Below are 72089 nucleotides of genomic sequence, written 5' to 3' on the forward strand. Positions count from 1 at the left end.
CTGCCTCCAGTCCACAGCACCTCTCCTGACAGTCTACTTCCTCACCAGGTGGAGGTGGAGGGCCTCTTTTCTAAACCAATTTAAATCTGAAAGTTCTAGGTGAAGAATTCCAGACGAAGAGGAAGAAACACAAGTGCATCACAATTCGGTTGCAGTGGGTATGTTTTTCCTATAGAATTCAATGTGCCTTTTAAGTCTTGTAATTTTTTTTTTTTACTTTGCCATATATTAAAAGCTTTATAGCTGTAGCTTGATTTTAAATAGGTGATGTTCCAAATATAATTGAGATCTTTGTAATGGTTATTTATAGATCTTAATTTGGATATTCAGGGCAGTGTGGCGCACGTTCATTTTCTGAAAGCTGATAACTGCTCCAAACACTATTCCAAGAATTATCTGCTTGTGTGACCCTGTGTGGTGGATGTAGTGTTTTCTGAGTTCATCAGCAGAATTATGCTCTTCCTCCAGGACTGCAGCATCTGTGCGGGCATTTTGAAATGAATGCAATAGAAGGATTGAATAATCTGTTGCAGAATACGATGGAGGATGGCATCATGATAAATTAAAGACATGATTATTAAAAATACTATTTATTTTTCTAATACCATTTATAAAAGAAATGCATATTCATTATAGTTTGGGAAATATAGGAGAAATGTCAGACCACTCCTGGAACATCACCACTGGGTCTGTGTCAAGCTTTCTAGGGATACACACACACACACACACACACACACACACACACACACATTCAAATAAACATACAGAAATTAGTTTATGGTCCTTATTGTTCATAACTTTTTAACTCATATTCATAATATGAATATTTGTCCATGTCATTAGCTATTCTATTAAAACATACATTTTAATGGATGACAATTGTTCCTTGCTCTATTTCATCATATTTGTGTTTATGATTTAGGCTGTTACACCTCTAAGTTGTTTCTCTTCTTTATAAATAATCCTGTCAATAACACCTTTAATAAATAATTGTTTATATCTCTGATTATTTCCTCACAATAAATTCATATAAGTAGAATTAGGAAAACAAACGATATCGATTTTTAAGGATTTTGATGCATATCGGAGTATTTCCTATTAAAAAGAATGCAGCAGTTCACATTCCCACCAACAGCATGTAAATATTCATTCTTATATCTTCATTAATACTAAATCTTATCGTCATTCAGTATTCTTATATCTTCATTAATACTGAATCTTATCATCAAGTAATTGTTTATATGATGGGCTAGGATGGCACTGGTGTTGAAAGTCCCTTTCTTTGATTTGCACATAAGTTGAACTCTAATATTTTCATTGTCCATGTACACTTTATTTTTTGTTCATCAGCTTTTCACATTTTGCCGATTTTCCTACTGGCATATGCATCTCCTTCTCCCATGAAAGAGCATTTTATGTCTGTATTAGGAATCATGACCCGCTGTCTGGAAGGTGTTTCCATTTCCTTCTAGTTTATACCTTTCAGATCTTGCTTTTGGCAGCTTTTGCTGCATAAACATTTAAAATTTTTATGTGACCAAGCCCATCAATCTTTTGCTTTATGTTCTCTTTATTTCTATGCCTGGAAATGCTTTCCCTACTTGGAGACAGCTTTTGATCTGGAACAACACATAAAACGTTGTTTCACAACTCTTGCTATTTTTAGTGGTTCCCTCTGGAAGGGAATTTGTGGGAAGTGAGCAAGGTGAGAGCAGAGAGGAGCAAGGGCACAGTGGGGAGCTGGGGAGTGGATGCTGATGAGATGTTCACTTCTGATTATGCTCCCGAGGCTTTTCCCCTTTCTATTAACTGCAAGCAGTGAAGATTGATGAGAGGAAGGAAGAAGGAATCAGCGTGCTCTGAACCATTGTCCTTTGGGAGGGCTGGGAGGATCCTGGCATCTGTCACAACTCTTGGCAAGCCTCTTGGGTGCCATCCCTCCCAGGGGCCTGCTGGCCCCTTTGCTTGCTTGCTTCTCATCTGGCTAGGAATGGGGGTTGGGGAACCTGGGAAAAGAGAAGGTGCATGGAGCACAGAGTAGCATCTTGAGCTGTGTGGTTAGTGAGAGGGAAGCCATTCTTCCGAATCTGCCACCTATCTCCACCTGCCCATCTGTCTCTCTTTCCTGAGTGGGGAATCAAAGCACAGGCTCAGATGTTTAATTCACAATAAAGGATACAGCACTAATGTGAGCTTTCACGTGATTAAGGGACAGCTGCTCAAGAATGAAATTGAAGGGATCAACCAGAAGGAGCTGAGGCCTGGCTGTTCTAGAATTTGAGCCCTGAGGCAGCCACGACTTGTGCCTCCCCATAAGGCTGGTCTTATAGCCTGGATGAATGCCAGGTAACACCATCAAGACCAATAAGCCTTGATCTTGGCTGCTGTGATCTTTGTATTATGGGAGTTATTCTTGAGATTATACACATAGTCAGTGGAGAAAATAAGAACTGGAGAACAGAGCAATGTTAAAGAGTAAATATGTCACCTTTAATTTCCCATACATGCTGGAATTTCTGGCAAATTATTTAGCTGAATTCTGCTCTACCTGTGAGAGCAAGTGAGAGCCTTGGATGTTGGAAGGAGACTGTCTCCTTGTTTCTGTTGCTTTGCATAAGGATAAAATACAAGCTTAAGACCGGCTAGGTTCCAGGAAAGGGACAGGGAAGAAGGTAGGGTGAATGCTACTGTCGATACCTCTCAGAATGTGATATTAAACATAAGAATGTTCTCCACGTACTTGTATCAGTTCACTTACCTGGCTCAGCAGAAGATAGATATTTACTGAAATTGGAGTGTATGTTTGGGGATGGTCTGATTCAAAATACAGACTCCTGGAAAGATAAATTGACTTGGGGGTTTCTGCAGAGGCATATCCAAGAAAAAACAGTCAACCTTCAGAGGTTCTTCTGGTGGTGAAACTGCTTCCAGTCGCTGGGCTCTTGTGTGAGTAGATGTAGCCATCATAGGGTGTGTGGCAATGGGAATTCATCACTATATTTCATAACTAGAGGCCCGGTGCATGAAATTCTTGCATGGGGACGGGGGTCCCTCAGCCCAGCCTGCACCCTCTCCAATCTGGGATCACTCCACAATCCAGGACTGCTCGCTCCCAACTGCTCGCCTGACCCTGCCTGATTGCCCCTAACCACTCCCCTGCCAGCCTGATCAATGCCTAACTGCTCCCTGACCAGCCTGATTGCCCCTAACTGCCCTCCCCTGCTGGCCTGGTCACCCCTAACTGCCCTACCCTGCCAGTCTGGTTGCTCCTAACTGTCCTTTCCTGCAGGCCTGCCCCCCACAACTGCCCTCCCCTGCAGGCCTGGCCACCCCCAATTGCCCTCCCCTGCTGGCCCGGTTACCCCTAACTGCCCTCCCTGCTGGCCTGATTACCCACAACTGCCCTCCCCTGCAGTACTCATCTCCCTCAACTTCCGTCCCCTGCTGGCCCGGTCACCCCTAACTGCCCTCCCCTGTAGGCCCAGTCACCCCTAACTGCCCTCCCCTGCTGGCCTGGTCACCCCTAACTGCCCTCCCCTTCAGGCCTGGTTGCCCCCAACTTCCCTCCCCTGCTGGCCTGGTCACCCCTAATTGCCCTCCCTGCTGGCCTGATCACCCAGAACTGCCCTCCCCTGCAGACCTGGTCTCCTTCAACTTCCCTCCTTGCCAGCCCAGTCACCCCTAACTGCCCTTCCTGCAGTCCTGGTCCTCCCCAACTGCCCTCCCCTGCTGGCCTGGTCCCCCACAACTGCCCTCCCCTGCAAGCCTGGGTCTCCCCCAACTGTCCTCCCCTGCAGGCCTGGTCCCCCCCAACTTCTCTCCCCTGCAGGCCTGGCTCCCCCAACAGCTCTCCCCTGCAGGCCTGGTCCCCCCCCAACTGCCCTCCCCTGCAGGCCTGGTCCCCCTCAACTGCCCTCCCCTGCAGGCCTGGGTCACTCCCAACTGTCCTCCACTGCAGGCCTGTTCCCCCCCAACTGCCCTCCATTGCATGCCTGGTCCCCCCACCCAACTGCCCTACCCTGCAGGCCTGGTCCCCCCCGACAGCCCTCCTCTGCTGGCCTGGTCACCCCTAACTGCCCACAACTGCCCTCCCCTGCAGGCCATCTTGTGGTGGCCATCTTGTGTCCACATGGGGGCAGCCATCTTTGACCACATGGGGGCAGCCATCTTGTGTCTTGGAGTGATGGTCAATTTGCATATTACTCTTTTATTAGATAGGATAGTTCTCTTGATTTCTGATTCAAGTCCCTACTCTAGTCAAGCCCAACACCTTGGGTGAGGATAAAGACTGAGGCAGTAAGCCAAGAAGCAGATTAATGCAGGGCACCAGAGGTTAGGCACATGCCTGTTGCTTTCCAGGGGTGATAACTGAAGAGTAGAAAGATGAGACATGCAACTACATAATTTATTACAGATATTGATTTGACCCGAGGAAGTGGGAGAAACAGTAGGTCAGCAGAACCCAGAAGCTCTTGAAGAACACAGACTCCCGAGCTCCTTCATACATAATTTATCTTCTTCCCTTTGATGTCTTCATTCTTTTCCATGGTTCAAAACCTTCATTGTCCTCCCTGACCTATCTCCATGTTGCGCTGACCAGACAGTGAGAACTTTGTTTCTAATTACTGTTTATTTAACTCACAAGTAAATTCCTTATTATATTATTATTATCACAAGGGAGTAAGAGCCTTGTTATCAAGGAAACATAGAATGGAGTAAACACACTCTAAACTAGCCCTAGATCTTACTTAGTGCTCCACTGTTCACCTTACTTGTTCTTGTAATCCTAAGAATGCCAACTACTTTCCCATTCCGCTTGTTTTCTCTCCTTGTTTTGTCTCTCTGTCTTCATAGAAACCTGGCTCACCTGCACAGTTCCCCTTGAAACTGCTCATTTAACGCTTCAATGCTTTCTACTCTCCATCAGAGAATAGTAGACCCTTTTTCTCAGACTTTGCTTCATAATGAGATCATCCCTAAGGGGCGAGACCCACGCTTCAGTGTTTTTGCAGCTCTCCATGTGATTTATATAGACAGCCTATTTATTTATTAGCCATTTATTAGTGGACCAGAGCCTTACTGCTCAAAGTGTGCACCTCAGATCAGCAGGATGGGCATCACTGGAGCTTGTTAGGGCTGCAGAACCTCAGGTGCTATTCCCATTCTACTGAGTCCAAATCTTTAGTTAAACTAGATCGTCGGGTGATTCATAGGCACATTGATGTCTGAGAAGAGGAGAGACTCTCCCATCAATATGTCACAATCAACAGTGTCTCCCTGTCCATCCTTCAGCCAACGATCAACAGGAACACACCTGAGTCAAACAAGGTTAGTTTTTCAGCTTGTTACCACGTGAGAAAGTGCATATCAGAGGAACCATAGGGCATGAAGGGAAGAGGGAGCCAGGAGAGGCTATTACAGGAGCTGGATTTGAGCCCCATAATTTAACAGTGGCGGGCTGGAGCCCATTTTAATCCTCCCCATACCTAGATAAAAATGACCAAGATCCAATCACCAAATTGCTTCCCCCTAGCCTTCCTGGTGAAGTAGTCTCTGCTTTCTTGCACTCCTCTTAAAGGAAAAAGCATTTCGGCATATGCTGTAAGCTGGGCAGGGAGAAGAGCATTGGTGGTTATTAGCAGTTCAGTATTGTTACAGCATGTAGATGACAGACAACCATATCACACTGTGGACTTGCATTAAGCTGCGTAAGATGGTGCTAAAAGGGCTTTTTGTAGCAATAACTGGACATATTAAACACTGCTTCTGACCACTCTTGTGCTGACTGTGAATGTCGGGGCTCCACACAGCCCTTGCCAACCTGAGCCAACACTGCTGAACAGGTTAGCAGCCTCCATGTCTTCTCCAACTTCAAGGAGAGCAGAAGGCTGGTGGCCACAGGGCAAGAAGAGGGGGAGAGAAATGATGAGGTGCTAATCAGGTGTATGAAATTTCAGTGATGCAAGGTGAACAACTTCTAGAAACCTGCTGTACAATATTGTGCCTAAAGTTAAAAATGTAGCAGTATACACTGAAAAATCGAAGAGGGTAGATCTCATGTTAACTGTTTTTAACACAATAAAATTACAATAAAATAATTAAAGAGATTTGGAAAGAAGAGGAGGGGTCTTTAGGAAGAGAATGTTTTGGAAGGTGTCTGGGAGCATTTGAGTCTGAGGAGTTAGCCTTTTTCTCTCTTCATTAAGGGAGAAGCCACTGGACATTTCCTTCCTAAAACTGTGGTGTTTCTGGATGTAGAGCCAGAGGTCTAATTTCACCTGGAGTTGTTCAGTGGAAGTACCTGCAGACAAGCTCCAATGGCATCAGAGAAATACTGTGGAAGAAAGTAAAGTGTCAGAGCTGCTTAGTCGAGGGACCACAGCCACCTCCAGAGCCCTGCCTCCTTCCAACTATCTTCTGGTACTAGATTGACAAGACAGGAAATCCTAGGTTTCCCATGGAGACAGATTACTTAGGGCAGGTCTGGACCTTCAGGCAGGTCTGAATCTCCAAAACGCAAAAGGAATCCATACAAAGACTTTGTGGTGACCCCCTGCTAGAGGTGAGGAGATGGACACACCATCTCATTCATTTAGACTGTCAATCAGAAGGTTTCATAAGCAGTCCTAGCTGTGGATTTGGGCTAAGTTGCCACCATGAAATATTACACCAGCCAAGAGAGCCGACCCTGACACCCTGGATCTCAGCAGCTGACGTCATCCGAGCACTGGACATGCTCCTGACACGCCAGGTTCCTCTCCCACAGAGGCTGGCCCCCCTCCCCTCTTCACCCTTACCAAAATAAATTAGACAGAACTCAGGAGGAGTGGGAGGAGGGAGGAGCATTCAGAGTGATGGCTGCTCTCCTATCAGGTATAGGCAATCCCATGGCAGTGTCTATGGCTGACTACTCTAGTATCACTGAGATTCAACGTGAGCTTGTTATCACACGTAGTCCACTATGTTTGTACAGAATTGCTTAGACTGCTTTCAGGCTAACTAACCATCTAATAATCAAGCACATATATGTTTTTATATAGCTCTAAAGCTATCATTGCTTTTTTGGTTGTTTTTTTTTTGTGGTTTTTGTTTGTTTGTTTTGTTTTTGTAAAAAATCTTGCTGAAATCAAGACCCAGTGTCCCAAGAGAGAGCAATATGGCTGACATATTATTAACCCAACTGGCTCATAGGCACTACCCCTTGCTTTGCTAAGTGCTTATCAGGGGCTTATACAGTGATGATTATTGAGTTTTGCTATAATACTCAGGGCACTTCACAATTATCTCATTTTATTCTCTGTTAGACCTCTAGGTGGGGACAGAGTCTCAGACAGTCTTGGTAGACTGTCGCCAGGCTTGGAGGCTCAGAACCAGGATTTGGGCTATAGAACGAGGTGGAGGTGTGACCTGAGGGAAAGGTTTCTAATTGAGGCCTTAATTCCATCATATTTCATTTCCTAGGACTCAGGAGAACCTTTCTCTGTGCTCCTGCCTCCCCTGTGGTTTTTTCACTACCTTTTTGGTGTTTTCTTCACTAAGACAATTGTGATGATATAAACTTGGTTTCATTTTCAAAAGTCTCTCATGATCCTTCAGCTGTGCTTCCTTTTAGAGTCTTTGCAATGGGCCAATTCACTCTACTTCAGTTTTTAAAATCTATTTTCCCTGAAGTCTATGTAACATCTGATGATTCTCAGTATTCCTTTTCCTCATATTTCTTTTCCTTTCTTCTTTAAATTAAAATTCTATTGTTTCAATTCTAACAGAGGGATTGGTATGGATTGTTGTTATGTGGTATTAATCAGCTCCAACTCCTTGAGACCTTGTGAATGAGTGATGTGCCCAATGCCCTGTCCTCACTTGCCCAGCTCGACTCCTGTAGACCTGCCTATGGTTTCTTTCAGTGATTTGTAACATTGCTCAAATCACAAGGTCAAATATATAGAGAGAATTTTAACCTTATTAATATATATTGTTAGTTGTTATGGCTTCTGAGAGTGGATTCTCCACTCTAAAAGATATCCTTGTGAAGCTGAAAGTTTTATGAGGGCTATTAGAATGTGGTTTGAGAGTCTGGACTCTGGGTCCTAGTGGCATGATTTCAATGACTATCCACATTTCTTCCATATTTGTTAATTGTGCATGGGTATATCTACAGCAGCATCTAAACATTAAATTGTAAGCACTTGTTGAACATCATTGGATTAGTTGCTTTCGGAATAGCTTAAGAATAGACTAAAACTTACCCTGTCTTCCTTATTTTGTTGATTTATGCTGGTTGTCAGAGCTGCCCTGAAGTTTTCAATGAGATTGATTGATCTGCCTCCAAGAGTTGTGTTAGTGTGATCCCATCAATTACACCCTCCATGGCGTTCCCCGGTGCTTCGTGATTGGCTAAATATGCCCTGTGGATGCTTCTTTCCTAAATGCACATATTCCCCTAGGAAGGCCAGGCTCACAGTGAATAATTCTAAAGGCCTTGGGCTACTGAGACACTTGTCATTCTTTGTAATATAATGCATTTTTATATCTTTCCTCTTTAATTCTCCCAGGAGCACTGGAATGGTTTTTCCTGAATGTTTTTGGTAAATATTGAGAGATCAAGCTTTTATTCCAAGTCCTGCTTTTTAAGAGGAATAACTAGAGTAAGACCTGGAAGCCTGAATCGCAACATCTAATTTAATATTTTCAGGGAAAGTGCTAACTCTTCATTTAAATTGGAGTCACAAATCCATATTTCTTCACTCCCTTTTCTCCTAAGTTTGACAAGAATGGCTCTCTCTGAACTCCGCCAGCAGCAAGCCAAAGCTCCTAAAGGAAATTATAGCAAGCACAGGAGGGGTAGTGTGACAGTTATCAGCTCACAATATGACAAGAACATCCATCATGTCTGCTTTTAGGCCCAGGGTCTAGGGAGAGGAAAAAACAATAAAGCAAATACAAGTGCAGAGGGCTTGATTGACATATCAGTAAGCTTAGTGGTTGTTAACCTCTGACTGGGATTCTGTCTTCTTTGCACTTCTCACACTTGAAGTTGCCATCAGGTTCCTACCTAGACCCAAGGAAGGTGCAAAGCTCTGCTCCAGCAATAGCTCTTTGGTTTTCTTTTACTATTATCATTTTTAAATTTTTATGACTTTTCTTTTAATTAAGAATGTCAAATTCAGTTTGCCATGATATTTAATCCATCAAATCATTATTCAAGGATGCTGTAATTGTTATTTTCCATTTTAATCTTTAAAAATGTTTAACTTGTGGTTAAAAAAAACCCACAACATGAAATTCACCATTTTACTTTTTTAAAGTGTAAAGTTCAGTAGTATCCTATATAATAAAAGCCTAATATGCTAAGTGTCCGGTCATCCAGTAGGCTATTTAACCAATCAAAGTGTAATATGCTAATGATATGCTAAGGCTGTTTAACTGCACACTATGATGTGCACTGACTACCAGGGGGCATATGCTCTGACTGTTAGGTTAGCTTGCTGCTGGAGTCTGGCCAATTGGGACTGAGCGAGATAGGCTGGACACACCCTGAAGCTCTCCCATGGTCCCTCCTCAGCTGGCCAACATCCCGCATCCCTCCCTGGCCCCAATTGTGCACCGGTGGGGTCCCTCAGCCTGGCCTGAACCCTCTTGCAATCCAGGACCCCTTGGGGAATGTTGGAGAGCCAGTTTCGGCCTGATCCCACAGAACAGGCCGAGGGACCCCACTGGCGTATGAATTCGTGCACCAGGTCTCTAGTCAAGTATATTCACATTGCTGTGCAATGGATCTCTAGAACTTTTCATCTTGTAAAACTGAACCTCTATAACCATTGAACAACAACTCCCCATTTTCCCCTCTTTCCAGCCTCTGGCAACCATCACTCTTCTTTTCATTTCTATGAGTTTCATGGGTTTATACAGAATTTTTCTTTTTGTGACTGACTTATTTCACTTAACACAATGTCCTCATCATTCACCCATGTGGTAGCATGTGATAGAATTTCTTTTTAAGGCTAAGTCATATTTCATTATAAATATATCTCACATTTTCTTTCTCCATTTATTTATTGGTGGACATTTGGATTGCTTCCACTTCTTGGCTATTATAAATAATGCTGCAATGCACAGGAGTGTGCCCTTGGAGGGTTTGTTTTTGTTCACAGATGTGTTTCAAATGCTCAGGGGAACAACCATAGCTAGAGATCCTTTAAGATGTCTCTTAAGACACAAAAGTTGCTAGTCTATAATATAATATTTAAAAATTTATGCAAAACAACCTGTGTTAGAAAGGCTCCACAAGTGAAGGGGGTTAAAGAGATAAGACAAAAAATATAGTTCTAAGGAATGTATTGCCTGATTAAAAAAAGAAGAGGTGGTTGTGGAGAAATGAAATGTATTTGTGGGTTGCATGTTTCAGGAAGTTTCTATTGGCTCTGCAAGGATAAAGAGAACAGGTGAGGCACGGAGGCAAGTGGGGGCAGCATGGTTCGATAAAGTCCTCCCAACTGAGGACCACAATTTCATTCCCAACTAGCCACCCTGCTTTCCTTAAGAACCAGGTATCACATGAATAAGCAATCCTGTTTGATGCTCCTTAGTCCACAGAATAAGATTTACTCTCTTTATCTCACAATGGAAGAGCTCTATTATGTGGCCCTAAATTTGTTTTATGGTCTTTTTCTACACTTTTCATTTCATGGAGGCTGTGGGGTAGAATTTGCTGATTGACCTGGGTTTTTATCTCAAGCCTGTCAAACTTCAATATGTGTGACATTGAACTTGTTATTTAACTTCTTGGAATCCCAGTTCCTTATCTTTAATACCTACTTTCCTTGTATGGATTAAATAAAATTAAATAAGATAAAAATCTAACTTTTAGCAAATTAAAAAAGTTCCCTTCCTAAATCTTATGGTTTATCAATTATACCTGATCCTTATGCAATAGTCTAATGATTAATTATTTCTCTGACTCCAAATTTGCTCATTTCTTCCCTCTTTTCTCCACCCATTCAAATCTTACATATTTCTCAAATCCAGATCGAGTGCCAATTGCTTAGATATGAATCTTAAAGGTGATGAGCAAATAGGCATGACATTGTGATGCATATAAAAGTAAATCTGTTTGGTACCTAAACCATCATTTCTCTTCTCCTATGCTATCCAATAGAGTTTGTTTCATTCAGTGGAATGGAATTGCTTAAGACTACCTTCTAAAATTCTAGTCAGGCTTATCTAAATTCTTCTTGGTGTATATCTGACATTTTATGACCAACTACTTAAATTTATTTTTTTAAGTAAAGTGGGATATTTGGGGACATTGGGGACAGAGAAGGAAAAGACATAACTTGCCCATTCTCATCTCTCCCACACCTGGGCCAAGAAAAGCTATTTGCATGGCTTAACTATGCTGAAGTTACCTTGCCTTGCTTTCTTGCACTTCTGCCATTCACCATGAGAAGAACATGCACTTCTGCCATTCACCATGAGAAGAACATGCCCTGGATTGACACTGGCCCAAGGACAAGGCAGAGATTAATGGCACAGACCTGAATTCAACCTGCAGGCTAAAGCCAAGCTCAGCTCACTGACAGACTAAATTGAGCCATCCTAACCAACCTGCAAAAGTATGGGGAAAAATGAATGCTGTTATAAGCTACTGAATTTGAGGGTGCTTTGTTACATGATGTTATTTCAGCAATAGCTGGCCCATTTGATCGCTAATTGAGAAAACAACATTCTTATGACACATATTAATTTTGACAAGTTGTTATCAGACTTTTGTACTGATTGTAGTTTTCCACACATTTATCTAGATTGTAACTTTTTGAAGTCAGGGACAATCTATTCAAAGAGTGAGATTTAAGCAAATAAATTAATGCCAAATAAAATTTACTGACAGTGAAGTATGAGACTGTCCTACTTTCTTTGTCTTGTATCTGCTTCTTATATCAGTTTAGTTGATAATTATTAGTAATTTATTTACATCCTCTGTAGTTGCAGTCTCAGTAACTATTATAACTGAGAAAGTTAGAACTCTATTTTGAGACAAAGTCTCAAAGGACTTTTCAGGTCTGATAAGGTCTCCCCCTGTAATTAATTAGCATCCTGTGAAAGGTCAATGCCAGAATAGAGAATAACATTGCATATTTCTTTTCTGTTTATGCTTGTTAGCCAGAAAATAGATCACCCTTCAGGTCTGACTCCCAATTACTTGCAAAATTCCACTTTACTTGTTGAGGACAAGTGGACATGTTTCTTTATTGAACTACTTGCTAAAAATAGAGTCCTGGGAAATAAGAATTATAAAGCTTCAGCTGTATTAAGAAAAAAAAATGGTGGGGAACATGTTTACCTATTTTTTTAAAAAGAATGCTTTGTCATCAAATTAGTTTTTGCTTCTCTTTTGAAATATTGCTTCATTCCTCTTTTACACTGGCTTTTTTAAAGTAAAAAAGCATTTATTAAATTAGAATCAATAGCGGATATGCAAAAAGAAATGTTGGTGTGATCCAAAGAGACCAATAATACCAATTATCTATTGTGAAGCAAGGCAGTGGTGGCACTTGGGTGAATCTGGGACTAGGGTTGAAGGGACTCTTTTAATATAGATGTTTTTAGATTTTCTATTTTTGAATCATGAGACTGTATTTCTTCTTTAAAAATTCTATATAATAAAAGGATAATATGAAAATTGACCCTAATGGCAGAACGACCAGAATGACCCTCAACCAGTCACTATGAGATGCACTGACCATCTCTCAATCCCTTTCCCCAGCTGGCAGGCTCCAATTGCCCAATGGCTAATGGGGAACCAGGGGTGGGTGGCGGGGGACATGGGTGGTGCAAGGCCAAGGCCCCCACCCCACCAGTTGCCCCCCACACAGAGGGCAACTCATGGTGGGAACAGGGCTGGCGAGTGGGCAGAACTGCCCACCTCTTGGTTCCTCCCTGCAGCCGGCAGGCTCTGATCACCTGGTGGTGAACAGGGAACCAGGGGTGAGTGGTGGTGGGGGGTGGGACCAGCTGTGTGCAGCCAGGGAAGATGGCCCTGATCGCAGACAGGCCTAAGGACCATACCCGCTCATGAATTTCATGCGCCAAGCCTCTAGTTATATATAATTTAATATAAAATTTATGACTTAAGATAGAAACTAAATTTGGTATCCCAAGCACGTTTGATACCTTTACATGATTTACATAATTCTATATACTTAGCATAATAGATAGTATCTTATGCCAGTTAGTAAATATTATATGAAAGTAATAATCTTTAGATGAGGTGAAATCTTGACCCTCAAAACTAAACCTAACATACATTTGTTCTGACTTTGCTAATCAGAGTTATTGGCTCATTTAAGGTGATGGTATAATTGATTTTATTTTAAAATCTTTATTGTTAATAGTATTACAGATGTCCCCCTTTCTTTCTCCATTGACCCCCTTCCATCCCATACCCATCCCACCCAGGCCTTTACCATGCTATTATCTATGTCCATGGGTTATGATGCATGTATGCATATAAGTTATTCGGTTAATCTCTCCCAATCCACCAACCCCCACCTCCCTTCTGAGATTCATCAGTCTGTATCATGCTTTTATGTCTCTGGATTTACTTTGTTCATCAGTTTATTTTATTCATTAGATTCCACATAGGAGTGAGATCATGTGATATTTCTCTTTCTCTGACTGGATTATTTTGCTTAGCATAATACTCTCCAGGTCGCTCCATGCTATCTCAAAGGGTAAAGGGTAAGAGATTCTCCTTCTTCTCCTTCTTCTTCTTCTTCTTCTTCTTCTTCTTCTTCTTCTTCTTCTTCTTCTTCTTCTTCTATAGTTGCATTAGTTTTAAGTGCTATGCTGTTTTTCTTGGTGAAGAAAATAGAGGGTTTATGTACTCAATGTATTGACAAGCAACTTGTTGATTATTATTTTCATAAAAAGGAGGCATATAGATATTATCAGTAGGTGTCAATTTTTATCATTTTGTAAAAGTAAGTTTCAGAAAAATTTGATTTCAGAAATCCTAAAATTGGAATCTAAATTTTCAATGAGCAGGCAGTAACTGAAGTATCTAATTTAATTTCCAGTTCTTATTTTAAGATTATGTTTTTAACACCCAGCTTTATCTCCACATGGGCAGGTTCAGGGGTTGGTGAAGATGGTTATCTCTGAGAAAGATGTAATAAGAATTAATTAACTAATTGGTAAAAAATGCTCTCTTTATATCTGTTATCTCTATATCTGTGGCAACTGGTTATGAGCTGGGATTATAAAATATATATATATATATATACATATATATATATATATCTTTATATATATATTGCTGCCTCTGGTATATTGCCTTTTATTTTTTGTTATGATCTTGAGCACCGTCTCCTTCATCCTTATCTAATTAATTTTGCCATTACATTGATGATCTGCTTGTATGAGATTGGTATTTCTTAAATGACTTAGAAGATTAATTTGGAAGAAAAGAGTATATTACTTTTTCTGTTGAGTAGGTAGAAAATGAGGTCAGCAATTGAGGTCTCAGCTGACTTAGTTCTGTGCCCTGTGAACCCAAGAGGCTAGATTCTCAATCTGAGGGATCACAGTCTTGCTGGCTTCTCTGGAGAAGCATGAGGTCATGCATCACCATTATCTCAGCTCTAGAGCATGGGCTCAGACAAAATGAGAGAACAGCTTGAGGGTCTGCATCCCCTTCTGTTACAGCGTCCCTTCTTTCCTCAGGCACTCAATTACTTAACTTACAGAATTGGCAGCGACTTTTCAATTTGAGAAAGCTAATTGAATGTAGTCTTATGAGATGCAAGACCTGTGATGCTCCAGGGGAAACCCTCTATACTCCCTTGAGATTTTACAGCCAACATGCTCAGACACAGGCCCAGTGCAGCAGGGAAGAGGAAATTCAGTGGGAGGAGGGGAGTTAGTTGCTGACCTTGAGATTTCTGCTTTGAAATGAGATCTGATAGTCCACTATGGAAGCCCAATATTGATAACATTGATGATAATATTGGTGGTATTATTGATGATACTATTGAAGATAAGAAATCTGTAAATAGGACAACATTGGAGCTTGTAGCAGTGTCTTAGCTGGAACTACTATAACAAAATACCATAGACTGGATGGCTTAAACATTTATTTCTCACAGTTCCTGAGGGTGGAAGTCCCAGATCAGGGTGCCAGCATGACTAGGTTCTGGGGTAGACCGGGGTCCCGGCTGAAGAATACTTCTTATCTTCACTTGGCTGAGAGAGAGCTAGCTAGCCCTCTGACTTTTTCTTAAAAAGGCAACAATCTCATATGTGGGCTGCACCCTCATGATCTAATTACGTCTCAAAGTCCCCACCTTTAAATACCATGATGGGATTAGGGTTTCAATATATGAATTTGGGGAGGTGGGGAATACATATGTCCAGTCCATTGCAAGCAGGAAAAGCAACAGCAACTCTTTCAAAATCCCAAATGGTACTTTATAAACACACCCCCACACAGACACACATACAGTCACACAAATACACACATGACACCATGGATGATTTTATGGAACTGAGGACAGGAGTTCAACTGTGGGGGTCTTTCAGTAGGCAGCTCTAGTGACTAAAAGGGATGCATATGCAGCTCTTCCCATGATATGACATGGACCAGGACAGACTTGGTGTTTTCTTCAGTTCGGATAAACTCTAGGCATATTTCTTCCTGACTATAGGCCCCTAACCTCCCTTTTCTTAAAGTGTTTTCCTTAGAAACTTGCAGTCATAAATTCTTTCTCTGCCCCTTGAAATATATGTAAATCTTCTCCCAGCTTCTTGCCTGTTTTACAACCAAGGAAATGCCTTTTCCTCAAGAACCTAAGGTACCATATATTTTAAACTTAGATATCAAGTAAGGTAACACCTCTATGCCTCTACATCCTGTCTTTGTGGGAGGTAGGAGCCTAACTTGGATGGGTGCCAATTAGCAAACAAAGATGGCATAAGTTTAGAGAAAACCATTTGTAAGTAAGTACATACCCAACATCCTCCAATGGGTCTCTTTTATTCCTTCTTCCATTTTTGGTTCCTGTTAAAACACATGTCCATGAAAGTGCTATGAAACATGAAGCGAATGGCACACATTAGATGGACAATCACTTAGTGTTAATTACTTGTCCAAATCAAAAGAAGTCATTTGTGGCTTTTAGATGTCAGAATATTTTACTGTTACAGAAAGTAAGAAAATGTAAGCATGCATTTGAGCTATAGGTTTTAGATATTATGATGAAATTATGGAGCAGCATATCTAATATTTTCCCTATGAATTCACATGTACTGTTTTTGACTCCCTTCTAGCTCATTGTCTAAGAGTAATAATAAGGTCAATAATAATATTTAACATGTGCCAAATTTTTTATGTATGTTATTTTAGTTAATCATCATGACAACATAAGATATGTTTTTATCTTTGTTTCAGATGAGGACTTTGAAACACAGAAGAATGATGTCACTTCCAAGCTTTCACATGGTGGGTGAAAGATTCAAATCTATGTTTAGCAGATCCAGAAACATTAGCTTTTAACTATCTTATTGTTCTCTGTTCCATATCAGTTGCACACTTTGCTTACCTGGATATGAGGCTCTGAAAAAGAATCAAAAGGAGAGATTGGTGGTAGAAGGGCTATAGGATGAAGAGGGATGATTCACCAATATTGGAAGTCACCTTTCTTGATTAACCGGATTAATGTAGACACCATTTACAAAGAAGGGACATGGACATGACTGGATTTGTTGGGTATGTACATTTATGTAAGTGAAATGATTTTTTTAATCAAACATTTTTATTTTGTGTGTCTAAATAGTGTAGCTTTTTGAAAATACATATTTTTTATTGATTTCAGAGAGGAAGGAAGAGGGAGAGAGAAATAAAAACATCAATGATGAGAGAGAATCATTGATTGGCTGTCTCATGCATGCCCCCTACTGGGAATCGAGCCTGCAACCCAAGCACATGTCCTGACTGGGAATCAAACTGTGACCTCCTGGTTCATAGGTCCATGCTCAACCACTGAGCCACCACTGAGCCATAACATAGCTTTTACCAGTATAGTTAACATTACAGCCTTAAAAGGAATAAAGTTAGAAACTTTTTAGGGAACTATATCCTTCCAGTATAGAGTATGATTTCTAGGCCAATGACATTTTTCAAGAAGTTATGTTTTTGACCTATGCTCATCCAAACTCAAATTATTGCATAATGGTTTCATGTTCTTACTAAGGTGTCCATATTTCTCCTGAAAATGCTCCATAGTTATGCTCTTTCCTGATTGATGTCTTGCCTTTTATCAACCAGACTAAGTAGGTGACAAGATGGATTGGAGCAGAGTTCATTTTCTAACTAGATGTGGCTCCGTGAGATATAAAACTTCAATGCTTGACATTGTTCCAGATTCTGAAAGTTTACTCACTTTGGAGAACCATGGAATTAACACTTGCATGGAATGTCTTTTAATGTGCATCAAACTATTTTAATAATTTAAAAATTAAATTCAAATATATGGCTATGCAAAGCCCTTAATATAACATGTTTGAAAGGAGGCTGAACATGGAAAATAGTTGTTCTACACCCTTTAATTTTCTCTAGTCATGCATTTTGCATTTCCGGGCCCCTGTACTCACAACCTTCCCACTCAACATCCATCTCCATCAAAACACACACGCACACACACACATACTCATACATACACATCTAGAATGTTTTTCTCTACTTGCTTGGTGAACTAGCTATTCTTCAAGCCTTGTCAATAACATTTTCTGTATTATTTCTCTCTCCCTTGTCCTCCATCTGATTATAGTTTTCTCCATTTATGATTGAAGATGCTCTGTACCTATCTCCTTTTGTGGTGTTCTGAATTCATAAACACATACTCACTCTTAACTGTCTTGTTGGCCTGTGAAACATCAAGGATATATCTGTGTCTACGTTCCACATTTAGCACCTCCCTAAGTGCATGCTATATAAGTCAGCTGTGTGATGGACTAGATGCTATTTGCATCTCTGTCTCTTAGTCCTTGAAAGTGGATATTCAAAAATAAAGAGCATAGCTCAGCTGTTTTGGCTCAGTGGTTGAGCATTGACCCATGAACCAAGGGGTCACAGGATCAATTCCCGGTCAGGGCACATGCCTGAGTTGTGAGCTGAACCCCAGTAGCGGGTGTGCAGGATCAATGTTTGTCTCTCATGGGTGTGTCTATCTCTGTATCCCTCTAAAATCAACAAAAACACTAAAAAATTAAGAGCATCTTCAACATATAGCCCTCCTTTATTTGATCTATTCCCTGTTATGGTTTCATAGTTATTTTCCAAGGAGCCCCATTAACAAGATGTAGATTCCAGGACTTATCCTCCATTGTTCTCCATGATAACTACATTGACAACTGAAAACAGTAACTGCAGTGTCATTCTACAGACACAGAATGAACATTTAAACACTGCAAGAAAAGTGCTGGAGAACATCCACCCCGGCAGAGGACAGACAGAGTTTACCCCTGCTTGCTATGAAGGATACAGATGGAGAGACATAAAATTTTCACTGCAGCCCAGGGCCCTGAGACCCACTGACTTTATACCCTAAAACAGTATTGTGGAAGGGTCAGTCTTCCATAATATTAAGTTTCCAAGAATATAATGCTTTATTCCTCCTTTTAAAGTTAATATGCGGTGCAGACATATCTGGGCTTCCTGAAATACCCAGAAGTTACTTCCATAAGAATTTTCACTAATGAAGCCCTCTGGTCTTGAACTTCTACTTTTTGGAGGTTTTTGATGGTTGTTTTAATTTCTTTACTGTTTGCATTTTTTTCCTAAATCCTCACCTGAGGATATGTTTTTTTAAAAATATATCTTTTTATTGATTTCAGAGAGGAAGGGAGAGGGAGAGAGAGATAGAAACATCAATGATGAGAGAGAATCATTGATTGGCTGCCTCCTGCATGCTCCCCACGGGGGATCGAGCCTGGGCCCTGACCAGAAATTATACTGTGACTTCCTGGTTCATAGGTTGACACTCAACCACTGAGCCACCTCGGAGGGCTTTCATCACTGTTTATTGTTCTATTTAGGTTTTCCAATTCCTCATGATTTAGTCTTAGGAAGGTTATATGTTCCTAGGAACTTATCCATTTCTTCTACGTTATTGAATTTGGTGGCATATAGTCTTTCATAGTATTCTTATACGATCCTTTGTATTTCTGTGGTGTCTGTGGTAGCTTCCCCTCTTTCATTTCTGACTTTGTCTTTTCTTTTTTTTCCTTAATGAATTTAGCCAGAAGTTTGTCAATTATATTAATCTTTTCAAAGAACCAGCTCTTGTCTGGCCAGCATGGCTCAGTGGCTGAGCTTCGACCTATGAATCAGGAGGTCACAGTTCAATTCCTGGTCAGGGCACTTGCCTGGATTGCAGGCTCAATCCCCAGTGGGGGGTGTTCTAGCTTCCATTCTGAAATCAATAAAATATATTAAATAAAACAGCTCTTTGTTGCATTATTATTTTTTGTATAGTCTTTTTGTTCTCCATTTGATTTAATTCAGTGTTCAATTAATTTTATAAAGAATATACTTCAAAATGAATGTTCTAAGTACCTGGTCCTCTGCCCTGAGAACCCAACCATGGCAAATATGAAACCATCTCACCACACCCTTCTGACATCCAACTAGGAAAACCCTTCATTTAGAGTATTCCAGCTCCAGGCTTCATTATTAGACACTCTTCTCTGACTATCTCTTCTGTTCATCTTTAATTCCTCTAGCTATATCTGTAGGTCTAGATTCAAATGTTCATCTTGTCAGTTAATCATATTCCCTTAGTGTTTAGTTCATCCCTAGGTCTGTTCTATATTATGTGCTTAGTCTGACTGGGTGTCCCCTTACAGATTACTGATGTTGCTGTCCTCCTGTAATGCCTGGACTGGGGCTCACAACACATTGACCAAGGATCTTAGTGTATGGTTTTTGTCTCTTGGCTTCCTCAGGAACTCATTTAGATTATTTTTTTGAGGGGATAGAACTATATTTTCTGGATGCTAGTTTTCATGGAATCAAAAATTGATAGATTAGAAAGATGCATATGGCACATTTAGGAATTGCTTTTTACCTACCTTTCTCATAAGACTTCGGTTATTTTTGAAAAATATTAGAAATTTTTTCCTGCTTAGAAACATTTTCCGATCTGGAGCTTTTGAAACTTTTTACCTATTCTATTAAGAGATTTGGCACATTTGAATCTGTTAAATCTCCTAATGGAAATCAACCTATGAAGATTACAGGTCAACAGAACAAATTATGGATTACCTGCTACACTACATTCCAGACACTATGCTGAATTCTGAAGTCCCAAGATAAATAGTACATAAATCACATGTGTTATCAATGGTTGAGAAAGTCTGAATTATAAATACACCTACATATGCATGTATGTGCAAGTACATATATGCATATAAATATTTGTGTATAAATGTAACAAAATAAAAATACTGTACTTAAGTTTCCCTCTCTACTCAAATATTAGTCTTAGGCAACAACTTCAAATTTTTTTTTTGTGTGTGTGTGTGTCTGTGTGTGTTTTAAGTATATAAAGCATAATCACATAGGTCAGACAGTTTCCTAACAAAGTAAAGTAACTTCAGAAATGTAGTTAGATACTTCCAATATTATTAGATACTTCCAATAAAATCCTTGTTTGGGGAATTTTAAGGTTGAATTACTTTAATTGTGATCCCGTCACTTAAAAATATCATATTTGAAGTTTAGTCACAGATATAGTTTATTATTCAAAACAAAATGGCATTATCACATTATTAGCAGCTACTGGCATTAGTTGGCTGCGTTCATGAGTCCCTGTGTGAGAAATCCTATATTCACAGGGGATTGTACCGATTCCTAATATGTTGTATATGAGTGCCCTCCTTGTCTGTGTTGTCAGTGCAGTCTGAGTTCCTTTTCACTCTGAACCATGCAATTTTATATAATTATAAACACCACCTAAACCTCTATTACTATGGCATGAAATCTCAAGCTTGTAGACAAGATGCATTTATATTGGGATGTTAACATTATTATTGAAAGCAAAAGCAGTTCTAATGTTGTCCCTGTTATAGACAGGACATAACTCCTTCCCCTTTGTATTCTACTTCATGCTCTGAACTAATATTATTCAGCTTCATTTGTCTCTCCCAGAAATGCTGCATGATTATATGATTACTTAGCCATTTTTTAAAAAATGTGAACATCACAGGGAAGGCTCCCTCCTACCTTTGAGGGTTTATTTTCCTCACCTTCTACTAAGCTGATTGCTTGAAAAAGCACATCCTCCTTTTCTGGCTCCAAATCTCTCTGGACAGATGCTGTTTTTATTAGTTGAGTTTTATGTAGGCCACCCCCTGCTCAAGCCACCCTCTGCTGTCACTGGCAAGACCCCAAAAGGCTCCTGTGGGTGTGGAGAAGAGACACCAGCCAGCGGAGCACACTTCATTATAATTATAATGAAGGGGTCTCCTTGTGACTCAGCCATGGTGACCTTGTGACCTAAGGTTGCTGCCTCAGAAGTAACACAGAGGCCTGAGACATTTGTGTTTAGAATGCAGGATCAGGACATGAGGTTTTGGGTCCTGGGTCAGGTACAATCATCAACACAGGGCAGGAAAGATATCCCTGAGCGTTGACTTTGAATAAAGGAAGTGAGGCAGACATTTAGGCAGATATCTAGGATAAGAGGTGTTCAGCCAGGTAGAAAAGCAAGCACAAAGTTCATGATATATGACTATCAAGTATGTCTGAAGAACATCAAGGAGTACTTCATAGATGGAGTGAGGAATGAGGAAGAGCAGAGAAAGAGAATAAGGGAGAGAGGCAATAGGGAGCCAGATAGTATACAGATCTGTAGGTGATAAGATTGTTATCATTTACTCGGAGTGAGATGTGCAGACAATCAAGGATTTAGAACAAATTTAGGACCTGGCCTGCTACAGTGTTAATAATACTGCTTTTGGTAATCTGTTTAGGATAGATTATGAGCGCAGAGGGTGGGAGAAGTGAGATTAAATAAAAGGCTACTGCAGTAAACTGGCCTAAACATTATGGTGGCTTGGGCTACATGGATTGTGATACATGAGAAATGATCAAACTTCCTGAAGGTAGAAAAACAGAACTTTTCAACAGATTGGATGTATAATGTAAAAAAAATAAAAAATAAAAAATCCCTGTCAAATATCACAACCTATTTGTGGTCTATGTACTAGAGGAATGGAGATACTTTTTACTGGTATGAGAAAGGCTGCAGGAGGAACAAGTTTGGGCAAAATATTAAAAGCTACTTTTGAGTATGTTAAATTTGAGATGTCTAATAAATATTCTATAAAAATATCAAGTAGATAATTGGAGATGTGAGCTGGAGGTTCATTGGAGAAGTTGTAACTGGACATATAAAGTTAGAAACCATCAGTTATAGATTGTACTTGAAGCTATGAGGGTGAATGAAATCAACTGAAATGAGTATTAAAAAGTTATAACAGGTAAATCTTGGGGAACTCCTATATTTGAAACTGGGGATTGGAAAAAACAGCAAAGTAGACTGAGTGATTTCTCAGAACACTAAAATAAATAAATAAATAAATAAATAAATAAATAAATAAATAAATAAATAAATAAATGTTAAGTGTCCTAGAAGCCAAGAGAAGAAATTGTTTTAAGGAAAATATTGATGATTAATTCTGTCAAAATCCATTGAAAGGTCATCCTATCTAATAAAAGAGTAATATGCAAATTGACTGTCACTCCTACACACAAGATGGCTGCCCCCATGTGGACACAAGATGGCTGCCACAAGATGGCCAGCAGGGGAGGGCAGTTAGGAAGGACCAGGCCTACAAGGGAGGGCAGTTGTGGGCGATCAGGCCAGCAGGGGAGGGCAGTTAGGAGGGACCAGGCCTGCAAGGGAGGGCAGTTGGGGGCGATCAAGCCTGCAGAGAAGGGCAGTTGTGGGGGACCAGGCCTGCAAGAGAGGGAAGTTGGGGGTGACCGGGCCTGCAGGGAAGGGCAGTTGGGGGGGACCAGGCCTGCAGGGAGAGTGGTTGGGGGGGACCAGGCCTGCAGGGGAGGGCAGTTGGGGGGGGACCCAGGCCTGCAGGGGAGGGCAGTTTTGGGGGACCCAGACCTGCAGGGGAGGGCATTTGGGGGAACCATACCAGCAAGGGAGAGCAGTTAGGGGCAATGAGGCTGGCAGGGGAGTGGTTAGGGGGTGATCAGGCTGGCAGGCAGAAGCGGTTAGGGGCAATCAGGAAGGCAGGCAGGTGAGCAGTTGGGAGCCAGCAGTCCTGGATTGTGAGAGGGATGTCCAACCGGGATTGGGCCTAAATGGGAAGTCGGACATCCCTCAAGGGGTCCCAGATTAGAGAGGGTGCAGGCTGGGCTGAGGGACACTCCCCCTCCGTGCACGAATTTCGTGCACCAGGCCTCTAGTGGAAGATAAAGACCTAGCAATGACCATTAAATTTAGCAAAGAGGCAATGATAGTGATCTCAGGAAAAAAGGTTTCTATGGAGTAGTGAAGACAAAATCAGAGTGGGTTTAAGAAAGAACGGGAGGATAGAAATTGGTGACCCAAGCAGGAAATGAATAAGAAAGATAAAGGTGTGTACAGGCTAGTGTCTATAATAAGTAAATAAGACAAGAGGATACCAAGGGTGAGGAAAAGTAAAAAGGTGATTGAATCCATAGATTGTACTCATAGTGGTTTGAAGAATTGTTGGATATCTTAGCTTGAGCTTCTATAAGAAAACAACACAGACTAGGTGGCTTAAACATAGATATTTGTTTCTCAAAGCTCTGGAAGCTGGGAAGTCTAAGATAAGGAAGCTGCAGATTCTGTTCCTTGTAAGGACTCTCTTTCTGGCTTGCCTTTCTGCTGTGTCCTCACATAGGCAGTGGAAAAAAAGTGATCATAAAATTTATGTTTCACGGCATAAAAGGAGAAAGCAGAAGTAAAATTTATGCAAAAGTAGTACAGAGCAGATGTTTGAGGTTTCTGTAACCAAGTTGTAATTTTGTGAGATGCAGTTTTCTTTTTAAAATCTTGGGGGCTATATTTTGTCTTTGTTTTTGCTTTTTTAACTGACCAAAACAAGATGAAGACTAACTGCCCTGAAAGAAAGAACTCCTAGATCCATCAGCACAAGCTCTGGAAGGAGGAGGCATAGAGGAAGGACACATTTTGACAAGGCACAGATCTCTGTACCTCTTAACACCTTATGAAAACTCATTAAAATGAATGTCTTTGGTGTTTGAAACTTTTTCCAGACAAATAAAGAGTTTTCTTTGGCTTCATATGTCTTCATAGAAGCTAGCAGATTTCCTGCAGCTTTTTTTTCAGGATTTTAGCTATCTTTGCAATGAATTCCTGGCAGTAGAGCATCTGCTAACCGAAAGTTTCTCTTGATGTTTCTCTGAACCAGAGAGCAAATGGTTATATGCAGCCATTAGCTCTGTCCTCAATTAACAACGTTGGATTTTGAAGAGTTTGAGGAAGGTTTTGGGGTAGGGAAGCACGGGAGATTTGGTTGGAAAGTCTGTAAGGAGGAAATTCTGAAAAGGGAAGTGGGCTAAAGGAGGCTTGCCCTGTTTATAGGAATTCCGACTTAGGGGAGTTTGGCTAATTATTCCTTGACCATTCCAAACAAGTCTGTGTATGTGCGGACTCTAGAGTGTTTACTGGAATCCTTATGCTTAATCTTTAGGTGTCCTTGCTTAAAGGGCACTGCAGACACATGTGTCCTCCCAAGATTACTTACCCTACTAAAAGATAAACTTTATCTCAAACTGCTGTTACAATAAAAGCCAGAAGAGGTAGGCAATTGAGGCTGTCTGGTTCCTTTAGCCAGGCAGCCCCTTAGCTCTCTCTTTCATAGCAATCCTTTGTCAGAGTAATCATTCATCCATCACTCAGGGTCTGCTGGTCAGCCCCAGCAGTTTGGGAATTAAGTAATCCAGTCTTCTCTTTACATTCCTTCCCGTAATGCTTCTGTAACTTTTTTTCAATGTGGCTCAGAGACGTTAATTAGCTTGTCATGGCCACAGTCAATTGTAGCTTATACCAATTTCAGAAATGCACTAAACTAGGAGGCTTGGTGGTTATGTGCATATATGAACCTGAGGCCCTTGCAAACACCATGGTGGTGTGGGTTGGTGGTGGTCATTGAGCTGCAGAGAGAGGGTAAGACACCTTTAAAGTTAGAGCTTTCAGAAAGTGTGAGCTACAATTCTCCACCTTTTCAACCTGTAGGGGGAGTCGTTTCTCCTCATATTTGTGTAAACAATTCATGGGGAAGAAAAAGTGGAAAAGATGGGTTTGTGACATATCAAGGGAAATTGCAATTTATAGTTGATTTATGATTCATATATTTTATGAGTTTTTTCTATTTAAAGAAGCAAGAATTATGATTGAAAGATAATTTTAAATAGATCACATAACAAACAACTTCTTATGAAATAAAATTTGCTGTAACTTTGCTAAGGGTGGTTTGCTATAAATTAGATTGATTCTGAAATAAAATGAAAACTTTCTGAAAAACAGCTAACAAACTTAAAACAGTTTATTTTTGTGTTTTAAGGTGACAAATGTTTTGTAATTTGCTAGATAATTTTTTTCTTTCTATAGTTTATTTTTTAAACAAAAATGCAAAAATTCAATCAGTGAAGCATATTTGCTATGAAATAACTCATTGGAATTGGAGTATTTACTTAAACATGAATGAACACTGGCACCACATGGGTTTAGAGTTTGGTTATTATTTTCCTACTAGAGGCCCAGTGCATGAAAATTCATGCACGGGGGGGGGGGGTGCCTCAGCCTGGCCTGCCCCCTCTCACAATCTGGGAGTCCTCAGGGGCAGGAGGCAACCCAGTGATGCCCCATCATACCTCTGCTGCTGCCACTGCCAGCAGTGCAAACCTCAGTCAGCCCTGGTTACCTGAGCCTCGCATGGCCCTGGGTGGCTGGGCAGCCACCATCCGAAGCTTGCCTGCCCCTTGAGTGTTGGCTGGGTAGCTGCCATCTGAGGCTTGCCTGTGCCTTGGGTTGGCCCTGGGCAGCTGGGCAGCCGCCATCTGAGGCTTGCCTGTGCAGCGGGCCGGCCCTGGGTGGCTGGGGGGCTGAGGGGACTGGGGGACTCCAGAGGCAGGCGCGCTGAGCGGCTGGGCCTGCCTGGGGGCGGGCCTAGCCTTGCTGCGCACCAGCTGCCTTGGCGGGGCTGGGGGGACTGGGCGCCGCCATCTTGTGGCTGTGAGTGCCGTCATCTTTGAGGGTTTGGCAATCAATTAGCATATTCCCTCCTTATTGGCTGTGGGCACCGCCATCTTTGCAATGGTGTGAGGGTCAATTAGCATATTCCCTCTTTATTAGATAGGATGTCTTATTATTATATTTACTATGAAACCATAATGGATTAACACTGTATGGTGTGAATATATTTGTGTATGCATATATATGTATATATATAGGTGTGTGTTTATATTCATATCTTTAAGCATATTTTTAAATTTTGCAATTGCTTTTCTAGTACTAATGTCATTCTAATGAATTGTTTATACTTAAATTGTTGAGGAGAAATGGACCTAGAAGGCTGAAACCATCTGGGTTCTAGTTTCAACTTTTCAGTGACCTTGAAGAAGGAAAACACCCAACAGTGTTTTTCAAATTCTTCATTTCTTTAAAGTAGTATGCCATTAATCCTATTTTTCAGAATGTAATAAATGTTGCCAGCTATTCTGAGAATAACTGGGGAATTTGGTTAATAATAAGAAAGAGATTTCTGGGAAAGAGACTGTCATTTTGTTCTCTGAGAAACCTCTTCTATTAGGGTGGAGGTTGCATGGGATTCATTTATATGATACTTGAAAACTGTCTAGGGAATGCCCTTCCACCACCTTTATCCAGCTCTTCAAGACTTTGAAACGCCTCACTTGTATTATTATCCCTCCAGGAGCTGGCCATGTTAGCCTCACCTGTTGAACACAGCAACTGTACCAATTTGCCCCTTTCCAAGTTTCCAATACAAATGTCCTGGTAACCTCTTCAGGCCACTTCCCAGGAGTCCATGGAAGGGATGTAGAAGAAGGGAAGTGTTATAAGGAACATATAGGGGAGACTGAGCTGCTGTGTCATCCTCTATTTGGGCTTGCCATTACCAGGAGTATATCAGTGCCCACATTATATCCAGCAGCCTCCTAGTCTTCCCATAAGATATTAATGGGTTTTTAAGACATGAGCCGCTATAAACTTTCCATCTGGCAATTTTAAGCAGGACTTGATCTGCATAATGTTTGTTTTCCTGTCCTATATTAGAATAACTTGTACCCCTAAGGTAGTTGATGACACTCTGATTGTTCCGTAATTAGGGTTTGCTGTCAGGGAATGGACAGCACATTTTTTTTTCCTATCACATCCTGATGTAGTAACCACTTCCATAGTAACTCTAACTGAAATATAATAATTTACTGCTTAATTATTTTTTGAAAAAACATATCATAATTCTTTAAGAAATGAGCATAGTATTAAAATATTACATTTATAATACAAATGAAACAAAGAGTTAAAGAAAATTGTACAGAAAGGTAAACATGCTTAACATGTACTATTATTGCAAATTACGCTTTAACAAATGCTGTTTCATATAATTTAATATTCTCCATTTTCTTCCCAGGTTTGAAAGCATCAGCTCACCTTAACTTCATATTTCTTGTCATTTTCTTCTTCATGATTGAAGAATATTTCAGTGTACCAGATTCTTGTATCCATGGAGAAAAATAATAAAATTTTCCTGATTATAAGTCATTCTTAGAAAGGTTTTTTCCCCATTTCCTTCAAATTTCTTGTACACAAGTCCTTCTATTATTGCCAATTCACACAGCAAAAAGAGAAAAATAATTCCACCAACCATGGCCAATTTTTCCCTGTGTAAATGACCCATATCTGGTTTTCTTTTCTATTATTTTCCTCTTTTATTTTTTTTTATTTTGTCTATTCTTTCTTTTTTCTTACATAGAAATAAGTTACCCCTCACATACAAGCACTTTGAGCCTGTTTGGACAACAATTTAAGTTATTCAAACAAGCTTAAATACCTCTATTCTAAATGGACCATTACTCTTTATTTCACCAAATTATCCATTATTAAGCTTCATTTAAATAGTGTAGCACAAATAATAATCCTCATATATAGGAATTTTTTTCTTCAGAAGAAAACCCAAATTATAAATGTCAACAATATTTATCTCAGGTGAAGAATTCAAATGGAGCCCATCTTTTTTTAAAAATATATATATTTTATTGATTTTTTTACAGAGAGGAAGGGAGAGGGATAGAGAGTTAGGAACATCAATGAGAGAGAAACATCGATCAGCTGCCTCCTGCACACCCCCTACTGGGGATGTGCCTGCAACCCAGGTACACGCCCTTGACCGGAATCGAACCTGGGACCTTTCAGTCCTCAGGCCGATGCTCTATTTACTGAGCCAAACCGGTCAGGGCAGGAGCCCATCTTTGACTGAGAGAAAAACATTTTAAAGATTTGGCAGAAAATGCATGACTCTGAGAATGAAGGATCTTAAGGCAAATGGGGAGAGGGCATAGGAGGAAATTATTTAGTGCTTGGAACACCTCAGTGCTGACCTAGGGAATGTGAAACTCTATTTGTGGTTTCTTTTAATAAGTAGAATTCTGAAGCAAAAAGTATAGCAAACAATGATAGCATTAGCTATGTGTTCAAATTGAACAGGATGGGCTAGACAAAGTGGAAAGGAGAGATGAAAGAAATTTTGGAAGGAGAAGAAGCAGTAGGTAAAGACCAGATCTGGTCTTGAATAGAGAAGACTGAATCTTTGATCCAACCAACAGATGAGATATTTTGTCAGAAAGCATAACTTACAAATCATAATTCAATCAACAAATATGTCTATTGCTGTTTTTCATTGTAAGTCATTCTTCAAACTCCCAGAAGTCTTACAGTCTAGGTGGGAAAATAGCTAATATACACGATTTGTTTAGAGGGACCCTTGGTTAAGGTATTTATTCCCTCTGGCCATCTGCCTTCTTAACTGTAAAATAGGAATGTTGAGCTGTGGTTCAAAGGGGTGATACTCATGATGACTTTACATGGCTCTGAATTCTTCTCTGTTGTACTTTATTTGATAGTGAGTAGCTGGTATAAGAAGGCTCCTGCAAAATGCAGTATTAACCATAAATATTACACTTGGTTCTGTGCCCACACACAGTAGGTACTCAGAAATGCTTGCCAATTGAAAAAAAATGAATGTTATCTAATTGTCGTATAAAATAATATCTGATAATACTTTGATATTTTTAGGTATGCTCACTATTTAGGAACAACAGTGACAGATTTCAATCAGTGTGCTGACAAAATATACCTGTTCATAAGGTTGTAAATTTAACTTTGTACTGTTTATAAGCATATGTATATGTTTATAAGGATATGTATATGTTATTATAATTTCCACTTATATTTTTCACTGAAAGTCACAAGGACAGTCTCAGTTTACCAAGGAGAAGGCCCTTGAAATAGATATGCAAAGGATCTGGTTTCCCTAGCAACTAGAAACTTTCTCTCCACAGCATTCCTTCAATTCAGCTTACAGGTCTGCACATTTTTTTCTTTCGTTTTTTAAGTGGGAATGCAGTTTTAGAATAATGGCTGCCAAAAATGGATAATAGCACAAATCAGAAGACCATTGTAATTGGGATACTACCACATTTTCTATTCTATATTCTCAAGTAGTTGATTTGAATACTTACTGGTTAGATAGCACTTATCTTTATTTTTAGTATCTTTGTGAATTAAAAAACAACACTCACATGTTTCTGAAATTTGGTTAATTAGCAAGATAACATTATTTTTCTGATCAATCATACAACTATTGCCACGATTGAGAATACATAACAATTACCTGTGTGCATATAGATATGCATACAATATTTATATTGCATTTGAAATGTCTGTGAGAATTATTAACACTTTAAAATGTCTTGCCTCTGGACAAAACAATTAGAGACTAGGCTAAGTGATGGTGGGATGCTCTGCTAACATAAAATAATATTTGGAATGCCTCTGTGTGGAAGACAACAAAGACATCAAAAGTTAAAAATAAATCAGTTGCTGCTTGCTGAATATGATATACTAAGTGTTAGGGTTTGGATAGACCCTTCAGTTGGGGCAAGACAATTCAACACTGACAGTCCTGGTACAGTCCTTTCAGTGACATGTTTTATAAGGTCCATGGAAAATGATAGAGATCTTCAGGTGGTTTCAACAACAGTCCTACTCTGCCTCTCATTTCTACTACAATTTCTTATCCTTTGCCTATCTAACTTTGGTCCAGGAGCCCCAATTCAGTTGGCTGGGTGAGAGAAAGAGCACCACAGCATTATGCCATCATGTGTATTAGTTTGCTGAGTTTATTAAATAAATGCAACTTGTCTTGAAGAAATTGGCTTACGAACAACCAATCATCAAAAGTATGCCATTTGAGCAAGTTCATGTTCAAAATCAAAGACTTCAGTAAATGGCCATAAAGCAAAAATCTTTCTTTAAGTTATTATTGATTTTAGAGATAGAGGAAGGGAGAGAGAAAGAGAGATTGAGGATCGAATACACAACCTATGTATGTGCTCTGACCAGGAATTGAACCTGCAACCTTTTGGTGTATGGGACAATGCTGTAACCAACTGAGCCACCCAGCTAGGGGGTGAAGCAAGAATCTTGTATCTCACATAGATAATATGGGACCAAAGATATAGCATCAAGTGGTAAGAGATCAACCAAAGAACTTGTATGCATGCATATAAGCATAACCCATGGACTCAGACAGTAAGCGGGTAAGGGCATGTGCTGGGGGGTGGGAATGGCTGGGGAGAGGTCAATAGTGGAAAAAGGAAACACATGTAATACTTTAAACAATAAAGAATTTTTAAAAAAGTTTTGGAGATGAATGATGGTGAGGGTTGCACAACAATGTGAATGTACTTAATGCCACTGAACTGTATACCTAAAAATGGTTAAGATGGCAAATTTTATGTTCTGTATATCTTACCACGATAATTTTTAAAAGATTTTAAAGTAAAAACAAACTAACAACAACAACAACAACAACAACAAAACTTCGATTAAGCCACACAAAAAAAGAAAAAAGAATATTTTATAGCCCTGGCCCATGTGGCTCAGTTGGTTAGAGCATCGTCCTGTACTCCAGAAGTTGGCAGTTTTGATTCCTCGTCAGGGCACATATCCAGGTTGCAGGCTCAATCCCTAGTCCGGAGGAGGCGGCCCATCAATGTTTCTCACATCAATGTTTCTCTCTATCTCCAAAAATATCAATAAAAAATTTAAAAAGAATATTTTATATAGCAAAAAAACAACAATAATCTCTTCCTTTAGCTACAGTACTTTTAAAAAAAGAACTTGGAGAATAATATAAAAATCTACTATATATTTTAATGGCTTGTTGTTCTTGTATCTTTGTGGACATACTTATTCTCAACCTATTACTTGTTATCTCATAGAGTTCTATGAGAGGACCTTTCTGATTATTAATCTCTACAGATTAAATAGACACTGGAATAGGTACATAATTAAGAAACTTTATGTCTCAGAAGACAAATGATTAGGTAGCTCCTTATCTGAAATGAGTAACCATGTTTCTTTTTCTTCTTGGTGTTTGGACACAAGTTGTGCAATAAACAATGTAATTTTTGAGAGATGTGGGAATTAATACGCATATTTAAGATAGGAATCAGATGTAAATCACATATCAAGGCGAAGCTTTAATCTTTTCAATGTCTCTGAATTCCATTTACACTACATCAATAGCCTGCCAAGGACTGTGTGATTGACCTTGGCCAAAGAAATACACTGAGTTGAAATAGACTGAACTAAAAAGATGAGTGTGTCCTTAGTTGATGACTTTACAAAATTTATGCAGTCATATAAAATGGATGTATTCACTACCTTTACTTAAAAATTAACTTTCTGGTTAAAGAGCCAGTCAAATCTTGAGTTTACCCTTCTAAGATGAATGAGAGCAAAATGTCACAAAATTTCCTAGCTATGTCTGAAAATGATGACAGTCCTTGGTAAATAACTCAATTGTGTACATAAAGCCATCTTCACAGACATGTGTGATTATGTTAGTTTGATTCTAATTCTGACTTATATGCATCTCTGTTCCAAATTCCTCATGTCATATTTTAACTACTGTTTTTGGACACTAAGCTTGGAGCAACAGTTAGGTACAAAAATCTATGCAGATCCAAGCTAAAAGTTGAATTTTATACATAATTTAAATTTTCCCTTGGTTGTCTAGAATATATTGTAGCTTTTAGAGGGAGCATTTTAAAGACTTTTGTGCTAGTTCACTTACTTGTGCTTCGATGGTTCCTTGTTGACATCGGGTCCTTGACTAAGTTTTTCTGAAGCATCTGCGTCTGGCAGGCTGTCACAGTCCCTCCCTGACAGTCTTCATAATCCCTCTCTGTTTAGTGAGTTCCTGCTTATTTTTCAAACCACAACTCAATGTCACATATTCTGTGTGTCTTCATGATTTCATCAACTTGACTATTCTAAATAATTGTATTTCCTTAATATTTATGTTAATTCTGTCCCATCAACATTCCTAGGTTGGAGTCCCAACCCCCAGAACTGCAGAATGTAACTGTATTTAGAGATAAGAATAAGGTCTTCAAGTGAGTAGTTAAGGTTAAGTGAGGTCCTTGATGTGGGTCCTAATCCAATATAATTGGTGTTCTTATAAGAAAAGAAAATTATGACACAGATACAGCACAGAATGAAGACCATGTGAACATAAGGAGAAGATGACCATCTAAAGCCAAGGCTAGAGACCTCGGAATAAAACAAATTTGACACCTTGATCTTGGACTTCTCTCCTGTGAGGAAATAGATTTCAATTGTCTAAGCAGTCAGTCTTTGTGTGGCAGTCCTAGCCCACTAACAACAGTACACATTCGAACCATTTCTACACTTCTCCCATCAGCTCTCTCTCAAAAGCATTCCAAGGATTTGCATTGCACACTCACATTCTTTTATTCCAGTGTTTTCCATTCCCTGTGTAATACATTTCCTTATAAAACCTGCAGGCATCTAAGTCTGGCTCTTATCTCTTCTCTCTGTCTATCAAGTCAGCAACTCCTCAGGTAAAAATGGCCAGAATGATGGGAGTTTTTTATAAGGCTAGACTGTGTTTCAATATGGCTTCATTTTAATTTCCCATTTCACTACAGAGAATATAGACAAATGTGTAAGCTGGTTATACAATGGCTGTCTTCAGTTGAATTCTTATCATAGCTTTGAGAGTCAAATATCAGCCTGACTTAGGAAGTAAGTGTAAGAGGGATGTGTGTGTGTGTGTGTGTGTGTGTGTGTGTGTGCTCGTGTTTAGGAGGATGAGGACCTAAACCTATGCATTTTCACTGACAACTGGTTTTAGGGGGTATTTTGCTATTAATCATTGTTTATTTCGGGAACTTTTTAATTCTAAGTTTTAATGCTTATCAAAATGCAACTTTGAGTTGTTAAAATTCCTCTGTGCCCTGAGCATTTAATCACTATGGATGTCTTTTTAAAAAATGTAACATTGTTCTTAACAGCTTTGTAGCTGCAACCTTTGGCGCTCGTCTTGTGAACACTTAGTCAGATTTTTCTTTTGATGGTCCAAAGACACTGGTGTTTTCAGGAACTGTGTTACAAGCCCCCCATTTTTTAAAAAAACAAAACAAAACACACAAAACAAACAAACAAAAAAAAACACCTCTCCTCCTGCTATTAAATGTACAGTATACAACAAGCCATACATTCCTCCACGGTGTTCTCCAAAAAAGTAGCTTTGAGCATGGCACATCGAAAGCAAAATGAGTTTGGCAATCTTAATGCAACATCTGCTCAGAGATTTTTTTTCCCCACACCATGAGGGGGAAAAAAGAGAAATAAATGTATGCTATATGGAATATTTAAAAAAATAAAGCTGTTGTGTAAAAAAGAATAAAAGGAAACCCAAGACAGAAAAAATATGTGAAATTATATAGTGCCCCAAAGACAAATTCACATTTTATTTATTTTCTGACTATGGAGTCATTATGTATGTGAAAACAGAAATATGGGGATGAACCACGATGCTTTCATGTGCTCCCTTGTCCTCAGTAAGCATCAATTACCACTGGGCAAATGATTTTCTCCAAATACTTCTGAGCAGTCATACGTTTTCATTATTCTGCATTTTGTTCCAATAATCCACTGTAGGTAAAATGCCTCATGAGCCTGCTGTGACATTCATTGCAGCATCTGCACCTGTTTGAAGAACGTTTTTGCTTATTGTAAACATTTTGATAACATGGAGGCCATGTCCACATGAGGCAATTTTTTAAAATTAATATTGGATCATTTGTCTTCAAATACTGTTCTCTCCAGTCTTTCATAGTCTTCATATCCACACACTAAATTAGTGCAGAAGTTACATGTTTTCCATGCAACACGAGCCCATAAGAAGAATGGTTTTGAACTCAGTGTCCTAGGGCACTCACACGCTGCCTTTCAATGCGTAGTTACTTTAGGTTACTCATGCTAACTTATTCTTGAAACGTCCTGAGACAATGTGACAGAGCTTGCCTTAGTGCTTTGTATGTTGTCTCCTCCCATTCCTTCCTCTCCTCAATCCCCATGGCCCCCTAGTTCATTACTCTGAAGTTGGGGGAGAAGGCGAAAAGAAAATGGAGAGAACAATGGTGCTAACTTCTCCTTTTTAGAACCATCCATAGCGGAATACATGTAAATCAATATAGTAGAGAATGACTGATTACTTAGATGTTCCTTAATATCTACTTAACATGCCTGCAGACCTCTAGTGTCTATTCCTCCACCATTGCTTTGTCCTATTCCTTCATCAAGTACTTGACCAACTAACTCACACTTTCAAAGTTGGTTGCTCCCTCTTGTCTCTGTTCCTCCCATTTATCCACACTTTCATAATAATTATCTTCCTCAAACAGAGTTCTCTTCACAAATCTCCCTTGAATTAAAGTCTCTGATGTCTCTCCATGGCTGTGAGAACATAAGCTTTTGAGTCAGACTTGATCTTGAATTCAAATCTTGCTATCGACTGGTTCTGGTTAATGTTAAGAAAGCACATCATGTCTTTAAGCCTTGATCTTCTCAACTGTAAAATGGGTAAATTATAATCTACATGAGGCACTTAACATAGTACAACAAGGCTTAGTAACCACAACCTATATGACTAAACCCTTCTCTACTCTGAACTATACTTTCTGTATGTACACTCTCTAGTTACAAGCTTCTTAGCTTTGTTTATGTTCTTTTTTTTTTTTTTTTTTTTTTTTTTTTAGTGGCTTAACACAGTGAAAGTTTATTTCTTGCTCATGTAAAGACCATTATGGATGTTCTTGAGGAACAAACAAAAGCATAACTCCTAAAAGATTATTTATTGTTAGTATACTGATTTTGCCCATCTTTTTCTTTTTTTCTTAATCCTTCCAACTGTTCCTATTACTCCCTCACCCATACATTCAACTTCTGACCGCAATTTTTTTACTGAGAAAATAAGACCCTTCATTAAAAGATATGAGGAACATACTTCACTGAGAGTAGAAGTTTCATTAAATTAAGACCCTTTCCTCTTTCTGCCAGAACTACAAACATAATTTCTCCTATACACAGATTTCACATTTACTCTCCTATATTGTGGATGAATTGCCTCTGAGCTTTTGGAATATGCATTTCTCCACTTTTCCTTTTCAACTTTCCAAAGACTGATTTGCACATTAGGTCCCAGCATCACAGTCTTTTCTGGATCTTTTCCAATAATATGAAAACATGCTCTACCATCTCCCATTAAAAACTAATTCTTTGACCTCATACCCGCCTCTAGCCTTATTTCTCTGCTGTGTGTCAGAATAGGCCTCCAGAAAGAGTTATCTATGCTTACCATTCTTCAGTCTTCAACTATTCATTTATTATTTCCTCCTCAATCTACTTTTTCTTTCCTTTTATTGTTCATTTAAATATTAAGTGCCTATTACACATCAGGCTATGGATACCAAGGTGAAAGGCACAGCCTCTGTCTTCCAAGATTTCTTAATTTGGTGATACAGTAGATGGGGCTATAACAAACAACATTCTATAGTGTATTAAATGGAGATGACCTTGAAATGCTCACTTGCAAATTCTATATTTTTCTCATTTTGTTATTGAGATATAGTTGACATTGTGTTAGTTCAAGGTGTACAACATATTGATTTGCCACGTTCAGAGAGCAATATGGTTGCCGTTGTAGCGTTAACGAATACCTCTGTCCTGTCCACATAATTATTTCTTCTAGTGGTGGGAACAGTTAAATCCACTCTTAATTTGTCTTGGTCTTTCAGTAAAAACAATCTTGCCCAGTTTACTAAAACAGTCCATGTTGCTAAATCTAGTGGGCACCTCTCTGTCTTTGTGTAATCCAACTTCCCACAGAATTTTGACACAGCTCTTTGAAATGTTCCTTATTCTGTCTTGTTTTGATTTCCTGACTTCCCTTGCTTACTTAGGAAGTGTCCGAGAGCCCGAGCCGCCAGTGAGTTCCCTCTGGACGGAGAGGAACACAGTCACCCAGGTCCCCCTCACCCCGCGGCCCCAAGGGGCCATCCTGACAAGTGCAATAAACAACGTGGGATCACTCAGTCAATAGTTCTTCCCGGAAACGGAAACCCAGGGCCCAACTGCCTCCGAATAAAACAAGGCACCAAAGAAACCACTTGGGAGAGAAGGCGTCCTGACGCCCTGGGTGGGGGACTGGGGAGAGAACTGCTCTGAGGCTGTAAAGCAGCTGCCCTAACTCTGAAGATGCAGCCCGCCTGAAAACGAGGGGACGAAAAAGGGGGTTCCCTCCTCCGGACCTCTCCACCTCTGACGTTCGCATCGCCCTGCAATTGGCTGCTCCTTGCACGTGACCCGCTGGCTGCCCTGGGATTGGTTGTCTGACAAGGGCCGCACTGGGTAATGGGACGCGGGCGGGCCCTGGAGGCAGAGGTGGGTGGGAAGAGGCCAGGAATCGGCCCCATCAGCCTCCCAGGCTGGGCAAGCCTCCGGAGGTCTAGGCGAGGGCGTAGAACGCTCAGGAGTTTTAGGAGTTTGGGGGGTTCCGAAATAGGGCTCAGGACTCCTGCCTGGGTCTTCGGTGTGAGTCCTGGCTCCGGCCTCACGTGTGTTTCCCCACAGGGATGGCTTTTCTGTCTTTCTTGAATTTGATGGGGTTTGGACCATATTATTATTTTTATTTTTGATGGCCTCCTGTGTGTAAGCATTGGATGTCCTGCGCAGGGCACAGTGCAGAGCACCATGAGGTAGGCGCTGGGGGGAAGGAGGCTGTAGAGATGCTTGAGGCATGGTTGGAGGCAAGTCTCTCTTCTCTACTCCGCTTCCATGACACCAGGCCACCTTGGGTACAGTCTACCCCACCAGTGGCTCCTTCTCTTTCTCCTTGTCTTAACTTCCTCTTCTTCTATCCTATTTAATGACAGTCTTTTTACCTCAGCGTTCTGTTTCCCATTCTTTTTGTGTGTATAATGTTCTCATGTATTCCTAGGTCTTTACACAGCATATTACCTATGACTCCCAAATCGATATCTTCTGTCCGAATTTATCCCCTGATCTGTTCTGTATATCCAGCTGTCCATCTAACAATCTACTCTGAAAAGCTTAACAGGAATTTTCAGGTTAATATTTCCAAAATAGAGCTCTTCATTCCCACCACCTTCTTCAAGATCCCTGTTCTTTCCCTCACTCAAGTCAAAGTCATCACAATCTACAATATTTATTAAGGCAAAAAAAAACACAAAAAAACAAAAACAAAACAAAACAAAACAAAAACCAAGGCATTATTTTGTACTTATTCCTCTTCATCAATGCTCCACGCACATTTCATCACTAAATTCTATCGTTTCCGTCTTCAGAATAGATACATGCTTATTCCCAGCTCTCCCATAGCCGTGCTAGTCCTTGTTTCACTCACTTTTCCCTTTATCACTGGTGGGTCCACTGCTCTTGTTCTTCTTGCCCCGTCTGTATAATGTGTTCCCAACCCAGCAGCACAGATAATACTTTTCCCTGTCACCTCAAAAAATTTCATCCCACCCTCTTATTTGTAATAAGAACACTTACGATGTTTCTCTCTCTCTTCTCTTCTCTGCTCTTCTCTGAAATCAATAAAAATATATTTTTTAAAAAGAACACTTACCATAAGATCTCTCTCAGCACATTTGTATGTTATAAAGAATTGTTAACTAAAGGCATTATGCTGTAGAGGGCATCTCCGGGGCTTATGTTGCATGAATAAAACCTTATACCTTTTTACCAATACTTGTAATATTTGAAAACATATTTCAAACATATAAATTACACTGTGATCTTCCTTTGTTTAAAAATATTCAGTGATTCACCCTGGCTGGTGTGGCTCAGCTCGTTGGAGGGTCGGCCCATGCACTGAAATGTTGCTGGTTGGATTTCTGGTCAGGGCACATACTTAGGTGGCAGGCTTTATCCCTGTGGGGTGCCTATGGGAGGCAACAGATCCATGTTTCTCTCATATATCAGTCTCTCTCTCTCTCTCTCTCTCTCATCTCTCTTTCCCTACCCCTCCCTTCTCTCTCCCTAATCCCTTCTCTAAGATCAGTAAAAGATATTCTTAGGTATATAGCAAAAAACAAAAACAAAAAAATCCGTGATTCTTCTTTGTCTTCAGAATAAAACCCACTTTTTTCCCTTGCATTAAAAGTCCCAACAGGATCTATATCACTTGGGTCTCTCTCTAACCTCATCTTATTCCACCCTCTCTTCCTCTTTAACTTACTCCAGCTATAGATTTCCTGGTCTTCCTTCAGTTCCTTATACTTGGGAACCTGATTCCCCTCCCAGAGATGTGGCTACATTGTGTTCTTCCAATAAGGAACGTAGTTTTTGAGAAGCATTTCTCCTGCATCTATCGCATTTCTGCACATCTTGTAATCAGAAGCTTGGCCTGTCTTCTCAAGGCTATTTGTACAGCCTTGTAAGGTAGAGGTACTGTCTCCTTCTACAGCAAAGAGCAGATTTGTTTATTGTCCAGTACAATGAAGACAATATATTGCTCTTTGGCCAAGGTCAGGAAGGCTTGCTTTCAGTGTACTACTATGAAAAATGGGTTCTGTGACACATGCCTGCTGTGTGTACATGATCCTCCTGTGCCTTTCTGCATTGCTCCCATGGAATTTGAGGGGCAGGGAGAATGTATGTGAGCATGAAACTTGTATGCTTGCAGAGCCACGGGCAATAAAATCCTTTGTCCCTGACCCAGGAGTCAACAGCATCAATGAAACAAACTGTGGTTACCTTGCGCTGTGTGCTTGCCTACAAGTAGGGTAAGTCTCAGACTCTTTAGAATTCTTGATAGATTTTTAAAAATATATATATATTTTATTGATTTTTTACAGAGAGGAAGAAAGAGGGATAAAGAGTTAGAAACACTGATGAGAAACATTGTTCAGCTGCCTCCTGCACTCCCCCTGTTGGGGATGTGCTCGCAACCAAGGTACATGCCCTTGACTGGAATTGAACCTGGGACCCTTCAGTCCATAGGCCGATGCTCTATCCACTGAGCCAAACCAGTTAGGGTGATAGATTTTGACAAATGAGTTTTTAAAATTACAGAAACATTATTTGCTTAATCAAAATATTCACTTCAGGGTTCTTTCCAAGCACACACTTACTGCAATATATACAATTTTCAATAGCTTCACTATATTCTTTTTCCCCTTCTTTCAAACCTCACATACCTCTTTCCAGGAATGCATCTCAACCTATAGATTCATATGTTTGGGAATATATATGAAGGAAGACAATAACCTAGTTTTCTAAAATTGCTGCAATCTAAAAATAACTAAATGCTAGCAGAGTGAAAAGGTTTTCATAGATGTTTCTATTCGTTTTGCATTGGTATCTGCAGAAGGCCCTGTCTCATATCTTATTATATATTATTATACCAAAATAACATCCTTCATATTTAATGGTATTAAGTAGGTCATCTTCCTATATGCATAGAAATATGTAAATTCAAAAGTAATTGTTTTGAAAGCATAACTTATAAGTGTGCTTTTAAAATTATAATCTGTTTTATGATATTGTCTTTCACAGGCAAATAATATGGCTTTAATTTCAGGAATGTAAAGAAAACTTTTAAATACAATTAACCATAGCTAAATAGGAAGCTTGGAACAACTGAACCTCAATAAATGCAGCTTTTATTACGAGCTATTCATTTGGAATTGATTTTACACAAATATTTTAACATATATCTTTATTTTGTTTTCAGTCTAGTGATAAACGTTGAGCTAAGAATTGATAGAACAAATTTGTCTCATGTTCCTGGGTCAAACGCAAAAGATACCTTCTCCCTAAAACTCCTAATTCTCCTAAAAGAATAAATGGTTGCCTTTCACTCCTGTAATACCCCTTAGATTTAGGTTTCCATCTACTTTATAAAGTATATAGACAAATATACACACCATAATGTGTCTTAAGCATGATAGAAGTTTCTTTCCATAGGTAGTGTGGCTGCTCCATAATCACCTGAGCCTCAGCTGTTCACCACTGACTATTCTCAGCATGTGACTTTCTTCCTCACAAGCACCTCATAGTCCCAGATGGTTTCCGGAACTCTGGTCATCATGTTCTTATTCTAAAGATTCAGGAGAAGGCAAGGAGTCATCTCCTTTTATAGAGACTTTCTTGGAATTCTCACAGAATACTTGTTTACCCTCTGTTCAATAGATTGTCTTAGTCAGCTTGGACTGCTATAACAAAAATGCCATAGACTGAGTTGGTTAAGCAGCATACATTTATTTCTCACAGTTCTGAAGGCTGGGAAGAACAAGATCAAGGTCCTGGCAGATTTGGTGTCTGGCGAGACTACTTTCCTAGTTCATATACTCTGACTGTGTCCTCACATAGTGAAAGCTATGAGTGAGTTCTCTGGGATCTCTTTTATCAGGGTTCCACCTAATGACCTGATCATCTCCCAAAAGGCCTGTCTTCTAAAACCATCCCATTAGGAACCTTTTAACCAATGAATTGTGAAGAACTCAAATATTCATTTTACAGCACAACTCCTGAAGCTACAGAGGAGTCTGGGAAACAATTATCCTTGGGGGTCATGTATCCAGCTAAAAATTGGGCTGTGTTACTCAAAGTGGGAAAAATTGTAGCTGAGTAGAAAATTATCAATATCAAACACATGCTTCTACCTAATTTATATGTTATTTTGCCTGATCATAATTACTTTCACAGAATGCTACCATTGCCAGAAAACTAAGTTCCTTGCAGGAAGAAATTGTGTATTTATTGTGCTTCCTAGAACCTAGAAGCATCCTGTCATATAATTTATTCCCAGTTAATATATGCTTATTTTAATGGTATTTATTAAGTTACACAGGCTACTATAACTGATTTTTAGAAAAAACACTTTAAGTTGCCTTTAATAAACTATACAATTCTCATTATAAAAGTCTGTGAAGATACTTATGTTCAAAACTTTGTTTAAAACGCATCTAAGACAACCTTAGATAAATAACTTATGACACTCGACATAAATTTTGAGTATAATCACAGTATTTATATTCATCAATTCCTTAATTGACACCCTCACTCATAAAATATTTATCAAATATTTTTCTTGCAAGGTATTGTGGCAGGTATTTTGTATATAAATATGAAAAAGATACAATCCATGCTTTCAAAGAAGTCACAATCTAATGGGCATCTGTTGTATGCAAGACTGTGATCGCCTGTTATACACTTTACATATAGCAAGATGTTGCCTTCAGAAACCTATGGGACTACATAATATAAACTCGAAATGATATGTTTTCCATCACAGATACATCCAATACTACAGGTCTGCCTTACTGTATGGTCCTCAAGTGGAAGGTCTGTTGGTACTATGAGCTATACCAACTGTGTAGCCCTTTTTCCATTTTGGACCTAGAGATGGAAGCCTCACATTGGACAAAGGGATGTATGGGGGAGAGCCCCAAAAGTCTAAATTCAGGATCAACTCTGAATAACTGACACATAGCCATATTCAAATCCTAAGAACTTTAATAGGAGAAACTGACATACATGGGTTGGCCAGGAATAAATCCCCACCCTCCCAGGATAGGCTCTCTTTATTAGGGGGTTAATAATAAAAACATAAGGTTGGTAGTCACATAGGCCACCAGAGAGAACAATGCATTTCTAAGTTAACAGATAACATCAGGCAGTTCTCCACACTCTATACATTCATTAACTTCCTTCCTGGGGCTTGACGTTTATCTTTGGGTGGCATTCTGGCTTTTTGGGTAGTCATCCAAACCTGAGGCTATAGAGAGTTAAACTGTTATAGAAGGTTAAATTGAGAATCCAACATTTCCCAGACATCTTTACTGCTGGAGACATATTGCATCTCTGAGCTCCCCTACAGGATGAAATTTGAAGCAGAGGAAGTGTGACAAAGAGCACATGTACTGGTTCTATTACATATTATACTAACCAGAAGCTGGAACCAATTTTTGTAAATACAGAATCCCTGTGATAATAACGTGCCATCTTCCCTCCAGAATATAGTGGATGTCCTAGACTAGTGACAATTGATGTTACTGTGTCCCCAGTAAGAATAATACATGGTTGAAGAACCAACGGTGGAAATAGGGTTGGCCCTGATTCTCATTGCTCCCACTGACCCTCTTAGGTGTTTTGTATGTTTCAGCCATAAACCTCTAGGCTTTGTAGAATAAAAATTCTTCATCCTGTGGGGGACATCTACTAGTTGACAAAAAAGAGTACCATTAAATATTAAGCATTTATTCCTACGCATCCCTTGGAGTTTCTTGGGCCAAATGAGCCACAGGTAATAAGAAGAATGACAATACTTGCCCGGCTGGTGTTACTCAGTGGTTGAGCATTGACCTATGAACTAGGATGTCATGGTTTGATTCCTGGTCAGGGCATATGCCCAGGTTGCTGACTTGATTCCCAGTGTGGGGCGTACAGGAGGCAACCGACCGATGACTCTCTCATCATTGATGTTTCTCTCTCTCTCTCCCTCTTCCTCTCTGAAATCAATAAAATATATATTAAAAAAAGAATGACAATAATTTAGGAGTTAGTGACTTGATATCAAAAGTAGGTAGGTTTGCTATCTATACTAATAAAAGGGTAATATGCTAATTACAAAGCCAGGGCCCAGGAGAAGCCACCCGGGGTCCTGGGTGCCTGTGGCTGGCCAGAGGGAGGGAAGCCCCGGTCCCAGTTGCCTGTGGCCAGCTGGAGGAGGAAATTTTGGGTCGCGGGTGCTGGAGGAAAGCTGGTGCTGGCAGCAGAGGAAGGCAGGCCTACTCTTGCATGAATTTTCATGCATTGGGCCTCTAGTTACATAATAAGGGCAGAAAGAATAGACTTGGTACCAAATGGCTCACTGCACCTTTTCTTTGAAATCCTCTTTTTGACGGAGAAGCCCTCTGACCTGAAAAGGACATGGTGATCATACCTCCAAATCTCTCAGGGATGAGGGTGTGGGTCACTTCACCAGGTAAGCCAGGTAGACCAGGAATACTACTAGTGAAAGATGAGGAGAAGACTAGAAAGGCCAATAGAGGAGGAGGATGATGAATATTAGTTGCAGCCTGGTAATTAGCAGCAGCAGAGTCTGTAGCTCACTCCATTATCCTTTCTCTTATAATTTTTCCCTGGAAAAGAGACAAATTTGAATCTCGGAAATGATATTCCCTGATAAGTTATCATATTTATGAAGTAGCAATTAACAGTGCAAGAGGTGGACTGTAGTAGGTGACCTGGTGTCGCCCCCTCAAAATCAAGGCACTCATGCCTCCAAGTGCTGAGAGTGATGCCTATCAAAGGTTCAAATCTGAGCCCATTTTGAGGGCTTGGCCTCAGCCAAAGGATTTGCCTCTTCTAAGGTTATTTCCCCTCCCCTGGAGAAGCTTAAATCCAGTTGGTCTATTAGAGGATCAAAATTCTGGTTCCTTTTGCCCGGAGAAACAACTCTAAAGAATTGTCTTTGTTTCATAGCTCTCCCTGGGATCCATTGAAGCATTTGCTGTGTTTTAATCTGTTTAATTTCTTTCACTGCCTATCCTGATTTCCTTCACTTCCTCACAGATTATGCTCCCAAAGCACTTTTTGATAAAATTCCTTCATGCAAATTTCCACTTCAGAGTCTGTTCCTGGGGAACAATGATAGAACTTTGTTCTCTTTGATATTTTCTAAACTTTTCCATAACAACTCATTATTATTTCTATTTAGTTTCATAGCTAATAATAGTTCATTACTTGACTTTACAATATGTATCCTTGTTTCGGATTAAATATGGTGGATGTATGTTCTTTTAAATTTATATATTTTACTCAATTTTATATTTTTGATTCAATACTTCCTTTTAGTTCACCGACTAATCCTAAGGAAAACATTTTATCTGCTTTGTGCTTTTCTGAAGAACCCTAATATATTTTAGTATGATTACATTATAAATTAGGATGAGCTATTATTTTCTAATAAATGTGGGGGTTGAGATCCTTCAATTTTATCCTATAAAAAGATTTTTAAAATTCATAGAGAGGTATTTTTCTTCTGCTTCGGTGCAGGTTTCATTAAATGCATAAATGTCTTTTTGCAGCATAGAACAAATCAGGCTTCAAGTAAGTGACTAAAATATATCTTTTGGTGGGGCTGATACATTTTCTATCCATTGTCTTTATTGATTTCCACATATCAGAATGGTTTCATCCAATTTTATGCACCACCCTTTTTTTGTGTCTATCTATCCATCCAATTAAGATCACTCCTATTGTGCAAGATGCAAGATTTTCTATGTCCCCAAAGCACATGATGCTGGTAACCCCAAAATTTATTAGTTATGCTAACTTACAAGGAGAGAAGAAAATACAAAATTTCTTATAGCATAAAACTTTCTATGCTTGTCTGTGTCTTAATCGCCTCCTCTTATAATGACACCAATCTTATTGGTTTAAGACTTAACTTAATGATCTCATTTTAACTTTATAACCCCTTTGAAGACCCTGTCTCCAAATACTATTACATTCTGAGGTACTAGGAGTTAGACATTTTGAAAAGGACACTTTTCAGCTTATAACAAAGGAGTAGAGGGACAAGTAGTTTTTCTAATTAACACAATAACAGAACAAAGGACCCAAAGGACCCCAGAACAGTGCTGGGGAGCATGCACACTGAGGGCTAAGCTCTGCATACTGAGAGTCCTGGAACAGTGCTGATATCATCCCAAGGCCCAGCTGTCTCTCTGTACAATGTCTTGGCCTAGGTGAGCTGGCTTGTCATTGGACATCAGGTAAGGAATGGGAAGGAAGAAAGCCCCGCATACAGTAAAACTGTATATGGATTTGGCTCCCTTACACCCGTTATATAACAGGCACTATTTAGTTAGTGTGGATTTAACAGTGAATGAGCTGAGAAGGTTCGTGTGAAACCTCAGAATTTTCTGAGACTGCATGGCAAGAAAAGCCATTCATGGAAGAGGGCAGTGAATAGACTGTATGATACCATTATGATGGACACGTGTCAAACTATATTTGTCTAAACCCGTAGATGAAATCATCAAGAATGAACCCTAATGTAAACTATGGACTTTGGACGATTATGATGTGTCAGTTTAGGTTCGTTAATTATAACAAAAACAGCCCTCTGGTGGGGGATGTTGACAAATGAGGAGGCTATGCATGGAGAAAGGGGGTACATATGAAATCACTGTACTTTTCCTTCAATTTTGCTGTGAATCTAAAACAGCTCAAAAATATAACATAGTTCTCAAATACAACCCCAAGTGAATATAGAGGTAAATGAAATAAGGTAAACCAGTAAAAAAAGTTAGAAAAAGATGTATACCATATGAAATATAAGAATTTGTTAGAGGTGAGCTGAATATTCAGTTCTGAACTTTACAGCAACCAACAAAAGTGGACTGGACCATCTATCCTATATAATAAAAGCCTAATATGCTAAATGTTTGACCGTTGGACTGTTCGACCAGTCACTATGACACACACTGACCACCAGGGGGCAGACGCTCCAACCAATAGGTTAGCTTGCTGCTGGGGTCAGGTTGATGGGGACTGGGCTAGACGGGGCAGACACACCCTGGAGCCTTCCTGTGGTGCCTCCCCAGCCCCGATCTTGCACCGATGGGGTCCCTTGGCCTGGCCTGTGCCCTCTCGTAATCCTGGACCCCTCGGGGGATGTTGGAGAGCCAGTTTTGGCCTGATCCCTGAAGGCCAGGCCGAGGGACCCCACAAGTGCACAGATTCGTACACCAGGCCTCTAGTTGTATAATATTCACAAGATAGAAGCTAACCAATTTAACTATGCTTTGGATATTCCTAATTAGCATCTGAGTGAACTGATTAGGTAATGGCAATTGAGGAAGTGAAATTAAGTGAAAATTTTTGTGTTTTAACCATTGTCCTCTTTTTAATTTTTCCCAGAGAGGTTTTGATTACAGCAAGCATGTGGCCCACCGGTGTTGACATGCTTGCTGTCTACAGCGTTTCCTGCTGCTCTTTTACATGCTATTCTTTTACTTACCTTTCATTTTGTTTGCTCCACATTATTTTTTCTTGCCCTTCCTTATTTCCCTCATTTCTACACACCAGTAAAGGGCCAAAAATAGTGGAGTGGCTAGGTCATCACTAGAAAAACATCAGGTCAAGATTAATAGGGAAGAACAATTCTAATTACAATTTTCTATTTCCCCCAAATTTAGATGCATAACTTTCATGCCTTCATCATCTAAAATGCTTCAGTAGTTAAGGAATTTCCATCAACTACTGAATTTATTAGATATAATACTTAGAATGAACATATCACTTACTCATCAGTGCATGAATTTACCAAGAAAAGTTTTTGCATAATAAACAGCAAATATTTACTAGCAAGTTTAGAAATATATTACCAGCATGTTTTCAAAATATCTTTGAATATGTGCTAAGATGCGTCACTCTGCTTCGTTGCCTTTCTAAAGGCTAATTACCAAATTTACCTTAAAAAATATACTAGATTTTAGCTTCAACAGTCAGTTCTTTATTGCAAATCATTTAAAAAATAACCAAAGAAATTATATGCACACATGCATAACCCAGAGACACAGACAATAGTGTAGTGAAGGCCTGGGGGAGGGGGCAGGTGTGGGGTGCAGCGGATCAGTGGGGTGGGGAAGGAGGGCATCTGTAATACTTTCACAATAAACTTAAATTAAAAAAAATATGTATGCTTACCAAATGTCAGTTCTAGCTACAACCAGACAGGATAAGCGTAGCCGGTGTGGTGGTTGCTAGAACATGAAGACAAATTAGTTGTTATGGTGCCAATAATATAAATTGCTATTGGCCATGTTGGTATCTCTATTCCAGTGTATCAGTGCTTGGGGCAGTGAGGTACTAATGGCACCCTGAGGACCTGAGAGGAGGCAGCTGGTTAAAAAAATTGGAAACGGACTAATTTAATATTAATTTTAGGGACATGGAAGATTCTGAGTTCCACTGTGGAGTGATGACTTGAATAAGAAATTAGATACTGAAACACACGAGCTAAACAATACAAAATGTCCCTTTCTTTCTGAGACATGTATTAAAGCAGGTAATTATTTTTAATGGTCTGTAAAAAAGTCGGTGATTGAGCAGAAGGAAGAAGTTGTTTAGCTCATTAACTCTTTCTAGCTCTGTTTATGTGTCTGTCTCTCTCTTTTTCATTAGGGTTGTGGTTTTAGAGTCGGTTTGCTGAGGAAATACTGTGTTAAAGAGTAGTTAATAAAGAGTCTCCATGAGGGTCTGCTATATGCTCTCTTATAACCAAGGATGCAGGGAAAAGTTGAGGTGTTAGAATAAATAGCGCTGGTGGTTTAAAGAGTGACCCTAAGAAAATGAAACTTAGCTAAATTTCTACACACTCTTGTTTAGCTTTATGTGTGGGTCAGTGAGCTGATTTCTGAATTCCTTTTAGGGGAGGAAGAAAAGGAAGTGGAGAGAGAGAGCAAAGGAAGGAGAAGCAGACGGAGAGTGTGCGAGTAGGCTCTGAGACTGGCCCCAGTTAACCTGGACTTCAGGTAATTACAAACCCCTCTCCTTGGGGGACATCTGTATTTACAGACACACCTCTAAGGAAGAGACCATTGGCTTAAGGGTTGGAAAGTCGCTCTAGCTGGTTTGGCTCAGTGGATAGAGCATCGGCCTGTGGATTGAAAAGTCCCAGGTTCGATTCCGGTCAAGGGCACATGCCCGAGTTGTGGGCTCGATCCCCAGTGTGGGGCGTGCAGTAGGCAGCCAATAAATGACTCCCTCTCATCATTGATGTTTCTATTTCTCTCTCCCTCTTCCTTCCTCTCTGAAATCAATAATAAAAAAAAAGTGATGGAAAGTCATTTTGAAGGTCAGGTTACAAAAATGTGGCTTCTGTCTTGGGTGCTCTTTCTCCCTCTCAGCCCTTACACTGAGAGAAGCAAGCTGCCATGTTGTAAGTGGTCCCACAAAGAGCCTATATGGCAAGAAACTGATGTCTTTGGCAATAGCCAGTGAGGGACTGAGCCCTGCCAAAAGCCATGTGAGGGAGCCTGGAAGAGGACCCTCCCCCATTGGAGCCCGGAGATGACTCCAGGCCCTGCTGGTACCTTGATTGCAGCCTTGTGGGAGATCCTGAGCCAGAGACTCAACTCTATATTTATATCTATATATAGATGTATTATAAGACTTGGCTCAAGAGGTTCCAGAGGTTGACAAGTCCCACAGTCTGCTAACTCTTCAAGCTGGAGAAGCAGGAAAGCGCTGGTGAAATTCAGCCCCAGTGTGAAGGCTTGAGAGTCATGCAATCTGTTGGTGTTAAGTTCCACGTGAGTCTGAAAGCCCAAGAACCGAGAGCACCAATGTCCAAGGGCAGTGAATAGATGTCTCAGCTCAAGTAAAGAGAGTGAACTTGCCTTCCATCTGCATTTTTGTTCTATTTGGGCTCTTAACTGATTACTTGATGCCTGCCCACAATGAAGTGGGTCACGTGCTTTACTCGGTTCACTAATTTCTTTGGGAAAATACTCGCAGATACAACCAGAAATAATGTTTTATTAGCTGTATGGGCATCCCTTAGTCCAGTTAAATGACAAATAAAATTCTCCATCACAAAATAATGTTCCCAATTAATTATTTTTGGCAATGAACAGCTTGCTTATAGTAAAGAATATATATTTTATTTGGGGGAAATACCTACATTTTATCTACAAATATATTTATTATACTTTTAGGTTTTTAAATAAAATTATCTTGGTAGTTCAAGGCTTGTTTGCATCCTGCTCCTTGGAAGCCCAGGTCTTTCATCAAATGTTCCCTACCTCTTTGCCATGCACCACTCACCAGTCTCTGTTATCAATCAGTCCCTCAAAGGACCTTGACCTGGACTTACAAAATTTATAATGAACCTAATTGTCACCATTCATTAAGTTTGTCTGTGGGTGTGTCCCTGTGTGGTTTATTACATTGGCCAGTAGAGCACGAAGTATTGAAGTTTTTTTCTTCTCTATATTATATATATTAAGTTAATAATGCTCTCATCCTATCTAATAAAAGAGTAATATGCAAATTGACCATTACTCCAACACACAAGATGGCCGCCCCCATGTGGTCAAAGATGGTTGCCCCCATGTGGACATAAGATGGCCTGCAGGGGAGGGCAGTTGGGGGGGACCAGGCCTGCAGGGGAGGACAGTTGTGGGAAACCCAGGCTTGCTGGGGAGTGCAGTTAGGGGTGACCAGGCCTGCAGGGGAGGGCAGTTAGGGGTGACCAGGCCTGCAGGGGAGGACAGTTAGGGTGACCAGGCTGGCAAGGGAGGGCAGTTAGGGGCAATCGGGCCAGCAAGGGAGCAGTGAGGCGTCAATCAGGCTGGTAAGGGAGTGGTTAGGGGGTGATCAGGCTGGCAGGCAGAAGCAGTTAGGCGCAGTCAGCCAGGGGGGCAAGCGAGTGGTTGGGAGCCAGCAGTCCTGGATTGTGAGAGAGATGTCTGTCTGCCTGTTTAGGCCCGATCCCACTGGGCCTAAATGACTTCAAAATGACTTTAAAAGTCATTTTGAAGATCAGGGCCTAAACGGGCAGTTGTACATCCCTCAAGGAGTCCCAGATTGGAGAGGGTGCAGGCTGGGCTGAGGGATACACCCCCCCACCCGAATTTTGTGCACTGGGCCTCTAGTTAATGTATTGAAAGCATTACATGTGTTAGCTTTTATTACTATTACATCCCTCACAATTGGTATCATTTTTCTGAGATGACTCACCTACGGACTGAAGGGTCCTGGGTTTGATTCTGGTCAAGGGCACATGCCCGGGTTGTGGGCTCGATCCCCAGTGTGGGGTGTGCAGTAGGCAGCCAATCAATGATTCCCTCTCATCATTGATGTTTCTATCTCTCTCTCCCTCTCTCTTCCTCTCTGAAATCAATTAAAAAAAAAAAGTGATGGAAAGCCATTTTGAAGGTCAGGTTACAAAAATGTGGCTTCTGTCGTGGGTGTTTTTTCTCCCTCTGTCTCTCAGCCCTTACACTGAGAGAAGCAAGTCACACCTTCCTTCTTCCTTTCCTTGTTCCATGAGGAAGTGAGTTGTATGTTTTACTTTCCCTGTCAATTCCAAAACCAGCTGTATATATGGCAGGAAGGCTCTCCATTCTAGAACATTACTAGGACTTGGTATGTTTCTATTTGGAGAACATGCTTCATTGTTGTGCCTCAAAAGTGTGGGACAGGCTTCTTCCACTGAGCTGGGCCAGGCAAAAGGACAAGAATGGATTTCCATGTATTTTTAACTGAAATAATAGCCCAATATCTATATGGTTCACTGCTTTTGGTTCTTTTCACAGACGAAAGCAGGCTTTTTATGAAAAAACAGTTTCTCTGTTCTGTCTTTCGTGTTGAGATTGTTGCTTTTGTGGGAGGAAGGGTTTTTTTTTTTTTTTTTTTTTTTTTTAAAGGTTTTGGGATGTTCTAGATAGAGATTATTCTCACTCTCCTCAGTGCACTTGCACTTTAAGCAATCCATCTTATTTTGAAATACTCCAAGAACAATCTGCCAAATAATTAAGTGACAAATAATTTAAATTTAGCCATCATAATATCTGGGCATTAGAAATTACATTTTTATTGGTGGCTATAAATTACACAGTACTAACACTGAACTTAATATCAATAACTGGTTACAAAAGGACTAATCAGAATTTAAAAATTGGTCCCAGCTGGTGTGGTTCAGGGATTGAGTGTTGACCCATGAACAGAGAAGTTGCTGGTTCAATTCCCAGTCAGGGCACATCTTTGGGTTGCTGGCTGGCTTGATCCCAGCAGGAGGAAACCAATTGATGTTGATTTTTCTCTCCCTCCCTTCCTCTCTCTCTAAAAAATCAATTAAAAAACATATTAAAAAATAAAATAAAAATTGGGATTTTTAAAGTTTTTTTTCCCCCATCCTCTCTGGCAAATGCATTTTCTTTCATGGAGTTTTAGAGTTTATATGACACTGGTTTTCTAAGACAAGTTATGTCAATTAATGGAATGGAAGCTAGTGTGTTGTTGTTTTTTTCCAAAACAAAGGCTTCTGACAGCATTAAATGCAACATCTTCCAACATTTTCCAGGAAGCATCTGGACTATGGTTATAGATGAATATTTCTCATTTCATTGTCTGAATACAAAGCCATTTATAGGGCAACTTATCACATAAACACCCGTTGGCATCTTATAATGGAAATCAATAACACAGCAAAAAAAAGAAGACAGATGCAATTTAACCATATGCTACACCAGAAAGGAAATGAAAGATGTCTGGTGAGCTTAAAAATGTAGTGTGTTCTATACCCACCTGGCACTAAAGCCTGATGTATACATTTAATTTTTGTTAGTCTTCGGGAAAGGAGAGGGAAATACTTGTTTTAATATGAAGATTAGAAAAAAAAATTAACCATTTTTATATTCATGAAACATTTTCAGATTTCTTATTGCTTTTAAGTGTACTACTTATTGTTCATTGGTGTATGAAGAAATGCTTTTGAGACATGGAAGGAAGTGAAGAGGGGCCCATTTATCAATCAGCAGAAGTCTAGAATGAAGCAGGAAGTGATTGTTTAGTCAGAGGTGTGGTCCCGGTAGAAAGGTGTATAGACAGACAGGTCAAACTTTGTCCTAGAAAGGGAAGGTGTAGGGTGGGACAAGGTGATCAGGAGCTGGGAGTATTAATATAGTTGATTCACTGGACCAGAGAAGGACCTCGACATTGAAAAGAGGGTGGCTCTACCCCAGCTCAGTCAGGGTGGTACCACCACATGCCTGCTTAGTATGGCCCAGAGGTGGCTGAGGCAAAACTGATGGCAGTGACCCGGAAACATCAACAGTGACCCCAAGAGGCAGTCATCGTTTAGAAAACAGGTGTTTAAATGTCAAGGAAAGTAACATGCTTGGCCTTGAAGGATGGAATTCAAAGCAGCTAAATTTGCACACGACAAACTAAGAGACCCGACATGGCCTTCTTCCCCAGGGCAGCTGGGGCAGAAGAGAGAGCGTGGAGGGAGCGGGGGTCCCCAGGTTTGATTAATGATAGAGGAAGCACTGTAGAGACTAATAGTTTTCTGCTAATATTCCCTCAAGAAGTCCACAGTCTAAAAAAAAAAGGAGTCCACAGTTTTTATTTTGACTAGGTACCTTGAAGAGAAGACGGTGATGCCTAGTAGACATATGCCAGCCTTCAAAAAATAACCCCAGAGACACTGCCTTTCAGAAGTCCCCAGTTCAAAGAAGGCAGGCACCTGATTTGTGTTTTAATGTTAAGAGAAAACTCAGTTGAGCTTCCCATCATCTCTTGTAATAATAATTGACAGATACCCTCTTTTAGGTTCCACAGCTTTTTATTTTATCCCAAATATCCAGTCCCTCACTTTCTTCAATTCCTTTTATTATTTAATATCAGGATCTCTCATTTGCAGGAGGTAAAATTGTTTTTATTTGTTTTTTTTTTTTTTTAGAAGTTTAGCATCATTTGTTCTTATAATTCATACTTTTGGGATTTTGTTGAAACAGAAGACACTCTTAAAGCATTATTTTGAATTCATAAAATAATAAGCCATAATCTCATTAGTCCATTGTAATTTTGTATTTTACTTCCAAATGTTAGAGTGGACTATTTTATTTTTCCATTTCCTTTAGCTCTATTGAAGCAATTAGCGTCTCTCGGGATAACGTGTGAATAAGCAAGGATTGGTTTCCTTTCCTTTTTTTTTATATTTTAAGCCTTTATTAAGATATCATTTATATACCATAAAGTTTATCCTTTTAAAGTTTACTTCAAGGTTCACCCATGTTTTAGCATGTATTCATACTTCATTAATTTTTAAAGAATATTTTTATTGATTTCAGAGAGGAAGGGAAAGGGAAAGAGAGATAGAAACACCAATGATGAGAGAGAATAATTGATTAGCTGCCTCATGCATGTCCCACACTGGGGATCGAGCCCACAACCTGGGCATGTGCCCTGCCTGGGAATTGAACTGTGACCTCCAGGTTCATAGGTCATTCAACGCTCAACCACTGAGCCATGCTGGCTGGGCCACTTCATTAATTTTTACAGCTGAATAATATCTTATTGGATGGATACACCATATATTGTTTATCCACTCATCAATTCATGGGTATTTGGGTATTTCATCCTTTGGCTATTATGAACATTCATGAATACGTTTTTTTTTTGGTGAACATATATTTTTAAATATCTTTGATATTTTCTGTATTAGTTTGTTAGGGTTATCATAACACCATACCACAGAGTGGTTGGATTAAACACCAATAATTTGTTTTCTCATGGTTCTGGAGGCTATACGTTTGAGATGAAGGTGCTGGTAGGTTCAGTTTCTTCTGGGGCCTCTCTCCTTGGCTTACAGATGCTCATCTTCTTACTCTGTCCTCACATGGTCTTCCCTCAATCTGTGTGTCCTAATCTCCTATTCTCATAAGGAGACCAGTCATTTTAGAGTAGGTCCTGCCCTAAAGACCCCATTTGAACTTAATTAGCCCTTTAAAGACTTAGTATTTTCCAAATATGATTACATTCTGAGGTACTGGGAGATAGGAGTGCAACATATGAATTTTGAAGCGACACAATTCAACCAATAACATATACTTAGAAATTGTCGGATCAGATGCCAACTCCCTCTTAAGCCCTTTAGAGAACTATCCAACAGTTTCCAAAGCAGCTACACTGTTTTACATTCCCCCCAGCAATGCAGAAGGGTTCCCATTTCTCCACATCCTCAGCAACACTTGTTACTGTCTGTCTTTTGATTATTGCCATTCATAGGAAGTAAAATTTTGGAGTGTAACTTTTTGTGAGTTTTCTATTTCCTCATATTTCTTCTCTCCCACCCCGTGTTTCTGTTTCTTCTCTTACATTGTCCTTCTTGACTGTGATGCCAACATCAGGTTGATGTGTACACTTGGCATACTCTGAGGGCTTAAATATTTGATCATAAGACTGGTGATATTAATTAAAATAGGTGGAGGAGTGATGTAAAGCCTGATGAACTTTGGAGTTTATTATCAAGAAAACAAACTGCATAGACACCATAAAAACACATTGTAACTGAGAAAATAGATAATTTGAGTGAGTCATTGAATTTATTTACATATTATTCAGCCTAAATTTGAAAATGGCTCACAACCCTTCATATATATAAAACTAGTAAAGGACTTATCACTTTGTCCTTTGACTAATACTTATTTGCTAATTGAAAACCATTACCCCCAGCATGAAGGTACTGCCTCAGATGAAATGCATTTTGGGAAGTGAAGTCATTCCTTGTTTGAAGTGGAACTTATTAGAGAACAAATTGTTTACATGATTTGGAAGTCCCTTATGTATACCTATTTGCATTCTAATGAAACATTTCTGAATTTAGTTTTTAAGTTAATTTATAGTTTTTCTGGAAGATCATAATACCTTCATTTAATTGCATTTTAAGAATGTTCATTTTTTGCAATAGTCAACAAAGAAACCATTAAAACTCAAACAAAAGTATTCTACAAAGAGCTATAAGTGGAAATGATCTTTCTTTTTGCCAGGTGTCTGGGAAAGAAGTTTACATTTTGCCTGAGGCCAATACTTTGATAATGTTTTCTTAATATCCTTGAAACTTATACCAATGCAAAAACAAACTGATAATGTTATTCTAAATACCAAGGTCTCATTTCCACCTAGACATTCTTAATGGCAAATTAATTCAACTTGAGCTTCTTCCTTGGGTATATCTTATAGGGCTGGTCACACCCAGAAATTCAGCCCAAATGCCATCTCTTCTGCGTAGCTTTTGTGGATTCTCTCAGCAGAATACCATCTCTTCTCTGTCTTCTGCTTGTACCCTATTATAGCATCCTCAACATCAGCTATGATAATTCTGCATATGCCGATCTCTTCATTCGGGTCAGTACTTACCAAGGGTAGCAACACATCAAGTATCGCCTGAGGAGCTTTTCAAACATTGACTCCTCTCTGGAATCCTGATACAGGAACAGCTAAGTTTTGCCCCAAACTGAACAGACTCCTTCCTGTTTCTATATGTTGGACCTTGAGGTAGTGAATCAGAATCTGGGAAGGAGCAGGAGGCCATTCTTCACCAGGATGTTAAGATGGACCATCCCATCTTTCTTCTCTCCTCTCCTCTCCTTTGCTTATCTGTGGTCTGACACTGCCAGAAGAGATAGTGGACGTCTGTAAATGAAGAACTTATCAATTACGCATTTCCTAGACACATCTAAGGAGGTGGGTCCAGGATGGGCTTTTTAAAAAGTGTTGGCTGAATAGACTTTCTACTAGGAAACAATAAGGAATGAATATGTTTTTTATTGAACACATGTTATGTGCTAGATAATTTGTTAAGTACTTTATAATAACTTGTCTGTCCATAACTCCATGAAACATGTATTATTATTCTGTCATAAAAGATGAAGAAATATCCTCAGGGAAAATGAATAGATTTCTTGAGATCATACACTAGCAAGTAATAGGGTTGGAATGAATCAAAGGTCTTTTTTATGTTGTTATATATCTTATTACCATTTATATCATTTATCATTTTGTTATTAATTATTTTAATATTATTATTTATTATGTTATGTTATTGTTTAATATGTTAATTATATAAATTACCATAAATATTAATATAAAATATGTTATTTATGTTTGTATCAAGTTAGGCAAAAACAATTAATATCCATTCACACCTAGAGTGACAATGTCTAAATGGATTGTGAACTTAGCCATCTTTATTAAGTTCCCAGGCCTAAGCTGAGTCTGCTGGTTGCTGTCATGTGTTGATTTTCAAACACAAGACAATTTTTCAGTATGAGCGTGGCAGCTTGTGTGTGTTTCTCTGTACATGCTCATGTGTGTGAATATTTCTGCACATGTGTGCATGTGCACTGGATATAATGTGTGTGGTGAGGGTATCTGGTTCTTCTTTGGGTCACAGTGTGGTCTTTGCTCAGAGTCTGATATGAGCAGCAGACTCCCAAGTGTCCTGAGATTAGTCTCACTTTTTCTCTCAAATTAATCCCTTTCATTTAAAGCTGTGATACTGTAACTGGGGTATACTTACAATCTGGGGGTGCTGGTGGATGTACCTGGTGTGGAGAAGCTTCTACCTCGACATGGAACATCTATGTTAAAAAAATGAAGATTTTTTAAAGCAGACGTGGCTATATTTTGAAGGACTGGGCTGAAGTTGGGTGTGGGACCCACAGAATTACATTTACAGGTGTGTCCACATTCCTACAGTGTCATTTAAGGACTATATTGGAGAAGATTATTGTACATAAATAAGCATCAGTTAAAGCATTTTATCTAGAATGTCTACATCTTCATAACATCTACTCATAACATAGATTTAGATTCATAAGTATTAATTCATTAGCACAGTATCTCAGAAGAATGCAGAGATTCTGTGGGGATAGGAAGCTTGGGACAATATATAAAATGAAAGATCATAAAAAGGAGGTGGAAGAGTGCTCTGGATAAATGTTTCAAACTACCTGTGGTGAAGAACCAATTATTTTCTCCCAACTTGTTGCAGAGAAACACTGGTATCAGTTCATATCAGATGTGACTCATTGCTTGCATTGGACATCAAAGTGGCTTATACCTGTTCAGTGAGATGTGTCCACCAGTTATGCACTTGGGTATCAGCCAATATCAAATTGCTACACAAGTGTCTAAATGTTCACTTTCAATTTCTGTTCCTATCTCATGAAGGGATAGGTAACAGATTGGTGCTGGTCCACAGACCACACTCTAACACTGCTGCAGATAAGCCTTGATTACTGGATAGTCCCACACAAGGCCAACACTGCCAGTAGATGCTATGAGGATATAGACATTCTTGAGACAATGCCTTAAATAATGTTTACATATGTACAAGGATGATCTAACTCCAGTATAGTCTTTATACAACACTGGTATTTTAATGGTAATGATTTCTTGACCATTTTATTTCTTATCACAGAGACACACTAAGGGCAACATCTTTTCTGACCTGAAGTGTGATTCCCTTATATAGAAACTAGAGGCCCAGTGCATGAAATTCGTGCACAGAGGGGAGGGTGTCCCTCAGTCTGGCCTGCAGCCTCTCCAATCTGGTACCCCACAGGGGATGTCCGACTGCCAGTTTAAACTGACAGCCGGACATCCCTCTCACAATCTGGGACTGCTGGCTCCTAACCGCTTGCTTGCCTGCTTGCCTGATTGCCCCTAATCACTTCTGCCTGCCAGCCTGATCATCCCCTAACTGCCCTCCCCTGCCAGCCAGATTGCTCCCAACTGCCTTCCCCTGCTGGCCTGATTGCCCCCAACTGCCCTCCCCTGCTGGCCTGGTCACCCCCAACTGCCCTCCCTTGCAGACCTGGTGGCCCCCAACTGCCCTCTCCTGCTGGCCTGATAACACATAACTGTCTTCCCCTGCCAGCCTGGTCCCACTCAACTGCCCTCCCCTGCAGGCCTGGTCCCACTCAACTGTCCTCCCCTGCAGGCCCAGTCTCCCACAACTGCCCTCCCCTGCTGGCCCAATCACCCCCAACTGCCCTCCCCTGCAGGCCTGGTTGCCCCCAGCTGCCCTTCCCTGCCGGCCATCTTGTGGTGGCCATCTTGTAGCGACCATCTTGTGGTGGCCATCTTGTGATGATGTGAGGGCAGCCATCTAGTGGTGGCCATCTTGTGATGACGTGAGGGAGGCCATCTTGTGGCAGCCATCTTGTGGTGGCCATGTTGTGATGACATGAGAGTGTCGCATGAGGGCGCGAGGACCACCTAGGCTTTTATTAGTATAGATGGCAATAAGCAAATATTGTAGCTGCAAAAGCAATTAGGATCATTGTCCATATCTATTTGGTACCACAGTCAGTAGTCTTAGCAAGCTGTAAAAATATGCAGAGTTGTAGGTTGACTGAAAGGAGAAAAACTATGGCTGGTGACAGAGAACAGAGAAAATGGTGCTGCATAGGCAGAAAATTTGGGGGGAAAGCAGAAATACTTAAAAAGGATTCTATAACATTTTGATCTTTCCCCCCTTTTCCTGCAAACCATCTTCTTTCTCTTTAAGGCTTTTTGGAGTGTGATTTATTTTTAGAATTTTTTTAAGTACTCATTCCTGAAGAGACTTCATATGGAGTGGTTAAAGTTGCTGGCAGAAAACAGAGGCTCTTCAAACAGAGGGATGGATAAAGAATCTACTCACTTGATCTGAGTAATTTCCTCAGCATGAAAACCTGCATGAATAATCTGTTTCATTATTTGGATGATTGCATTTAGTTGGCTTTCTTTCAACATAACACTCATCCCTTCAATGTTTTGATGCTGAGACCATTATGAGGAAGAGAGGTTTTAGTTCCCTATTATATTTCTGTTTGTGGAATGTGTTTTGGAGAGGCTGGTGGACTTTATCTTTTCAGCATTTCGTGTCAGATGTAAATGGGATGATTACATTGAGTGGATTGGTTAGGGATTAAGTTTGGTGCAGAGAATATTAAGGTTGAGGCAGCAGGTCTAGTTCTAAAGTACACAATTTGATCTCCAGTGTGATACTGCAATAGCTCCAAAGCTGGTTCTACCGCCAAGCATTTGATTGCTAAGCAAATTCTCTCCCTTGATCCTCAGGCAGGGTGCACATATAGTATGTAGGATTTTCCATCTCTCACTTCTCCCAGCCCAGTAATTTTAACATCTGTATGCACTTTGTAAGACAAGCCTGGAAGCAAGATAAGGAAAAATTAGAAACAGCAACATTGCTTCTTCCAGGAAATAGGCATAATTCTTGGCAATTCGTGCCCCAAGAATGGCAACTTTTTGTTGAGGTTAAACTACCAAAAGGATGGATACCCTCATGTCCCAATTAACTATCATTGATTCATCATGGATTCTAGGCATAGGAGAAATAAACAAGGATATGTACAATTCTTTAAAATATGGTGAACTTTTAAAATTGAGACAATCAGTTAAAATGAGACTTTTTAATGGGAAGTATCATGCAGTCACTGAAAAATATGTATTCCAATTTTATTTGAGGCACCTGAAAAATCATGAGCCTTGAACAGTGATGGCAGTTGTACATTTGCAGGTCAATTAATTGGTAGCCTTGAGCACAAATAGGTACAGCCTGTGACCTGGAAAGCATGTCAGAAAATAAAGATGAGTAGATACTGACTGCACATAACAGAGACGTGCAGTACATGCTACATCAAGGCCAGCAAAAATGAGAGACAGCTGAGATGGAGAAGTCAGGAGAGAAAGCACTGATGAAGAATTCAAAATGCTGAATTTTGAAACATTGTGGTAGATCCAGTATGCGGAATTCTGTTTTAGGGTACTCCTCAGCTTCAAGAGTAATAGGAAAAGGGCTATTCCTCTTAAAATAGTTCCTTGGATTCTTCTGTTGGCAGTTACTGTGTTTCATTTAAATCTAATTTTACACCCATCATCAGGGAAAGCTAATATTACTTCTACTAAAAAAGAAAAAACACACACACACTTCTGCTTAAAATATAACACAATCATGCCTTCTCATTGAGACATTTTATTTTATGCTTTTTTGTAAGAGTTTTCATATACTTGATTAATTAATCACACCAGCTTCTTATTACTATGAAATATCTTTGTACCCTTTCTAGAGATATCCATTTATCCTGACTCAGTTTCATGCTTGATGTGTGGTGGGCAGTCCTATTGTACACATCTCAGCAATAAAAATTTAATAAAGTTTTATATCTCTGTGGATTCTATCTTCCCTTAGTTTCCATAAAACTCTTGCTTTTGTGCAAGAAATATGTCTGGGTATATATCTGAATGAAATAAAACCACTATCTTGAAGAGATATTTGCACATCCATGTTCACTGCAGAATTATTTACAATATAGTCAAGACATGGAAACAGTTTTCATGTCCAATGGCAAATGAATGGGTAAAAAAAATGTGATATCTATAATAAAATACTAATTATCCATAAAAAATAAGAAATTCTGCCATTTGTGGAAGCATGGATGGATTCTGAGAGCATTATGCTATGAGGAATAAGTCAGACAGAAAAAGACAAATACTGTATGATCTTACTTACATATAAAATATAAAAAACTAAATTCATTGAAACAGAGATTGAATTTGTGGATGCCAGAGGTGGGGGAGAGGCAAAATGTATAAAGGTAGTCAAAAGGTATAAAATTCCATAAGGTACAACATTCTGGGCATCTATTGAACAACATGATGACTATAGCTCACAATGCTGTTCTATATATTTGAAAGTTGCTAAAAGAGTATATCTTAAAGTTCTCAGTACAGAGAAAAAATAGGTAATTATATGAATTGATGGATGTTAACTTATTGAGGTAATTATTTCACAATAAATACATATATCCAATCACTATATTGTACACATTACACTTAAACAATGTTATTTGTCAATTACATCTCAATAAAACTGAGATTTAGTTCAATGTTGAATCACAAAGTAATATTTTAGAATACATTTTCAATGGATATAAAACTCATGTGGGTATTACAAAAAATGAGCACTGTTCAATTAAATTGATAATCAAACCACTCTGACCAAGTTCAAGCATTCATAGACAACATCAACTATTGCATGGCCAGCAACAACTGAAAGAAATTGTCAGACATGTCCAGCTATCACAGAGGTTAATATATTTAAAAAAAAATATTTTAAAATTGGTGGAAACAATTGTGTAAAGTCAATGGGACCCTAAAATATCTATTTTGTGCGCCTAATATATGTATAGTCATCTCTCTATATATATAAGTATACTAGAGGCCCAGTGCACAACATTAGTGCACTGGAGGGGGGTCCCTTCAGCCCAGCCTGCACCCTCTCACAGTCCAGAACCCCTCAGGGGATGTCTGCCAGTCGAACATCCCCCAAGGGGTCTTTAGCACTGCCATGGAGGTGAGAGAGGCCAGCCACCGCCCCTGCTCTCGCCAGCCGTGAGCCTGGCTTCTGGTTGAACAGTGCTCCCCCTGTGGGAGCGCACTGACCACCAGGGGGACAGCTCCTGTGTTAAGCATCTCCCCCTGGTAGTCAGTGCATGTCATAGTGTCCGATGGTGCTGCTTTTCGGTGTATTTGCATATTAGGGTTTTATTATCTATAATAATAAAAGCGTAATATGCTAATTAGACCGGACAACCTTCCAGCAAAGCCGGGACTGTGAGGGAAGCTCGGGTCCTGGGAGCCAGAGGGAAGCTGGTGCCAGCAGTCGGGGAAAGGAAGGCCTACTCTTGTACGAACTTCGTGCATTGGGCCTCTAGTATAGGATATTTGAATTCTCACTCAAGGACATGATTTTTTATTGATCTGAGAGAGAGAGGAGGAGGGAGAGGGAGAGAGAAAGTGAGAGAGAGAGAGAGAGAGGAGAGAGAAACATATATATGAGAGTGAAACATCGATCTGTTGCCTCATGCACGTGGCCTGACAGGGGGATAAAAACCACAACCTGTGACTCCTTGATGCACAGAAGGATGCTCCAACCACTGAGCAACACTGGCCAGAGCTGACTATATCTTAAAGAACCACCTAAATACTACAGTATATAAATGAAGGGGATGAGTATCAAATAAAGTGCATTGAGGTGAGAATTTCACTCAGAGGATGGCCAGCAAGGTTTTTTGTGCTATATCTTCTAAGACTTCTCAGTTCTTTATGATAAATAAGCTTTATTCATAAGGGCATTTCTGTTTTGCTTCTATTTACTTATATGTGGTGATCTCTATTCATATTAAGTTGCAAAACAACAATTTTTTAATTATTCTATTTTTATAACAAAATAATCTATTTCTACAAAGGTTGGAAATGCAACAAAACACATTGAAATAAAGATAAAACTTTTGATGCTACCATCCAATGATAAAGGTAACCTCTGCCACCTAATAATCAAAGACATTTGACACATGTGGTTTTTAAAGACTTGCTTTCTGTCTCACGGATTTTTTAAATTAATGAAACCTTATTCCTTCTCCCAGTGCCAGTAATTTTGTAAGAAAAATAAGAATTATACAGATAAGTGCAACATGAGATAATGTGCTAAGTGCCATGAGACAGGTACTGAGTGAGGGCCGACGAGTTTGGAGAAGACTATAAAAGATTGGAAGCAGTCCAATGAGAAAACTTTCTGCAGAGGAGGTAATGATATATTAGGGAGATTTGTTTTGCAGTGTTCTGTAGAATGAGTTGGATGAAGTACAATAATCAAAATTATTAAGATGGATATTACTGTAGTTGCTAAAGTGAGAGCACTTTTAACTAAGGTAGCAATAGTGGGAAGACAAAGTAAAAGATCTTGCAGAAACAATATAGAGGTTAAGTTGAAAGAACTTTTAGACAAAGTAATTATGACATGACACTATTGTTTATCAGTTGAACTGTGTCCCCCAAAATAGATATGTTTGAGTTCTAACCCTCAGTACTTTTGAATGTGATTGTGTTTGGAAATAATGTCTTTAAACAGGAAATCAAGTTAAAGTGATGTCTTTAGGGTGCCAATTTAACTTGTGTCCTTATAAAAAAGGGCATGTTTCACATGGAGACAGGCATGCCTAGAGGGAAAATGATGTGAAGGGCCGCAGAGGGAAGACAGCTATCTGCAAGTCAAAGAAAGAGGCTTGGACAAGGTTCCTCACAGCTCTCAGAAGGAGCCAACCCTGGAACATCTTGAGATCAGCTTTCTGCCCTCCAGAAATATAAGGCAATAAACTTCTGTTGCTTAGTCACCTAGTTTGTGTTATTTTGTTTGGCAGCCCTAGCTAACTGACATGACCTTAAAGGTATTTTTAAATGTTAGCCTCTTTGATCTTGAAAGATTTTAAGCCACCCCTTCCTCCTATGTATGCTTCCATTATTGTCTAAATTATATCAGAAACCACGAGTAACTTTCTGCTCCTCAGCATATAAACCAAGTCTATTGTTCCAGCCAAGTGACCTTTGTTCAAATTCATTATTATGTCAACTACCTTTGCCTCCCTCTCACATTATAAAGGTAGTAGAACTTGACATATTTTTGTAAATACAAGCCTTACCTTGACAGATGAAATAAGAAGGTTACATTTAAAAAAAAACAGACAGTCTTGAATTCTGCTTAATTGAAAAAAAGCCCATTGGTGTGATGAATGTTGTCATTAATTTACTATCTAGCTCCATTCAGATCTCTTACAATCAGCTTTTGAGTTAAAGGCATCAAGGTAAAAGCCTGCCAGACCATCACAGATTTCATATCGAACAGGAATGAGCTGCACACTGGGGAGTTTTACTTGCTATTCTCTAAATTCTACAGAATGCAGAGGTGATGTTAGAAATTCTTTGCAGGAATACAGGGGTTCAGATCACTGATGTTTACAAACTCTTACACACCAAATTATAGTGCCCAACAGTTGGTAGACTATTGTCTGATGAAATTATATTTAACCATGCTTTGAGATCTCTACACTAGAAACATGTTAGTCATTTTCTTTGTAATCTTAATTTGCTCCTGGGAGATTTGATTTCTTTTATTTTGCAATATGACTATTGAATCAAACTGGAATAAAAAAGTTGACTCAGTAAATTCTCCAGTTAATATTTCATCCACGTCTTGAAATATTATCTCACCCATTTCATTCATTCATGGTATGGATACAAACCCTTCTGTTTTAAAATGCCTATCTGGATTCCTATAATAAGATTTTTGGAAATACACTAGTTTTATTTAAAACAATGAGCTGAAAGACAGCCTTAAATTAACTCACATTTACATAATAAATGTGTTTTGATTTCTCAAGCAATGCTGTTGGCAATGTTTAAAAGCGAACCTTAAATTAAGATATCCCTGAAAATTAGGCATACTGAAAGCCTGTTCTGACACTCTTTGACATAGAAGACTTAGTAAAAATGTTTACAAAATCAAATTCACAAAATATTTAATATTCATATACTTATGCACCCAGAGTCTTATTTCAAGGATGTTTCACATGTAAGCTGGACTGAAGGAGTCAGTCACTCAGCAAACATTTGATGGTGCCTTATGGATAAAGCAATATTTTAATTATGATGGATTAAAAGATGAATAAGACACACTGTTGAAGGAGACATATCTGTAAAGGAATAATAGAGCTATAATAACACATACACACACACACATTTAGTAAACCATTCTGACGGCCTGAGTCCGTTGTTGTTGGAATAGATTTAAGTGATATTTGATTTACCTTTTAAGAACTCGTAGATCATTTCAATCAATAAATTTGGAGGGATAGTCTAGGCAAATGAGACAGCATAAATCAAGACTCAAAAGCATTGAAGTGTGTGGACAATCTGGGGTCCAGTGCAGATTAGACTTGGTTTGAGAAAGAATTGGTTGTGCAAGGGGCAGATTATATAGGTTTAAGAAGGATATTCATCTAAATAATGGAATTAGGGGATTATAGAACTGATGAAAATGCAAATTGAATCCAACAGTCAGACTGATTCATCCAGCACATGATGCCAGAGAAACCCAAAGTGAAGGTCAAGTTGAGTGTGCATAATTGCATCATTCTGGTTCTAGCTCTACAACTGATTATCTGGGTCAGCTTTGCCAATTTATTCAATCTCTATGCACACATCAAATGAATCAGCTTACTCAGAAGGTCTCTAAGCCCAGTTACAGCTTTAAAAGATCAGCTGCAGTTCTGAGATGAACTGGTAACACTTTGTTACCAGATGCTAGAATCCATGTGTACTGGATCAAATATATGGATAGGGCACCATCGGAGAGACCAACCAGAAAACAATAAGTATGAATATTTGATGCACACTTTGTTATTTTTCTTAGCATTTTAATGGCCTTGAGGCATTTGTTTAAAGCTCCCTGTTTAGTAGACACTTAGCATACATTTTTAGATACCCAGCGCCACTTGAATGTCTCTCAAGACTCTTCCATGTTGTGAGTTCTGTGTTCTTAAGGCAGGAGCCAGGAAATCAGTTTCCCACTTCCTTTGCAGCTGGAGCTTAACACATGACCTCAGCTCATCATTAGGATGCACCTGACTAAAATTTTATTTTAGTAAAGAGCGAGCTGAGGAAGGAGGAATCCATGGAGTGGAGAGTCCTATCTTTTCAAGGTAGCGATTGGAAAGGTCCTGGAAGAGGACCCATCGTTAGTGATGCAAGCTCAAGTGCTCATGCCCATGGCAGTGGGACCTGGCCACCTAAGCTGGCTGTGCTACCTCCAAGTGTGGTTCTTTTCGCTCATGGAAAGTCCATGTGCTACCTATATTATTCAGGAGATTTCTCTCTGCTTAAACTAGTGAGAAGGAATTCTGTTATTTACATCTCAAACTCCTTTCTGATCCAGAAATCTGACCTCCTTCTTTTGCCAAACTTTCTTTCTTTTTTTTTTTTTTTTTTTTTGCAAATAAGAGACATGATGAATCTTGTCTCATTGGGAAAATGGGGAAGATCCAATGACGTTTTCTATATAACAATAGTGTTAGTTATATTTTAATCATCATAATTATTATTACAATAATTATCTTGATTATGTCATACAGTCTCAGGAGTATTTTGGATACTCCCTAGAGAACAATACTTAGCTCAAACACATAATTTTTCTTTTGTGCAGTTATCAGGCATGGATGAAATAGGTGTAAGGAGGAAGTGAGAAGGGTCCTGTCCCTTCATACATGATGGACAGGGAAACAGTATAAACATTTTCCTGCTTATGCTGCTTATCCTTCCATAGGTTTCACATTAATATAGAAAATATTCCAATATATATCAGGGCAGTATTTCCTGGGTTTGTTTCAAATTGTAGAACAAAATCTTAATGAAAGCAAGACTACCAATTTTCTACTTGGAGTACTGGTATGTCAAACTACTGAGCACAAATTCATTGGCCAGATTGTACGCCTTCAGGATGGAAGTTGGGAAATAACCAAGGATTTAATTTTGAATCTTCTTAATTTCTCTTCAAATCAAAAACCCCTGGGAAAACTCATGCACACGAACAAAGAATGCTTAGCAGGGTCACATTTGAATTTCGTGTGCTTCTGGGGTGAATTAGATATCTAATCCTTAGTATTTTAATATAATTTGTAAGTTTCTTTTTATTCTTAAAATTAAAGTTTTGCAGTAAGTATAAATTTAAAAATGTTATGCTTCTTTCTAGAAACCTTTATCCTTGCCAATAGGCTTTATAACATAATACTTGCAATCATTCAAATGAACTGTAGTAACTTTAGTGTCTTTAAACACTTTTAAATGTGTTGGGAGAACCTCAGTTAAACTTAATCTTATAGACTATCTCTAAGAAAATTAAACAGTCATTAAAGGATTTTAATTTTTTCCTAAAAAAGATAGAAATAAACATTGGCAAGTTATTGTTCTCAAGCAAGTATCACCAAACTTATTGTTACTTTATTTGAAATATAAATTTCACATTAGCAAAATTAATAGAACTTTGCAATTATTAAAACTTTACCACCCTAGCCTGTTTGGCTCAGTGAATAGAGAGTTGGCCCGTGGACTGAAGGGTCCCGGGTTTGATTCTGGTCAAGGGCACCTACCTTGGTTGCAGGTTCCCCAGTCCTGGTGCATGTAGGAGGCAACCAATCGATGTGTCTCTCTCACATCGATGTTTCTGTCTCTCCCTCTCCCTTCCACTCTCTCTAAAAATCAATGGAAACATATCCTCTGGTGAGGATTAACAAAAACAACAAACACACAAACAAAAACAACTTTGAAAAGTTCCTTTGAGAAAACATTTAAAAAATTGTGACTGGATACTTCATATTTTTAAAAAATGTATTTTTATTGATTTCAGAGAGGAAGGGAGAGGGAGAGAGAGGTAGAAAATCAATGATGAGAGAGAATCATCCTGCGTGCCCTCCACTGGGTATCAAGCCACGGGGGATATGCCCTGCCGGGAACTGAACCAGTGACCTTCTGGTTCCTGGGTAGACACTCAAATGCTGAGCCACACCCAGCTAGGCTACTTCATATTATTATAGGTGCAACCAGCTTGTTGAATCTAATATCATTTAGGAAATAGAATTACAACTTCACTTTGTCTGTACAAATCATTTCTATGCAAAGACAATTGTAAAAGGAGCCAAATCTCCCTGAACTGTTTTCTAAATAGTTTGTTCACTGTAGATAAAACTCTTTTGTGCCTGCTTCTCCCTGGAATAGGGGTGTCAAAACTACTTAAACATTTAAAATAATCACACACATGAAGGGATATGATAGGCAGAATAATGTTCCCCCCAAGATGTTCACATCCTAATTCCCAGAACCTATAGATATGCTAGGTTACAATGCATAGGAGAATTAAGATTGTAGATGGAATTAGGGTTGATGATCAGCTGACCTTCAAATAGAGAGGTTATCCTGGATTATCTGGATGGGTCAAAATGTAATCACAAAGGTGTTTAAAAGGGGAAGAGAGATGCAGAAAAGACATAGAGACAAAAAGGTTTGAGAGGGGCTCAGCCCAATGTTATTGGCATTGAAAATGGAGAAAGAGTCATGAACCAAGGCATGTGGGTAGCCCTTAGGAGACAGAAAGGGCAAGGAAGCAGATTGACTCTAGAGCTTCCAGAAAGGATGCACCCTGCCAACACCATGATTTTTACTCAGTGAATCCCATTTCAGATTTCTGATCTCCAGAAATGTAAGAAAATAAATTTGTGTTGTTTTAAGCCACAAAATTTACGGTCATTTGTTGCAGTAACAATGGGAACTAATACACAGGTTAAAACAGTGTGATAGTATATGAACTGGTGTGTACTGTTTGAAGCAGAAAATAAAATAACTGTAGGGTACCTGGCCTTTAGGCATCTTACTTAAAAGTTTATACCTTTTTTTAATGTACCATAATCTGGAAACATTGACAAGTGTCTCATACAGCTCAGGATAAATGAGTGGGTACTTTACAGTGGTCCAGGTGAGTATATTGAGGATATAGGTATCATTTACTGTAATTCAAACAGCTTTCAGACTCTTTCTGATAGCTGTGTCCAGGTTGGGTAAGAATAAAAGAACCATTATGGAAGATCCGTTTTGTCATAGCAGAATAAGACAGCTCATCATCCTTTGCTCAATTCTTTGAAGGCAATAAATAGAAGGTGCCACATTGAATATTATCATTAAACTTTATAACAAAATTTTTAGTTGGAGAAAATTAAGCATAAATGTGAGAGCAACTCAAAGAGGTACAGAACCATTGATGTGTAACTGGCCACAGAGAAGGTATAGAGTGGCATATCTGCCCTGGCAGCCAATGGATAATCTTTAAACCGAGTTGCTGTAGGTAGTGAGAGGGGGAGACTGTGAAAGAGATGGAACACCATAAAGCGAAGGTTATATGACTAACGTGCTAATATTTATTGGGTTCAAAGTTATCCTTTCTCCTGTCTAAAGCCAATAAGAAATGCATGGTAGATATTTTTTCTAGGTGTTTTTTTTATTAATTTCCTTATTGATTAAGGTATCACATATTTGTCCTCATCCCCCCATTCCCATCCCACACCCCTCCCCACGCATGCCCCCATCCCCCTGTTGTCCGTGACCACTGGTTAGGCTTATATGCATTCATCAAGTCCTTTTTATACTAGGTTTTGTTAACAACAAATTCACTGCTTGAATGTATATTGGTGGAGAGTGACACCCCCTCCCCGATTCCAGGGCTTCCCTGACATAGAAAAGAGAAAGCAGAGAACCAACTGGATGAAGGGAAGTGAATCTGATGAAATGTGTGCAGTAGAAGCCCAGGGGACCTTGGATTTCTCTGCCGTTAGTGTGCAATTTCTAATTTGCAAAGTGATGAATTCTTCATGAAGTAGGGCAACTCACATGGATGTTTTAGTGTTGGCTGCAGTAATGAGTCAGAGGATGATGCTGAAACCAATCTCAGAATAACAGAGACTCCATCATCGGTGCTCATAAACAAGGAATTTTTAACAAAGTAATTGGCAGGCATTGTTGATGAACTGCAAAAACACTGTGCGCTGTCATGTGCCCATTAGCTATAGCTCCCGACCGTGTGTGCTGTATGCACATATGTCTACCTGTCTCTCTCTATGCTTTAGTTAATTGCGTTTGATGGTTAGATCATTACACATATTGAATGCCACAGAATGAGTTCATTTTCACTAACACTTTCCTGTCTTTATAAGCCCCACAGTAGAATTATTGTCTTGTGTATTGTATATGAGAAGATCTGAACTGAGTGAAAGCATTGTTTGTGAAATAAGTAAGCTGAAACTAAGGGTAAAAAAAAAATCCCTTATAAATGATGCCTAGCCCTAGTTGGTTGAGTAGGTAGAATGTCGGCCTGCAGACTGAAGGGTCCCCAGTTGATTTCTGTCAAGGGCACGTACCTCGGCTGCAGCTCCTCCCTGGCCAAGGCCCTAGTCAGGGCTCGTGCAGGAGGCAACCAATTTATGTGTTTCTCCCACATGGATATTTCTCTCTGCCTTTTCCTCTCTCTTCCACTCTCCCTAAAAATCAATGGAAAAATATCCTCAGGCAAAGATTTAAAAAAATGTTGTTTAAACAACACCTAATCCTGTTTGAATGCCATCTTTCACACAAATATTGTTAAGAGGATGCCCGGCTGGTGTGGCTCAGTGGTTGAGTGTTGATCTATGAACTAGGAGGTCATAGTTTGATTCTCGGTCAAGGCACATGCCCAGGTTGCAGGCTCATTCCCCAGTGTGGGGCATGCAGAAAGCAGCCAAATCAATGATTCTCTCTCATCAATGATGTTTCTATCTCTTTCTCCCTCTCCCTTCCTCTCCGAAATCAATAAGAATATATATTTTTAAAATATTATTAAAATGAGGCATAAAAATGTAATAGCATGGTAACAATAGTTTTTAATATTATCTCACACCTTATATTTACAAGGACTTAAGTGGGTTATCTAAATTAATACTCAAAAAGTATTATGAAGCATGAACTATTATTATCCCAATTTTATAGATAATGAAGTTGGAACTAAAAGACACTGGTAACTTGTCCCTAAATCTGTTAATAACAGCATAACAGCATCAGTATTTGATCACAGGCCTGCCTGATGCCAAGGGGAATAGGTTTAATGAGTATAGTATAACAGAAGATCCAGGAATTGGTCCAAAAGCTTTCTCAGTATTTGCCGTTTTTATTTTGATATTCTAACCTTCTCAAAATACTACAATCCTATCGCATTGGACTGAATGTGACCTCAATCCAACATCTCTGCATCTCCAATTTTGCAGCCCTGGAGCTTGAGACAGAGAAGCAAAGACATGTGCATGTTGCCATTGATCATGCCTTGTGTTCTTGGCTCAGCCTTGTATTCAGCTCCGTTATTTCCTGTGCTTCAGCTTCCTCACCTTCCTTATGGACCTCACTGTTGTTGAGAGGCTTAAATGGAGGCATTTTCCTCAAATCTAACATGCATTTTTTCACCCTTTTTCATATCAATAAACACACTGACTCAGGCACCAAAGAATATGATTGAGTTGGACACAGATTGTATATTTCCAGTTGTAAAGAAATTTGGTGAAACACCAACCTGGCAAATGTCTGGGCTCCCACATAACGATTTAGTCAATGGCTTTCAAAATAGAATATTTGTATTGTCAGTTTTTCAAAGAGATAGCAAGACTAAAGCACAATGCAAATGGCTGAACAGATTGATAATTTTTTAGTGAACCAGCAGATGGCAAATGTAGTTCAGTAGAGAAATGCAAAATTAATTGATCACGAATATTATGTGCTAATCGTATGACACACAGATTGAACAACAGATTTTTTGGTGGCTATTATATGAAAATGATGAAGACCATTAGTTTAATGCATACCTTGTAAGCTCCATTTTTAAATATCTACTGTAATTTATGCATGCATATATTTAAATAAATAAGTTATTGTTCAATATATTTGATGCAGTCTGGGAGCTCTTAAGCTGGGCCATATTCAGCAGACACTTATTGTATGGACAAATGGTTAAACATTTCTGTAGTGAGAATTTTACCATTTAGGCACATTCAAGTTGAAATACAAGAGACTTCAACATCTAAAGCAGACTACATGGAAGGATCAATAAGAAAGTAATAATAGAATAGAAAGCTGTTTTTCTTTTAGTTTAAAAAATCCCTCAAATAAGACCAATATACTCATGAATTTAATCTGTATTCCTGTCTAGTAGTTTGCTAGGGCTGCTGTAACAAAATATCATGGACCAGGTGGCTTAAACAGGCAGTTTAAATAACAGAAATGTATTTTCTCACAGTTCTGGAGGCTAGAAGTGTGAGATTGAGGTGTCAGCTGGGTTAATTTCTTCTGAGACCTCTCACCTTGGCTTGGAGATGGCCATCTTCTCCCTCT

Source organism: Plecotus auritus, assembly GCF_963455305.1.
Source record: "Plecotus auritus genome assembly, chromosome: 7".
Taxonomy (NCBI): domain Eukaryota; kingdom Metazoa; phylum Chordata; class Mammalia; order Chiroptera; family Vespertilionidae; genus Plecotus; species Plecotus auritus.